The 58,592-nt window shown below is 45.1% G+C and overlaps 1 protein-coding gene across 3 annotated transcripts; it reads left to right on the forward strand.

The window, feature by feature from the left end:
* Positions 1–1,476: 1,476 nt before the first annotated feature.
* On the forward strand, positions 1,477–51,234 carry LOC144098255 (protein O-linked-mannose beta-1,2-N-acetylglucosaminyltransferase 1-like). 3 transcript variants are annotated; one of them, XM_077630760.1, is made up of 19 exons: positions 1,477–1,655; positions 1,722–1,799; positions 1,868–1,915; positions 2,241–2,325; positions 4,629–4,778; positions 6,346–6,455; positions 6,744–6,828; positions 11,908–12,034; positions 27,459–27,525; positions 27,617–27,715; positions 29,001–29,090; positions 29,207–29,283; positions 32,168–32,267; positions 33,680–33,729; positions 34,283–34,409; positions 41,064–41,316; positions 49,065–49,238; positions 50,412–50,543; positions 50,798–51,234. In XM_077630760.1, exons 1-19 carry the CDS (start codon positions 1,604–1,606, stop codon positions 50,907–50,909), a joined length of 2,016 nt encoding a protein of 671 aa, XP_077486886.1. In that variant the 5' UTR covers positions 1,477–1,603; the 3' UTR covers positions 50,910–51,234. The 3 variants fall into 3 exon arrangements, with proteins under 3 accessions (XP_077486886.1, XP_077486887.1, XP_077486888.1); XM_077630761.1 differs by having other exon boundaries at positions 1,492–1,655; positions 2,244–2,325; XM_077630762.1 differs by lacking the exon at positions 50,412–50,543 and having other exon boundaries at positions 1,492–1,655.
* The last annotated feature ends 7,358 nt before the right edge of the window (positions 51,235–58,592 follow it).

Consider the following 58,592-nt stretch of genomic DNA (forward strand, 5'->3'; position numbering starts at 1 on the left):
GTCCTGTGCATGAGACCAGATGTTCAAGCAAGGTTAGAAATTGAACAACGTGGCGTGGGGAGGCTAGCCTTGGGAGCACATGGCAATACACCAAATCACGGGGTACAGGGTGATATGGGATGGGCATCATTCGAGAGCAGAGAAGCTAGCAGTAAGATCGCATTTGAGGAGCGATTGAGAAAAAGGGGGGAATAGCAGTGGGCTAGGAAAGTTTTCAGATATCTGTATATAAGAAATGTTGATACGGAATGGAAAAAGCGAACTAGAAAATTGACAAGCAGATATCTGGACAGCAGTAGGGGTACAAATCAGCAATTATCGGTTAAGAAAAAGGTTAAAGAAACAGAGAGAGCTCTGTGGAAAACAGGGATGCTTACGTACGAAATAAGCACTGGGAACATACAGGATTTTTAAGCAGAAAGTTGCCAAAGAAAATATCTGTGATAATTCTAGGGGAAGCTCTTTGCCCAGGCGAAAATTCAAAGTGGTCCATGGGTGTTGTTTGAGGCCAGGACGGGAGTTTTGCGGACTAAGACACATAGAGTCAGGTACCACAAGATAGACAGACACGTTGTGCGTTGCGTGCGGAGAGGAGGAGGAAACGGCTGAACACTTGATACTTTTCTGTAAAGGGCTTCACCCTACAGTGGAAAGCAGCGGAGCTGATTTATCCAAGGCATTGGGATTTAAGGACAGTGAAAGGAAAGTAGATTTTAAGCGGGTAGAAGTAACCAAGCGAAAGTTATCTGATTGGTGGCTAAAATCAAAGAGAAGAGTAAAATTTCGTAAGTCATGGCTAGGTGGCTTGAGCCACCGCCCGATTTAAAGGATTCAGCCGTATCCATCCATCCATCCATCCATCCACCCACCCACCCACCCACCCACCCACCCACCCACCCACCCACCCACCCATCCATCCATCCATCCATCCATCCATCCATCCACCCACCCACCCACCCACCCACCCATCCATCCATCCATCCACCCACACATCCATCCATCCATCCACCCACCCACCCACCCATCCATCCATCCATCCTTCCATCCATCCATCCATCCATCCACCCATCCATCCACGCACCCACCCACCCACCCACATACCCACCCATCCATCCATCCATCCATCCATCCATCCATCCACACACCCACCCATCCATCCATCCATCCATCCAGCCATCCATCCATCCCATCGGAAAGCGGGAATGCGGCATCCAGCCACCTAGTGGAGACCAGTGATTGAAACCGAAACTGAAACATCAAGAGGAAGAAATTCGATTATAGACTATTTAGCGGTCGTAGAGAAATACCAGGTGGTAATCGACGTATAATAATGCCTCACACATTATTACAAACAAAGAAACACGCACCAAAAGTTAGGTGTCAAAAGTTTACACCACCGCGAATCCTGTCCACCAACCTTTGCGAGAGGTGACGCTGCCTGCTAGCAAATAAAAGTAAAAACAAAAAAATTATCCTGCCAGTTTCGCGCTCCTGCTGCCCCCGTGCCGACCGGATGTACCGGAGGCATGCGCGTGCTGTCAGCGTTGGAGTTCAGCCAGTTCTGTGGAGTTCGCAGCCTGGAGGGTAGCCTTCTCCTTTTGTCATGGCAGTCATCGCGCGCGTTATTTGTTACAAGCTAATTAAAGGCGGGAGCGGTAAGTCCAAATAAATATCATGTGTGTTCTTGTTGGCGCTTTGCAAACTTGCTCGGTTCATTTCAGCTGCCCATCTGCGACTGAAGCTTGTGCTTGCCATTTCTGTGCTGTACGTACTCTTCAGGCCGTGGTTGTCCTGGAAACGTAAGCTATATCTTAGACGTTGTTTCGTCGCATCACAGCTGCATACCTCTTGCCCTTATTCGCCGCAGGTTATAATGCTGGCAGCGGAGACTATGCTTTGGGATTCAATGCGACTGGTGAGCCGCTAGTATATTCACTTTCACTTCATTTCCGTTGTGTGCATGTGGAAGTTATCATGTTTATCGCTTTTATTGTTTTCTAGATTCGCGCGGCTCTCTCAGCTCTATCACGTATCCTCTCAGTAATGTGGCGGATAACCAATCTTAGTACAGCTTTCCAACCTGTTATCACATTCCGTTGATATTATTTTTGATCTATAGCTGGTGCATTTTCGAGTGCATTAGTTTTTTTTTTTAGTCAGCGCTCTGTCTGAAATATAGCTTCAGTTTTCAAAAATTTTATCTGCGGCACCGCGGTGACCATTGGTACGCTTCTCTTCAGCAGGTTCGGCATATGAGGATTTGCATGTCAGCATGACCAGCTTAACCGGATTTCTGAATGCTCTGAAAGCGGACACAGAGTCAGAGTAAGTGGTTTTCGAAATAAGCGACTTTCTTTCGCTTGAATGTAATATATATATATATATATATATATATATATATATATATATATATATATATATATATATATATATATATATATATATATATATATATATATATATATATATATATATATATATATATATATATATATATATATATATATATATATGGTGGTTCCTGCTACAGTAGCTTACTGCTCTAATACATGTTGGAATGGTTCCACTTGATCTGGTTATGATCGTACTGTAGTTTTAGGTCTACAATGCACCTCCGCCTGCACTCATAGCTGCCACACACTGTTCCTTTGTGTCAGCACGAGCTAGTCGTGACAGAAACTATAGGCAGCAGTACAGTTTTGATGGCTTTTAAGTTGTTTTTGATGGAGCGAAAGATTAAAATGTTGATTTTTATTGCTGCTGGGATTGGTTGGCAGAATAATACAGCACAGCACAGATGTCAGCTGCTTGGTGGAGCATTATTCTCAGTAATTGATGCAAGGCATGCTGCGAATGCGAGCCACTGTTTAGAATACAGTGTTTCTAAAGAGAGCCTACTACAGGAGAGAACATGATATAATGGAAGGCCACTCCATCAAAAAAAGCCAGAAGCACTTGCATCAGCACGGCATCAGTCAACTTTCTTGGTAAATTAGTGAAATCTTTAACAGGGCACGTGTGAGGTGACAGTGTGGATCAAGGGACAGCAATAAGGCTATGAAAGCAGGGACTGTGTCAAAATGAACTTAATTGGAAGTTGGCGCTCTCTGTGTCGTATGTGTGTCTGTTACTGTGTCTGTCCTTCTCTTGCACCCGATCACTTGTTAGGAATAATGCAGCATACTGCTGTTGCTGACTGCTTTTTTAAGTTGTGTCAGGTTCAATATCCAGAGATACATGGGGCCACCTTTCGCAGAGCTCTTGGATCGTGCCACTTCAAAAAGTGACTAGTCCCAGGGACCACTCTGCAGGGGTGTACGGACTGTGGCACCGTCTGGAAATGCTCACTAGAAGCTGTCGCCATTATCTTCTGCAAGGGCTGTTTTCTTGTTTTACTGTGTAGTCTTATTTCTCGGACTTTTATAGCTGGGGATTCTTGTTCCAGCATCTGTTTCACTGGTTTTGTTGCAAGGTGGTTGCGTGTCTACAACCTTGGAGTGTGCAACTTTACCACAGCTGCTGCAGCAGTTCGTAAAATATTTAATTTTGTCCCTATCAGGCCACCGTTTTCTAATGCATGGACCCTTTGGGAAGTTTCATCACTAATAAGATGGAAGGGCTGTGATCGTTTGGGAGCTGGCAGATGGAAGTGCTACGTGTGAGCTCAGGTGTGGAGGATTCTTCTTCTAAGCAGCCATGAGCAGCTTTTTGCACAAATCACTCTGTTGCAGCTGCAGGATTTTCTGAAAATTTATCAGAAACGTAAGGCATATAGACTGGTATGCGAACACTGCTTTTGAATCCTCATTCTGCCCTTAGGCCTTCAAATGGTGCACTATTTTGGGCACTTCTTTGCTAGCTACTATATCTAATATAACATTGTGCAGTGAAAAACCTACCCAGTGATTGAAAAATAGTCACTATCGAACCATATTTAAGGCAGGTAATGATGCAAAAGTATAACAACAGTAGACCAGTGTCTAACATTAAATTCATGCAGAGCACTAGAACGCATCATATATTCTGGGCTCTTGAAACATCTGCAGGACACCTTCTAATCAGCTTGGCTTTTACTCAAAGTCAACCAAGTTAATCCACAACATTGTGTGTAGTTTTAACCACTGAGTTCAAATAGTTGTTCTGTGAGATTGTCTTGTCATCCACACACACCTGCCTTGACACCCCTGTATCGTACAACATGCATAACTGCCCGACTATGCTGCAACATTAACGTGGGTCACGACACCCTCACCTGTTGCATGCTGTTGCTGAATTTGCATTACGAAAAGGATGAACATACAGCCAACTGCCTGGGCCAAAAGGGCTGGTTGGGTGCGCAGCAGGAAGACCATCCCCAACAGTTGCAGTACTGTTCCCAGGTGGTCTTGTCTGATGTGCTGGTAGAGGAGGCGTTTTGGAGGGTGTGGAGTTTAAAACTTGCTGCTCTCGGGGCCATTAGCAGACTGTGTCTGCTGAGTAGAGGCAGTCATGAAATGGGGTCTTTGTGGTGACAGTGCAGCTACCCAGCCGCGGAGGTTGTTGCTGTGGGGAGACTGCACGAGGGGGGCCACACGGTGGCAGACTGTGCGCCTCCAGCCTAAGCAGCACTCTCTTTGCCCCTGGTGCAGGGTCATCCATGTGGTCCCCGCAGTGCTGGTGGGTGAGAGGATCCCAAACTGTGGCTTGCCCCAGCCATGTGCCAACGAGTCCTTTGCGGTGCACATCTTCACTGGCAAGGACCACCACGACCAACCAAGGCTGTGTGTCGATGGCAAATAGTAAGCAGTCACCTGTTCACCCCATCTCAATCAAATCCACAAACCATTCCTGGAGCGCATTCCGAGCAAATGCGGAGACATTTAAAACTGCTCTGCATCTGCCTGGTTCGGTCAAATCTTTTTGTTTAGTGTTAAATATTCAGTGTGTGCAAAGGTGCGAATGTAGCCGTTGCTACGGCCCTTCTCAGATATTTGCTGTTGAGCGTTAGATGTGCTCTCGCTATTGGGAGCGAGAGGAGAATGTGAAGTTCATGCTGCAGGGCGAAAGAAGTGCGAAGGGGCAGCAGGAAATAATAAGCGATCAGTATACCTACATCTGTGTTTAGTTGTTTGTGGAAGCAGGGGCATCACAAGTCTACTGGGCTGAGTTTGAAGCAACGGAAAACCAGCTCAGAACTTGCAGGGGCCCCTCTTGTGTAATGTGTGCTGATAAAACTGGCCCATGTTTGATGTGATCGCAGTGCACCGCACGGTTGTGGAAGGAGAGGCCTCCACTTATTTCTGCCTGGAAGCCCATCCAAGTTTGTCTTTCTCAATGTCAACTGGCACCTGATTTATTGCTTACACAGTTAACTGAATACACAAATAGTGTGCCTGCAAACTGAAAGGTAAACATTTTTATCCCAGCAGTTTTGCAGGCCATGGGTTACATTTAACCCTTAGAGCTTACCTGCAGTTTGTTTGTGCACTTTAAAGGGGCTCTGAAAGGGGCTCTAATAAAGTTGTGGTATGCCTGGAATGTTAAAGCACGCTGCTTCACGAATATTGTCCAGGAAGGATTTTTTAATGCGCTTTGTAGAAACAGAGGTATCTGTAGTCAAAATTTGAATTTCAGTGTCTTCGCGCCTTTCCCTCTCCTCTCGTCACTTTTTGCACATTGGAAGGTCGGTGCTGCTCTCCGCTGGCTCCACCTCCGGGGGAGAGCTTCCTGACCCGCCGGAGCTACACGGCTTATTGGCCGCAGCCTTGGTAGGTGCCTGATACTGAAAGAATCTAAAAAATAGCCATCTCTCAATATGTATACATAGATGCGAGTGACGGAGGAGGGTGCGAGCATGAAAAAGTCGCTGGGAAGGGCTCGCCAACTTTCACGCGTGATTGTGGGTTCTCTGCTGCTTGTAGAAGTGTGTTATTTGGCTCAGGTGTTCATGACAGCACAATGCAGTGATTGAGCAAGTTGATGTCCTCTCCTTGGAAGGTGTTTCAGAGCCCCTTTAAACTTGAGAAATGGGAACAATATGAAATGAACATGTAACAGATTACCCTTAGCTCCACGAGTTGCAGTCCTGGGAATTTTTTGTTGGGAACCTGAACAACTTGGATACACTGGCTTGCACTCTGATGGGTAGCTTGCAAAGGTTCCACGTGCAGCCTCCTTGTGGCTGCTTTGATGTACGATTAGTGGCACTACCTTTCATGGTGCAGTCCTGGGAGCAGCTGTGAGACTTTTTCCTTCACTGTTCACCACCGCATTGCTGCATAGAAGGCAAAGCACCTTGGAACGTGCACATCTGAAAACAGTGCTGTCTTCATGTTTGCACCCTATCTTGCTTTTTCATTTTGCCAGCATTCTTGGGGCCAACCTGAACAGTGGTGGGCGTGGCATGAATGTGGCCATCATCGACAGTGTGACGCGATTTGTGCAGCACGTCAGCCATTTCGACACCTATGAGGAAGGTACGGCCTACCTCTCAGGCTCACTCTTCTCCTATGAATAGAGGTGATGGCATAAAGCCTTCTCAGTGCATGCACTGCCTGTGCATCTAATCCTGGTTGGTCTGAATTGGGTTAACTTGTCTTCAGAGTGAGGGCCATGTCAGATGCCAAGAATGCAGATGCTTTCAGCTTATGCTTTAGAGGCGATGTTCCTTCTGTGCCATGTTGAGTTTAGGATGTGTGTAACACAGTGGCACATTTTGTCGCTTAGCTGAAAGCAGTTGCTCCAATGATGTTTCTATATTCTAGACTCCTCCCAGCTGGAGACACTTCTGCTGAATCTGAGGCAAGGGGACATACTCATCCTTCTCACCTTTGATGAGCCCACACGCAAGTGAGTTGGTGTAGGCCCCCTCGGCAGCTGCTTTCTGAGGGTGGTGGAGTGGCACAATCTTTCCTCGCCTTTCGGCTGGGCTGGTGAAATGAGCACACTGTGCAGCGCCTTGCTCTTTGACTTTGATCCCAGCAGCCAGACACTGACAGTCTCACCACTTCTGGGGATGCCTCCGATGGGCGGGATTCTCCACACAGCACCCTGGCAGAAATGTGCCACCATTGGCTGTATTCAGTATTCAGTATTTAGAGCGCAGCCCCTGCTGCACAACGTGGGAGGCAGCTTCTTGGTGCCTCTCTCTCCTCCAGGAGAAAGCAGCTTGGTTGGTGGTTACTCTAAAAGCTGCAGTGATCATTTTGACAGCCTGCAGCTCAGTTCTAACAAATCTAAGGGTAGTTTTCATGGCAGCAGTATAGGTGGTCTAGTATAATATGCATTTTGTACCTCTTCATTGGATCACAGAGGCTACTGCCGTCTAGAATATGTCATCTCAATATACAGTTTTTACAAGCACATGGAGGTCATGTGCATGCATGGAGGGAATATGGGATGAAAATACGACTTAGCACATTTTGAATGCCTTTACTCGCACAATATGGCTGGCCTGGATGTGGTGAAACATTCTCATAAGACTTGGGGGCAGGAAGCATTTCCTTGCTCCCAAACCATTGTTTCAAATCACACTTTCTGATGCTAACAGAGGTCATGGTGAATGAGGGCAATACACTATTTTTTTTCATTGGTAATGGTAGTTGTACAAGCACCACTCTTTGTGAAAGCCCCTGCAGGGGGGCGTCTGCAGCTTGCAGGCGTTGGTGAATGGCGACACCATGGGTTCCCGAGCATCCGCAGGGACATCCCCACAAGGGGATGATGGTGAGCAGTGCATCACCACGGACCCGAGCACCCGTGCTTAGCCATGCGTGGCATCGCCGTGTCTGGGGAAAAGGGGATCCTGGTGGTTGAGCCGATGCCGAGTGTTTGGATCTTCAAGGCCCCTCGGTGGAGGCAACGCATCACTTTGGCCCCAACTTCCTGTAGACGGCACCTCTGGCCTGACCTGACCGGGGGGGAATCGGCAGTCGCCTTTTCCTATCCTCCCCTCCATCTTTCACTTTCCTATCTTCTTTCTCACAACTCTCCTATCTCCTACTCACTTCTTGGCTTTTCCTTCTTTCCTGGCGAGAGTTAACCTTGTGTGACCAACTACCCTGAGTTGCATCATATTTGGTTATAGTTGAGGTGTACAGCTGGTGTGGGCAGGACTTGCTGTCAAGTTCCAGTTCCGTCCCGTTGTTGTGCTCCGTGGTCGGTGGCTGGCACCATGACCGAAAAACAAAATTTTTTTATGGCTCCCCTTCTTTCAAAACCTGATCGCTCCCTCAAAAGAGGGCAGAATGAGGCAGACAACTTCTTTCAAAAAAGAAAAGTAACTTTCCCCAAATATCTTGTGATCCACAGTGAAGAACAAGATAAACAGGCAAGAATAATATCCCCCTTCCTTGTGTCAAAGTGCTTGACTGAAACCTTAGGCATTGGCTATAAGCTCTCGACTTATTGCTCGAACTGTGTGACAATGTCCAACACTCTAGGCTCTCCAACCTAACGTCCATAGGGGAAATCCCGGTCTCCGTGACTTCTCATCGCTCACTTAACACTGTCCGAGGCGTAATATCTGAAAATGATTTTGTTCACATAACTGAAAAAGAAATGCTTGAAGGGCTCACTGACCAAGACGTCATAGATGTCCACCGAATCAAGATCCGGAAGGACAATAAGGAAATAGATACAAAACACTTGATCCTCACGTTTAACACCAGCACATTGCACGGCGCAATCGACGTGGGATATCTGAAAGTCAATATACGACCATACATACCCAACCCTCGCAGATGTTCCGATTGTCAAAGGTTCGGCCACGGCTCACAGATCTGCTGCGGTCGCAAAACTTGCGCAAAATGTGCTTCGAATGATTACCAGTCTGATGTATGTGACGCAACCCCGCGCTTTGCAAACTGTGAAGTAGACTATGCTGCGTACTCCAGGGCGTGTTCGTCCTGGAAGAAAGAAAAAAGAGATAATCACCATAAATACAAAGGAAAACATTTCATTTAAATAAGCGAGAAGGCGTTCTATGCTTACAAACACATTCTCCTTCACAGCAAAATCCAGCTTTGCTGATGTGGTGCGCAGGGGCGTAGCACCACACAGCATTCCGGCACTTGCCAAGGCCGCTTTCACAGAGCCTATGGCAGGGCCATCCATGCCCCAGGCAGGGTCAGCGAAAGCTGCCCTGTCATTGCCAAAGCAGGGAGCGCCGGTCCAGGGGTCGGCATCCCGCAGGACCTCCCCCCGTCGGGAGAGGCCAGAAACTAGCACAACCGCGGCTGCGTGGTCCTCCAGCACCTCGGCAATAACCCCCAGTCCGCCCGCTTTACAGCGGCGGAACAGCTCTCTTGAGCCGAAAAAAGACAGGCCCCTCATAACGGGCCCACCACATAAATAAATCTCCTTTCATTTCCTCTCAAAAACATAAACATGGCTTTTTTAATTCACTGGAATTGCGGAGGACTTATGCAGAACTACAGTGACATAACACATATTTTAGGGTCAGTTACCCATGGTTTTATGTCTTCAGGAGACCAATCTTGGCAGTCAGCAGGGAACAACGGCAGTCAGCATGGAACAACGAAGTAAACAACAAATTGCGCAATGTAAAATCAGCTATAGGTAAATGGAAGTCCTGCACCTACCAGGAACGTTTTAAGGAAGTGATTATGTGATCACACACAATTTCCTGCTGACAAAACAAGATCAACCTGTCTGCGAAAAATGCGGACATGAAGTTACGGTTAACCACATTTTAATTTCTTGTATGAAGCTGGAAAAACTAGGGAAAAAGTACTTTACTCAGTTTTATAACGAATACATTCCTTTTCATCCCACACTGCTTTTAGGAGATGATGCAATTGTTGATATATCATGTGTTTTTAGCTTTCTTAACGAAACGGGATTTCTCAAGAGACTCTAAATTTTTTACCCACTGGTCTGTTTGAATTTTAGTACACCTCAGCCACTTTCTCATGCCTGAGAAGAAGGCTGAGGCTTTTATATTGATTGGTTGGGAGCCTTGATAATGATGATAAATCCAAGCGCTCATAAACAACGACACAGAGGGATTTATCATCATGAACGTATACCAACTAGCTCAGTTTTCAGCCTCGATACCCTTGCACAGCCGAGGAAAGCTACTGAGATTATCCAGCCCTCTTTAAAGCTTTTACTAGTAGCCATTTCTACAATTTGTGTATGTGTTCACTAGGTAGTATTAACGTTTGAAGGCCTCTACACCAGGGATGATTTTACATTTCTATAATATTCAACAAAAGACTTTTCCTTTACCTTGTTCTTGGCGCATAGTGGCCTCAGTTGCTTATGTGCCATAACACCCAACACGACACAACAGAACCTTTGTGAAAGGCTGCCTATTCTAGTTCCCACCAAAGCACAACTTTGCCATAGGAATGCCGTGATGGGGATGTTGCGTGTTCTGTTCTTTTCACCATTGGTGTATAAAATCATGTCTTGCTTGACATAGACCAAAATGATTTAAATGCAATAGAGGTTTTAGGGGCACTTAATTCAGTGACACTATGCGAAACAGGGTAATTTGAGCGAAGCTATGAAGGGGACACTTAAGCTCCTCTTTAAGGGTATGACACGATAGCTTAATGGGTTTATGCCCATATACCGTATATACTCGATTCTAATGTGCACCTTTTTTCTGTAAAAGTTCTTAAAATGACATGACCATTACAATCGAACATGAGTACATTACATTCAAAGTTATTGCATTTTTTTTTCGGATCTTGAAAAACGGGTGCACATTACAATTGAGGGCGCATTAAAATTAAATAAGCACGATGTATCGAATTGGCCTTTTCTGTACTTTACATTCATAGATTCCTGGGAGTCTTCATACCACTACTGGCGCAGTGGTGCAGCGTTTAGGCGACACGGCACTACCCTGCGATAGCAGGCGCTGCCGCCAGTGGGCCTTGTGTGACCCAGGTTGCTCTTCCCGGGCAACCTGCCACTCTCGGCAATAGGTGCAAGAAATCTTCAGGGGCTGCGTAAAAATCAGAGGGCATGCACACTCGATTAAAAAAACCGGCGTCCAAGCCGGGAATCGAACCAGGGCCTTTGGCGTTCGAGATGGGTACGCTTCTACTCTTCCTCGACGGCTCGACATTTTTATATGAATAAAGGCGCGTCTAGTGAATGCATGGGTTTCCTAGAAACGTATCTTCAAGATCAATACTGAGGAATACATGAGTACTTATGAGCATGTAAATGATAAATGTCGGAATTAGGAGTACCATGGGTTTCCAGTAAAATTTCTCTGCTTGGCGCGCAATCGTAGCGCCATCCTGTGTCACCCTCTGAAACCCCCTTCGCCATGCACGACGCTGGCCCAACAGATGGCACGCTTATCTTCTGAGTCAGCACCTTCCCTGAATGCCAATGTGCCATCTAAATCAGCGGGTGCTCGACCAGGAGGAAACGCTATTGCGTTTCACTCTTGAGACGGAGCTTAAGCGTCTCCCATTTTTTTTGTCCACAGTCAGTGACGCCAATGGCAGATGTTCTGCAACACAAGCTCCTTACTGCTATCGCTTTAAGAACTTCAATATGAAACTACTGGATCCTGCATGGACAGGCCCCATGTAGTGCTGGTGGTGGTGTAGGTTGCCCGTTGGCAGTTGCTCCCCCTGAGTCGCTGATTTGAATGGTCACATATGTCTCTACCACTGTTCCATAAGTCCAGTCTGTTCTGAAAACTGAGTGATTTTGACACAGATTGCCAATTAATCAGTTCAAGAGCCCTCAGTGTTGTCTGCATTCGCCTTGTGAATGTAGGTACGACGACTACATGAGGCATTTCGCATTTGCTTTCTTGCCGAATATCATGCAGCAGTTTAGTCAGGTTATCGGGATTTAGCACAATAACCGCACCCGTCGCTGTGCACAGTTGTGCTCATGACAGTGGGAGTGATGCACGCAAAATGGTGTCCACAGGCTTTCGCAGATTGCCCGGCTACTCCTGCATGAGCTGGGGAGTGCAATGGCGCAGAACCTTCACTACCGTTCCTCGTGGTACTTCATCACTCAGAAAGGCATATCTGGGTTCTCACCCTACGAAGATGTAAGCTGTGCATGCATCAAGTGCATGCAGGTGCCATGCAGTGTGTTTTGCCCGAATTTTGCACAAACTTTTGTTTTTAGCTCCTCCTTGTTTTGCTTCATTTTTGTTTCAGGTGTCTTGATTTTGGTCTAGTGGAAAACCTCTGGTATGTCTCTGGTATGTCCTGATTGCATGTGGCACATGAAGCCTGTCTCCACATCCTTCGTTTTTGGATCTTCCATTTTTGAAAGTGTTAATAATCATTGTGTGCCTAAATGTGCCAAAGACGTTCTGGTGATTCGTGGCATCTGCTGTTACATTTATTCTGTGTCTGATGATCCATGTGCTTTACGCATGTGCGTGCATGCATGCACATGCACGTGAGCGCCTGTTGGTAGTCAGTGCCGTTGTGTCGTCATCTGTGCACTTTTGAAGATTCGATGTGTTATCTTTGCTAGAAGCCGCATTGTTTGCATCTCAGTTGCACACACCCGTGAATCTCTAAAAGGTAAGGAAGTCCTGGTCCTCACCTATCTTTGATCTTTAGGGAAGCCGCAGGGGCTCCTCTGTGCTAGTGAGGAGCAAACCATGTAGCCCAGTTACTTGTGGCAAAGACTGTGCTCTGTATCTTGAGCTGGCCGCAGGCATTTCTTGCTGCTATGCTGTTCATTTTGGTTAAAGTTCTCTAATGTATGGATGTGGCTGAAGGATGGCTTGCTCTTTTTGATGCTCTGCTATCTCAGCTAAGATGTTTCATCTCTCCTCAACCGTGGTAAAATGTTCTGTTTTCAGTGCGGGTTTGCAAATATCAATTTTTGGTTGCAAGGCGAATGTGAATAATAATAAAAATGATCCTCAATGTTATCGAATATTTTCAAATACAGTAGAATCTCGGTGATACGAATCTTATGGGGTTGCAAAAAAATTTGTATCATCCAAACAAACAAAATTCGTATGTAGAAGCATGAAAAATGCATTCACACAAATCTGTTTATCGCTAACAGGATTTATGCACTGCTGTGCACCCACAGCTCACTACTTGCAGTGCATACCGTGCTATTTGCAATCGCGACTTCGGCGATGTGTGGGCCGCGCACCACCGCTCACTTCGCGCGGTGCGTACCACGCTATTGGCGATATGTGGGCACACTTAGTGCTGGAGGGTGCGGTCATGGCTGGCGCATTCATATCATTCATATAAGCGAGGGAAAGAGTTCGGAACATCCGAAATTCCGATCATTGTACACAATGCACTCTGGCGAGGGAATTACGCGAATTGTTATGATTGCGAAATTCGTATCAACCGTGTTCATATCACTGAGCTTGTACTGTACTCAGAATGTGAATACAGATATTTGTAGTAGGCTTTTTCACAAAGCACAGCTCAGAAAAGAGACTGACGTGCTATGTGCAAGTTCATACTGTATTATACCCTTATATAAAGGCCTCATAGAAGAGGTGAAGGGGAGCTATGTTATAGAATAACATAGCAACAGTGTTCTGTGGAAAAAGGCTACTTTGACAGTTTGATTTCATGCAGTGGCCCACATGGCAAAGGAGCTTTCTGGATATCGCCATGGATGCCACAGTCTAGGCTTGTCGGGTATTTCTTTGCTGGTAAAGCGACATCTGATGTTTCCGTTGAAGGGGGTTGGAGTGCACTGTATTTCTGGCAAAACACTGCAGGTTGGCATGGCAAAAAAGGAAGAGTAGCAGCTTGGGTCCGTATCCCTCCTTATTGGAAGGAGGAGAACGCCATCTCATTTTTGTTCTTGGTGGAAATCTGTCTTCTCTGGCATGTCTGTCCTGCAGCACATTTATTGTTGAGAAAGTTGCATTTAAACGTTGTCTCTCCACTCAATTCAAACTCGTGACACCTACCCCACAGGACTCCGTGATCACTATAGGAGTGGCGTGAATGCCGATCTAAACCAGCCTCTGGGGTCTGCACCCAAAAAACATGCGTCGACGCACCCCAATTTACTAGCAAAGTAACCGGATGTGGTGACACCTACACAGCCAGACCTCGGTACATCAAACACAGATATTAGGAATGGTTTGCTCTATCGAACTGTTCCTAAATATTTTTAACAAACACATGTATATTTTACTTTATTATTTAAGTGCAGTTTGTCATAAAATGGACGCAGCAGATTCCCTTGAGACAAACTTGAAGGAGCCAGAAAGTTTGTTTTTAATCGGAAGTTTGTCTAATCAGAAATGCCTCTAGAAAACATGCAACCATGCTGCTATGTGCATCCAAATATTGATTACATGAAAACTGAGAAGAGAGCAGCCTCTCAGAGAGAAAATAATTTCAGTTAGGTGAGGCATGCAGCATGACAAAGACTGCAAAAAACAACAGATGAACAAGGGCTACTCTCAGTTGGTTTTTAATGATGGTTTGCACATGGAGCTAGTTTCACATACGCAAAAATATCTGCAGGCGCTCATGGAAGTGACAAAAGAAAACGCATCAGATGTACCGTATTTCCTGGTGTAATTTGTGCACCACTAATTTATAACCCAGGTTTATAAAAACAGAGCTTTCACTCGCATTTTTTGTGCTCCCTGCTGCACCAGACCACCAGCATGCACGCGACTGTGCACAAGGCAGGCTTGGGAAGATGGGTACGGCCGCAGCGCTATGTGTAGCTGGGAAGGGTGCCAGTGGCAAGGGGATGAATTACCGCACTGGCGGTTGTTTTTCCTTACGAACAGTTGCGAGAGCAAACTTCCGGTAACATTCGGCAAGCGATGGTGTCGTTCTCTTGCCTTAAATCTCCATTTGCATCTGACTGCTGGCATCGAGATTTTACCACAGCACGTTTATTGCCTTTAGCTGCATGTGTGCTGTCAGAAACTACATAACCTGATGTGGGGCGGAGCGGTACGCACCTTATGTTTGTAGTCAACTTTTTTGTTTGTCCAGCAAAGGGTGCGAGCCACACAGAGGTCATTGCATAGACCAAAATGCAGAGCCTTTCTGTGGCGTGGTCATTTTCGGCCGACTGGCACGCTATGGTGCAGGGGTCTTTTTGTGGGGCTGCGGCATCTCCGCTGCTGCGCCTGATATAACCGCGGTTTACTGCCCGAAACTGCTTGCACATCACTGCACCATCGAGTCAAATCAATAAATCTACATTCTGATACCTAAAAATCACAGATGGTAGCGCATTGCAAATACGGCTACAAACGACATGCCAATGCAGAAATGTGCTTATAAGTACCGGTTTCCGGTCCGCACTCTACCTGGTCGAATGTGTGTCAGATAAGCGCAGTGCAGTGTGATAGAGAAAAAATGTGCATAATGATGCACAGCACACACCCACATACATTAGGTGTTGGAGCACATCAACGGCGGAAGCAAACACGTAAACACACGTTCTATGCACTGCGCCAGCGTGAGCCACAGTCCACCAGGCCACGCATGCTGACAGATGGCGACTGGCGTCGAGAGTAAGAGCGCCGCAGCCTGTGTGCGAGGGTAAAAGAATCTGGTTTATAGGCTGCAATATATGGCATATATTGCGCGTTATGACCTTCGTAGAGTTTTTTAGAACGTGTTTGCAAAATCTGTGTAATTTGTGCGCCCCCTGTTTTGAGCCGTTAATTTTTAAACGAAGTGCACAAATTGTACGAATAAATATAATGTCTACAGTAAAAACTCGTTGATATGTTCCTGCTTCATATGATTTCCCAGTTTGTATGCTCAATATCGCGGAAATTTAAAATGTCCCATATAGTTACACTACATTTCTCCTGGTACATTCCCGGATAACAGGATTTCCCGCCTACTGCATATAAAATTTTGACAAATTTTTGTTGTATAATGCGTTTATTGACCTACCGCACATGTTAAAAACATACAAGTTGGCTGAACATGAGGGCACGCAGCATGAAAAGCTGAAGTGCTGCTGCAGTCACCCACCATGGTGACTTCTCTGCAGTGCATAGGTGCAAAGAGGATGAACGCTGAGGTTTCTTCACAGGTGCATAAGGGTAAGGGGGCGAAGCATCTATGAATTACAGCAATCCTCTTAAAGGTGCACTAAAGAGGAATCTGAAATCATTTTTTTTGCGCAGGAACTCAAATCAAATTAAACGTCCCAGCTCGCGCCTCTTTTTTTTAAACTCCTTTCCGAAAAGAAGAGGAGTCATACAATACGTGGAATTCCCTTCAGCCAGTCGTGTGGCGGCTTCGCTTTCACTTTTATTTTGTTTTAGGTTTCTATGAATGAATAGTTTCAGTCGCAGACTACACCACAAATTAGGCCCACAGAAAGAAAAATACGTTTGGACTCTTAGTTTTTCGCCAATTGCTACGTATCAGCCCACCGATGGTTGAGTAGCAAGCTGCCATGCGGCTGGCTGAAAGGCACTCCACACACTGGCTGACTCTTCCTCTTTTCGGAGGTGATTTAAAAAAAAAAAAAGCAGATACCAGGACGTTTATTTCCATTTATTAGGAAAATTGGCCACACAGGACAATAATTCACAGTTTTAAGAATTCTCGGAGCATGCAGATAGAGTTTCCGCGATAAAAAGATGAGCTCAGAATCCTTTTTAGTGCACCTTAAAGGGCACAGGTAAGCCCCATACTTCCCATGCATTTTTAGCCACATTGAGGAACATGCTGCTTACTAACAAATAGCAGTACCTAAGTAATACATATATCATTTTGTTTCAAATTTTGTGCCCCTTCTAGTGTACTAGACTTATTAAAACCAGTTGAAAATTAGGCTTTTATTGAAGTTGTCACATCTAATACATAAATTTTGGCTTTCTTTGTGTGTTTAAAAATATGTAACGAGAAAACTTCTGTGTACAATTCTTTAATTGTAGTGCAGCAGATGCCAACACTTATGTAGACAGTTGAAAAAAAAGTCAGGCGTCTATCATAAAAGGTGTAGGGAATAATGGTACTTTTGTAATAAAAAACATTGTTTAGAGACAATTGATCCTAAAGTAAAAAGTGGCTAAAAGCAATTTCTTGCTTGCACAAACACCATCACAGTTATTATTATTTTTTTTTCTTTCTTTATTCTTTCTTTATTCTCAGAAACAGTACAATAACCTCCAGCTTAGTAGTCAGTGTTGATGTCATGTTTTCTTTTTTTGTCTTGTCGCTTTGCCTGCTGGGCCTCTTCTGTGAACTGTTGTGCTGCTCAGTCCGCAAAGTACATTCGCTTGTGGTCAGCTTCCCTCAGCTGCTTGATTTTGTTGTGCGATTCAGTTCACACAACTTCAAAACTGCCATCATTGAATGAAAGGACAGCACCATCCTTTTCTTTTTCAGGATTTTATTTTTTCTTTACTATTGAAGTACGAGGAGAGGCTGGAACTAAAGACATTTGAGTGCCTGACGGAGGTCCCAGCCCCCTCGTGTACAGAATCGACAGCAAACACAGAAAGCTACAGAATGATTACATTCAGAGTTGAGCAACCAATTGTACAAAAAATCCACCGAGGTAGCACTCTCACATAATGAGTAATCGTCTATACAAAGCAAAAATCTTATACAACGGATACCACTAAAATTGGAAATGTGTGCTGTTAGTACTATATGCAAAGCAGTTAGCATACTTGTGTTAAAGTAAAACAGAGAAAATTATTGTCAGTCTGTGAAGCGGAATGAAACGAAGGAGAGCAAGCACTAAGAAAACAAACCTCACAAGAAGGTCTTGTCCAACGAGAGTGATTGCACCAACTGAATTACATAATTACATCGAGGTAAAAAAAATATTTGTAATCATGGAAGCAGATATTTCCACTCTGCAATATTTCTTTAACCTGTTTTTTGAACACCTGCTTAGAACAGGCATACTTAACAATTTCTGCAAATTTATTAAATATATCTACTGATTAGAAAGCAGACAGCTGTTTTTCATAATTCATTCTTATTTTAAGTGCGAGTCATTTGGCATGTCTGAAGTTATACCCACCATAACTGTAATCGTGCTGCACATATATTTTTTTTATTTGTGTAATACTTGAAGAAATTTTATGTGGTAATTCTTGGCATGGAATATTGTTGAAAAAGTAAACCTTTTCTCATATTTGCATAAGGGCCTTGATAATTAGATAATTAACCTCTGCCAAATCTGTTGGTTGGAAAAAGATAGTGTTTGAAATTGGTGCATCACGGATGCTGCTATCTTTTGTTATTGTTGGATGCGCTGGAACGTGCGTGAAGTGTTTGTTCATTGCATTAGCTAGTTCTTTTCCTTGAATTTTGTTGCCATTTAACTTCGGTTTTTTAGCCTTCCTAAGGTCGCTTTGGAGCTTATTTCAGTGCTTCTTGAATGCACCGAGCAGACTTTGTTTGTGGTTGCGTATAAAATTAGGGTCTGAAGACTAACAAACACGTTCTTTGTTACACCTACCCTTTTTGTTGCAGTTTTTACGAGTTCAACACCTCCACTGCACAGTCTGCACACAAAACTCTGAAATTACATCACTAATAACTTTCCTGTCCTTTAGGGCATACTCTCTGCTGCTTTGAAGCACATCCTCTTCCTGGAAGCACACAGAAAAACTTGTAAGCTTCGATGTTGAGGAGCTGGAGGGTTCTGCATTTGACGTCTCAATACATTGCGTGAGTGTAACGGTTGCCACGAAATTAACGCTTGTTGAAGACCTTCTTTGCTCTAGGCATCTCATCAACACAGACGAACACAGGTGCTAAGTATTATACTTCTAGAAAGGAAAAGCATGCAAACGCAGATGTTTGATGGTTGCAGAAACACTGGAAAAAATGTGCGGACCTTCTCAGGATTGTCTTGGCTGAAAAAGACAAGATCTATACAATATTTGCCAGATCACTTTTTGTATGTAGCTGATTTCAGACATGCTTTGAAATCTGGTAATGGAATTTTTTAATTGTAAAAATTGAGGATAAGCGCCAAGGGTATCCAAAAAAGGGGCATGGTTGCTCACTACTTGGTTTCGGAAAAAGTGCTTTTTAGTCCGAAATATGACTTTCTAAGAACTGCGACTGTGAAACGTGCAGAAGGATGCGAACTTCTTAAATTGCAAAAAAAAAAAATAGATTAGAAAAAATGTTTTCTTACCCTGTGCCGTTAAGGTGAGGCGCGGGTATTGAAATGATAAAAAAAATGCAAAAATTTCGGTTTTGTGAAAATGGCGTATTCGTGATCAATACACTATAAAGTTCCTCCTTAAAAAGTTTCAAGGTCTAAATTCAACCTCAAACTACTAAAATATCTATATATTTCGCACCTATGAAGCCCGGAAATGGCAATTTTGGAGCAAAATGCGGCAGGAATTGACTGCGTTCCCGATGGCCGCCATCTTGGTTTTGTATGAAAGCTGGGCCCCTTCGCCACTATTACCCCGCAGGGCCGCATCTGCGTCTGGCAGATGTTGGAGAGTGGCAACAGCACAGATTCCTGAGCATCCGTAGGGGCATCCCCGCAGGGGGATGATGGTGAACAGTGCAGCACCATGGACCTGAGCACCCGCGTTTAGCCGCGCGCGGCATCGTCGTGTTCGGGGAAAAGGGGATCCTGGTGGTTAAGCTGATGCCGAGCATTTGTACCTTTAAGGCCCCTCGCCGGAGGCAGCACACCACATTGGCCCCAGCTTTCTGTAGCCAGCACCTAAGGCCTGACCCACCCGGAGGAAATCGGTAGTCGCCTTTTCCTATCCTCCCCTCCAGCTTTCACTTTCCTATCTCTTTCTCACAACTCTCCTATCTCCTACTCACTTCTTGGCTTTTCCTTCTTTCCTGGCGGTGAGGGTTAACCTTGTGTGACCAACTACCCTGAGTTGTGTCATATTTGGTTATAGGGTAGGGTGTACAGCTGGGCTGGGCAGGGCTTGCTGGCAAGCTCCCGTGTCGTCCCCTAGTTGGGCTGCATGGTGGATGGCTGGTACCATGACCGAAAAACTAAATTTTTTTCTGGCTCGCCTACTCTCCAAACCTGATCGCTCGCTCAAAAAAGGGCGGAACGAAGCAGATGATTTTTTTCCGAAAAAGAAATCGGCATTCTGAAAGTTTCACGTCATACACAGTGAATGCGAACAAAAGCAAGCCCAAATAATATCACCAATTCTTGTGTCCAAACGCTTAACAGATACTTTGGGCTCTGACTACAAGGTATCAGAAATGGCCAGCGGCGACCTACTCCTTGAACTGCACGAGAGCATCCAGTGCTCGAAACTCTCAAACACTGCTTCCATAAGGGACACCACTGTTTCCGTACTCCCCAAGGATCCCTTAACACAGTCCGAGGCGTTATCTCAGAAAGTGACTTCTTTCATTTAACAGAAGCCGAAATGCTTCAAGGCTCACCAACCAGAATGTAATTGACGTTCACTGAATCAAAATCCGCAAGGATAACAAAGAAATAGATGCCAAGCACATGGTCCTCACATTTAACACCAGCACCTTGCCCGAAACTATCGAAGTTGGATACTTGAAAGTCAATGTCAAACGCTACATACCCAATCCCCGCCGATGTTTCAATTGCCAGAAGTTTGGCCACAGCTCACAGAGTTGCCGCAGCTGCAAAACTTGCACAAAATGCGCTTCGAAGGACCACCTTTCTGCGGAATGTGACGCAGCCCTACGCTGCTGCGCAAACTGCGAAAGAGACCACACTGCGTACTCCAGGGCGTGCCTGTCCTGGAAAAAGGAAAAGGAAATAATCACCATAAAGAACAAAGAAAACATTTCATTTAAAGAAGCAAGGAGGCAATTTGCACTCTCACCAACACCTTCTCCTTCACAGCAAAACCCAACTTCGCTGAGGTGGTGTGCACGGGCTTAGCACAACACATCACTCCGGCACCTGCTGAGGTCACTTTCACAGAGCCTATGCAGGGCCATCCACGCCCCAGTCGGCATCCCGCAGGACTTCCCCTCCCGGGGGGTGGAGGCCTGAAACTAACACGACTGCGGCTTCTCCACAGTCCTCCAGCACCTCTGGCGAGGTGATGGATGTAACCACCAATCCGCCAGTTTTGCAGCGGCGGAACAGCTCTATTGAGAGGAAAAAAGACAGAGCCCTCATAACGGGCCCAGAACATAAGTAAACCCCATATCGTTCGTAACAAAAGAACTGTAGCGCAACCAAGACGAACACAAGATAGAGGCACACAGGACTAGTGCTAAACTTCATCTAACTTTATTCACTGGCAGCGCAGCAAATACAAGATTATAGGCATGTGCTAGAACAGGGCAAATTAGGTCGAGCACATGCTTCACAGGGACGATTTGTATTCCATTGGTGTCTTTAGATTTCCCGTTTTTAATGGCATAGGTGCATGAGAAAACTTGTGCGCAGTCTGTTGGAGCAAGAAAAATTGAATTAGGAGTGCTGTTATGGATCATGTATGCTCCTGTGCCTGAGCTCATGCTGCTAGCGAGCACACTGCTGTCGCAACCCTGCTGAACAAAATATCTGTTGAATGCATCCGCTAATGCACAACTGGAGAGATGTTTGACAACATGCTCTATAACATCACGAAATGATCCACTGATATTGGGGTGCAAAAGCAAGTTCCAAATTACATCTGATCTACGCATATTTTCATTGCAGAAATTGTTTAGGTAGTACCTATCTTTCGTTTTTTTTTAGCATTGACATAAGTTTGTTGCAATATGATTTGAATTTTGTAAATATTGCTTTTCCTTACTTTTTATGAACTGGGCGTATAGGGTAGTTTTTGTCGAATCATTTTAAGGAGCTCATACGGCAACCACGGTTTGCATGTCCTGCGTGGCTTCTTTACTAATTTGAAAAGAAAATTTAAGTGATATACGTGAATGAAAACTTCAATAAAGTTGTTGTAGGCTGCATGCGCGTAGCTAGACTGATAAACCCTAGCCCCTGCTTGTTGCCTGATGGCATCATGGAACGTGTCAAGATGTGGCGATGTTATCACTTGAATATATATTCAATTTTCAAGACGAACCTTGGAGATATGGCAAGCTTTCTCGACTAACAAGAATAAGGCCAACTGATCGCTAATGTCGTTGTAAATTGTGTACAGTCCACATTTATGTTTGTTATAAATACGTCTACTAAAGAAGTACTTTCCTGTGTAATTCGTGTCGGCTGGGTAATGACGTTGGAAGACCTCTGGATGTAATCAATGATTGCATTTCTTTTTGAATGGACGTAGGTGCTAGCATGTTCACGTTTATGTCTCCGCCAAGAATTAAGTCTACTGCTTGCTCTGCCACAAGATTGAAAAACGTATCTAAGAAAGAAAGAAACTTCCTTACATCACCTGATGGCTGGCCATATAGTACTACAGAAAAAATGCATCCCTTACTGCGCAAACTAAGTACCTCATAATCAGGTATCATGGCGCAAAACTCGTTAATGCTTTCGCATTGTATACTGTCTTTCACTAAAAGTGCAACGCTGCCTCCACGCTTATCCTGACGACTGAGAGGGAATAGCTGATACCCTGGCAGTTCAAAACCACATGATCGCTGTGTATACCAAGTCTCTCTCAACATGATGATGTCAAAAGAGATACCGATGGCTGGATCATCTTCTTTGTTAGCTAGCGAGCGTACATTGAGATGAAAGGACGAGCGCATATTTTTTGCGACAAAGTTTTTCACCTCACGTGGGTCAACACCCATTTTGATTTCTTTTTTCCTTTTGCTAAAAAGCAAAGATCATGTTTAAATGATTCGAGACAAGTCATCAAGATGTGTTATTGGTACAAAGTTTTCCGTTTCTGATTTGTGCACAAAGATCTTTCCATTCCTTGTCCAAATGTATTTCCACTTGCATTCCTTCTTCTTAGCATTACCAAACAAGCGCTTTAAAGTAGGACATACGTAACGCTCATTTGTGTATATGGTAGCTTTGCCCTCAAGCTTTGGTTCTTCAAGAGTTATGTTATGCTTCTTTGCTTTGTCAAGGAATGAGTCACGTTTCGCCCTTCTTGCAAACTGTATGACAATGTTCGATGGCCTATCTTCATCTCTGGTCGGAACATGATGGCATGTTTCGATGTCGTCGTCATCAAGAGGGACGCCATTGACTGTGCTGAGATTTCTTGGTCATGTCCAATACATTTTCACTTGGTGTTTCCGGGACACCTTTTACTTCAAGTCTAGAGTCTGACGGAAACCCGTCTGGTCGGGAAACCCGTCATCCCATCCTTTCTTTTGGTCGGCGCCTTCTACTTTCGTCACCTTTTACTTCAATGTTGAAGCGCCTGGAGTATTGTTCATTTTGAACAAGCTTACCTTTATGGTCCTTCAAGTTCGCACGGAGGGCTTCACGCTCTTCTTGCAAAACCTGCTTGAGTTCCACATTTTCTTTTTCTACTCGACTCACTGAGTCCTTCATATCCTCGTAACGCTTGTTTATATAGCGCAGGCTAGCTTTCATTTCTCATATCTTTTCTGAGATCTCGCTCGAGGGTGTCGCGTAAGTCACGAAGCTCAAGCTTGAGCTCCTCGAACAGCTTTGTCAATTCTTTAGACATTTCAGAAGAACAAAATTCAGTTCGCACAGCACAGGGAAGCGAACCTTGGGGTGGGAACTGTGTGCACTAACTGACAAGTAAGTCGGTAGGTAAGTAGTCAGAAGCAACTCAGTACAGTAGCAGTGGCAGCAACAGCTACAGTACAAACATGCAATGCTACCACAGTATTGACCATGCACCAGCCTACCTGGTATTGCTCTCTACTGTGAACTATTTTTGGAACGACCTCCGCTGTTTTTTTTTTTTTTAGGCTTCTACAATGATCTTCGAATGGCTGGCGCGTGCATTTCAAATGCGATTTTCTCAGCTTTGTGTTTTTTGCCAACATGACTAGCCTTACGGAAGTTTTTATTGTGTTTTTATAGTGCAGTTTCAGTTAATCTTATAGTGTTTAATTCAGAAGGAAACAAACTGCAGAGCTATGCTGTTATCAGTTGGCTGAGTCAAACATTTCAAGTTTTGTGAAACGTAATGTCACCTAACTATGCTTCATAATTATGGTGTTTGGACAAAATTTAACATTTTTATATGGTGATGTACTGCAACAACAATATATTTAGCATAGCTCCAGATGGCAGGTCTTTGGCTACAGTTCATTTTGGCGGTAAAATTCAGCGCGAACGGACGAAGGACACAGAAAGGGGACAAAAAAACCGCCAAAATGAACTACATACAACTCGCCCAACTCACCATTCTTTGGCTACAGCCCCATTTCAATCTCAACCAAGAAGTGCAGAAAATAAATTGTCTTAGCTACCCGTAAGAATTTAACTACTTAGGCTTCAGTTATTTTCCTATGATATGAGGACTAATTGAGATATACTAAAACTATTTATATTTTTAAAACAGAAAGAACAAGCACATATACACACCTAATTTTATTATATCTTTAATAATAAAAATGTTAATTTCAAGACCTGCAGCCCCCTTAAAGGGACCCTGAAATGATTTCGATGGACATATTCTGATGCAACAGAGCTGTAGATGTTCTCTTTGTGGGTATTCGAGTCAAATTTGAAAGCTCTGTGGGGAGCCTATAATTTAGAAATAATTTTTGAAAATCGCTGCTATCAGTTTCTTGCAACCGATTAGGGCAACACACCTCACCACGCGTCCCCGTCTCCGATTACATCAGTGTGCAGACGGGGCAAGCTTGAAGGCTGGCTCTCCTGCCCACTGACGTCATCTGGGTAGGGGAGGCGCGGTGAGGTGTGTTGCCCTAATACCACGAAGACCACTTCTACAGATATGTTGCTCTAGAAATTCCCATCGAAATGATTTTAGGGTCCCTTTAAAAACACTGCAACAATCAGCCGCTGTGGTGGCTTCCCTGCAATACTTAGGTGCAAAAGGGCAAAGGATCTGAAAATGACGAGGAAGACATGATTTTGGTTACTTTCGTCATTGCCGTCGACGTACAAGATGTGTTACAAAGTTTCTTCCGCGCTTAAGACAGCGCAAACGCGGTCTGAATTCTGCAAGTACTAGAAAAGAATCTGTTGAGATCTTGTGCCAAGAATTGCTAATCTACATTTTTATGAATTGCCGATAAATGCCTTTGTGCCTCATTCAACAGTTACATTTTTCAAAATTAAGCGGTTTGTATCATACGTTTTCCCAGATAATAGTTTCTTCCCACAGTTTCTTAAAAGCATGTCAATTAGGTTTTACTGTATATAAAACCTATTCTCTAAAGTACTGTTTCACCGAACGGCTGCCGACACAATCTGACTCCATCCTGCAGATGTGGAATGGGTCATTGCCAGTTAGCGTGTTTTTTTAGCAAAGATGAGCATGTTGCAGTTCATTTGCAAGACTTGCAGTGCACTACCAACTTCACTCCTGTCTCATTGTCTAAGCATTTTTCATGCTCGCGAAAGGCCTGATTAAGGCAACATCTGATCTGGTCTTCAAATTTTCCTTCTAGAAGGACAGGTTTGCTGGGGCTATAAGCATCATGTCTGAAAATAAATAATGCTGTGTGGCTCAGTTCAGTCGAAAATGATAAAAAAGGCTGTTGTAACCATATGCATGGGGGAAGCTATCAAGAAGTGTTGTTGTGGCCGCCGTGGTGGCTCAGTGGTTATGGCCCTCGGCTGGTGACACGAAAGACATGGGCTTGATCCCGGCCGCGGCAGTTGAATTTTGATGGAGGCGAAATTCTAGAGGCCCGTATGCTGTGCAATGTCAGTGTACGTTAAAGAACCCCAGGCGGTCGAAATTTCCGGAGACCTTCACTACGAGGTCCCTCATAGCATGAGTTGCTTTGGGACATTAAGCCCCCATAAACCATAAACCTGTTGTCGTTGAGTGCAGCAAAGCTATGCCTCCCAGATTTCTAAGCCTTTATCAGCCGGTTTCCCCCAGTCACTTTTATCTGCGGTAGCAGAAACTTTGGTGCAAAAAATTAAAGAGTGTGAGTTGCGCAAATGAAGCAGCAAAAAAAAAGTAAAGAAAAGAAAGGGAAATTGATAAAAGGCCACAGGTAGAACTATAGTTACTTCGTGTGACTCACGGCATGAGAACAGCGGACAGTAAACACAAAGTTCCCGTGATGTTTTTGGCGCTATGAAGGCTGAAAACCCTTTGCCCAAAGGTGTGCATTAAGACAAAAGAAAGCAAGTTTGTGCTATGGTGAGTGCAAGATGGGGATTGCCTATGAAATACCGCTCTCTTGTGAGAAAATGTGCATTGGACTTAATAAAATCAGCTAACCTGTTTCTATTACTTTAATCATTACTGCATCCTTCATCACAACTTAGCCCATTGATGCCCTGAGGCAATAAATCTCTTTTAAAGAAACAAAATGTGTTTTGGTCAGTCCGCACATTGTCTTAATGTGCACCTTTGTGAGCATAAAAAATACTTAGCTAGATAGGGGGACTGAATCGAACTTGGTAGTTCACTGCAAGTCTTGAAAATGGCCTGGAACCTACTGACCTTTGCTAAAAAGACACGGGAAATCGAGAGAGTCAACAACATGCTCCACATCCGTAATAAAGGGTCGGAGTGCGTCAGCAGCCTTTTTTTTTGGATAGGTATATCTGATGCATTTTGTTTTTGGGTGCATTATCTCTAAAATGAGTGCGTGCGGTTTTTTTTTTTTGTGCATGTGAAAAAAAAACTGCAAATATGTGAGCCGTCGATAAAAGCCATTTGAGAGTAGTGCTTGTCCTGCTGTCCATCTGCTGTCTTTTGTTGTCTGTTGCACGAGATGCATTCCCAAATAGCATAATGAAGCATTTCATCAGCAGAAAGTTGTACTGAAGGGTAATTGCAAATTGAGCATTTATTGCATTATGCATGAAGTGAGCCGAAAGCCGAAGACTGAGAGCATGAAAGCAGCTCACATTGTAGTACTTTAAAATGGCATTAGGCTAGTCTTCTTTTTTCATTGTCTCTTTTTTTGTTACCACAGCAGCAGCTGTTTGCGTGTATGTTGTCTGATTTTTGAATTCCATCCTGCTTCGTGCATACCGAAGCCGCCCAGAGGGTAGCCATGCGTCTCTTTCTGATCTCAATCCTTCTACTGCACAGCTGTGACCAAGTGCACGAGGAGGCACACCACACGCCTCTCTGCATGACGCAGGCAATGTGCATAATGCCGATATCTGGGCATCTCTGCGCTGCTGCATCAGGTGAAAATGCGGCCCCAGGGTTCTTCAAAAATAAAGTCTCAGTCAATGAGTGGGTGCGCTTTCCACATATGCACTTTTAACTCTTTGGAAAGCAATGCGCTGGCACGTGACGTGCAATATGGGGCCCTGCCTACACACACACACACACACCTTGACAGTGCTGTGCGAACGACCTGTGAGTGGCGTTAAGTGGGGTTGCCGCGGATGGTCGTCACTGCAAAAGTTTGTCTCAACACTGCAGGACTCGCGAAACTGACATCGAGGAAGCGCGATGTGTCTTGGCTACTTGCAAATGAGAGGTGTGGTGCTGTCTCTCTCCCCAACAGCTTCACTTTGTGGAAGCCAAGGGTTGGGCTGTTCCTCACAACATCCGGTCCTGCATACCATTCCAGAGTGAGTGTTTTGGAGGCAAAGTGCAGCGTTTGGACTGAGTGAGTTCATTGCGTTTTTGGTGTCTCTTTCAATGCCCCTTCCCCGCCCAAAGTGTCTGGCAGAAGCATCCACCCTGACCCCAGGCCTCAGGAGAATTTGGAGAGGAGGCGTTTCTGTGAGAAGTACCCCCACTTCCCCTCATTCTGCTCAGGTACATGACTCCAAGCTGGTAATTTTGTTGTAGGACAGAATGGATGGAACAGAGCGATAGTAGTTGCTATCAATGTCCACCTGAGCACAGCCAAGCGAGTACACAGGACAGGTGTTCCACTTGGGGAGCTCTCCTAAAGAAATGCATTGCACTAACCTGCTTTCAGCCGCGGATGAATTCGGACCCTACCCACCTAATGTTGGTCGAGTGACTGTTGCGGACTGGAATGAATCTTCCTTCGACCACATGCACAGAGAAAGATGCATAGAGAAGGATGCATGGCTCTTCTTAGTAGCAATTTGGCGGTCTTTGTCGAGGAGGATGCTGATGGCAACTATTCGTTTCTTCCTTATTTTTTTGTAACGGGAGCAGAAAACACACTAAAAATGGAAGTTCTTATTATGTGGCATATTATTGCATATGCAAGTGCAGTGCAGTCCACTATGTAAGACTGTGTGTGAGAGGGCAAAGATTCTACTCTCAGGTGCACAAGTTGGAAGACTTCGGGAAGCTGTATATCCCAATAGGTGATGCACAAATCCTGGAAGTGAAAGGAATGTGTGCAACCATCGCAACATCGCAAAGCGGGAAACATTGAAAGCAGAAGGTCTTTGATAGCTTCAAAATGCATATTGGTTTTAGAAGCTCTAAAACCCATAGTAAAAAGCCCATCACAAACTGTTGTTGTGGCATTTCCAAATGTGCTGTTTCTTTTTTGAAGTTTCCATTTGCTTTTATTTGACTGCGAGGCCATGATGAAATCACTTTATGCTCAACTTCCATGGCCCGTGAAGTTGTCCAGATCATTGTTCATCGTAGGTGCGCCTTAGGCAAATATACCTAATTCGCCATTATAAGGCAAGGTGTTGTGTGCGAGAGAGTAATAGTTGCATTATGTTGACATTTGTACACGCATGCACAAGCCTTTGCAATGCTTTTGACTGGGACACAGTTATACCTGCATGCGAGTGTGCAAACGTGACCTAAGGATCAGGACAGAATTAACCTCAAATGACTGCGGAGTGAAACTGACAGCATGATTGAACTTTCATTGTGGACGGCCTTGGTGGAGGTTGAATGGATATAGCTGTGGCTGCGATGCGGTCAGGCTAGTCAGCACCACTTTTGGGAGTTAGGTGCAAGTGTTGTGCAATATTCTGCACATTCTGTACGTTAATATCAGCAGCACATTTCAGTTATTCTGTGTCTTGCTGAACATCATATTCCTGCCATTGCAACCAATGTTATGTGAGTCCTCTCTTTGCTCTATTCTATGTGATCCCAGGCGATGTTGTGGACAATCCACTGTCTCCCAGTCCCAGTGTGAAGACTCCAGGCAGCAAGATTTTTTCAACGGCTGTCATTGTAATGAGTGGTATGTATGCAGCCGTTCAGTCAGCTGCATTGAAGTCTTTCTGTGTGGGCAAACTATTCCCACTAGATCCAGTTCTTGCCTTCGCCTCCCATGTGACGCATGTTGCTGCTCTGCAGCGGAAGACACTCGTCATCTGCCGCTCACACTGGAGACCCTTGTCATGCAGCCTGGGATAAATCCGCACCTTGTCACGGTACGCAACAATTTGCTTGCCACCATCAGTCACGCTAAGAATCCACCTTTTTTCCACACCACTGCAGACAGTGAGTGCAGTTTTACAGCGAGAGCCGTTAACGGGAAGCAGTCATTACGTAACTGAAGCCTATTGTACTAGTTATAGTTGGCACAGAAATTTGCAATCCAAGGCAATCTATGACGAGGAAGCACAGAAGAGGGGAGGAAATGGAGGGACATAACGGCTCTCACCAAATGTTTTAACGAAAGATGCCTTGCAGGGTCTGCCATGGTACTTACTAAAATGCTAGCATGCAGTTTTCATTGTCCTTGTGCTTGTTGTGACAGTGCTTTGGTGTTTTGCTGGCATTTTCTTAAGCCACTGTGGCTGCTTTGTGTGTTCAGCGTGTCTTTATTTTCTTACCTGTGCTACCTCTGTCGCCTTTCTTTACAAATTTTTGAGGTGAGTGGTGGCAGTTTGTAGTGGCCAGCTAGAACGCTGTGGGCATTTGCTTTACAGGGATTTCTGGAGAAAGCTTTGCACATCTTCAGAGTGACATTTTTAGCATGCACTTCTTACTGAGTAGCCTGAAGGTAAAGTGATGGTGTGCCTTTGAATGGGGCTGGGACATCTTAAAGGGGATGTGGATATTATTTATGGTAGTATCCTTATCATATTCACCATGAAAGCGTATGTTTTTATGGAGGGTCTAAATATGCAATTTTAGCTCACCAAGAGTATGAGTTATATGAAGGTTTGTGGTTATAATTGGGTTCCTGGTTACAGGCCACCAGCCACAAAATGTTCATAAAAATTGTTCATGAAACGTAACCGCAGGTGTAAGTGATCCTACGTGTCCTTGGATGACAACCGCTATTCTGAGCGTGATGAAGGGGAAAGACGCATGATACCAGATGTGGAAGGTGCACAAGAACAGTAGCTTTTACATACAACAGTTTCGTTTAACTATAAACAGAGTGGTCGCTGTGGAAAGCAAGCAAGAGAAAAAAACAGATTTCAGTAATTCACTAACGAGTACAACAGGCGCAAGGCAACGCGAAAAAAATGTGGGAGGTTGTTAATAGCATAACAGGAAAACCACCTCAACAATTCACAGCTGTTGATTTGGCAAGTACTAATATAGTAGAAAATTTTAAGAAATACTTTGTGGACATTGGAATGCTAGCCTTAGTTAAGACTACCACAGATGATTTATAAATACAATAATTTTCAGTCTTACGAATTGTACAGATCCTGGATAAGATGGTATAAGCGTCATGGTTCTAAAAGACAACATTGATGTTTTGGCACCGATAATGATGGAGTTATTTAATTATGCAATGCATAGGGCGAATACCTAGATATCTTGAAAAGGACTAAAGTTATCCCGGCCTATAAAAAAGGAGGTGTGAATGACTCTGGCAGCTACCTACCCATATCGTTGTTAAGCGTTGTAAATATATTGTCTTCGAAAAAATTGTTAATATCTGTATGGCTAAAAAAAATATAGAAATGAAAATATAATATAATTATGGCGTAACAGCATGGTTTTAGATCTCATAGGTCAACATTGTCTGTGGTAATGGAAGTGTCACAGACCATCTAATCTTCATTACATAACGGCAACATAGAAGTAGTTTTATTTTTGGACCTCAGAAGTGCTTTTGCTATAGTCGCACATTCAGTTTTGTTGCAATTGTAAATGTTACAGCAATATGGCTTTAGAGGGGGAACCTTGGAATTTTTAACTAGCTACTTAGAGAACGGTCAAAAGTATGTTTGTTTAAACAACTTTTCATCTTCACACTTGACAGGGTTCTGTTTCAGGCCCATTTTGTGTTCTTTGTATGAGCTGCCATCAGTTACCTGTGTCTCTAACACCATGCTGACGATACCGCACTCATTTTTTCTGCAAAAACAATGGAAGACATAGGAGCCACTGTCAACATTGAACCTGTCAGGTTTGCTGAGGACAAATAGCTCTAATAATTAATAGCTCTAGAACAGAATACATAGTATAGTGTTTTGCTCTGCATATATGTGTGTGTTGACATGCAGTTACTAAACATTAGTTTCAACAACTTCCTATTGAAAGAAGTTGACGAATAAAGCCACAGTGGTGGCTCAGTGGTTATGGTGCTCAGCTGCGGACCCGAAAGACGTGGGTTTGATCCCGGCCGCGGCGGTCGAATTACGATGGAGGTGAAATTCTAGAGGCCCGTGTACTGTGCGATGTCAGTACACGTTATAGAACCCCAGGTGGTCGAAATTACCAGAGACCTTCACTACGGCGTTCCTCATAGCCTGAGTCGCTTTGGGACGTTAAACCCCATAAACTGAACCAAACCAAGTTGACTAAATAAGATATCATGGTGCTGTATTGCATTATAGCCTGAATTGGGATGCGCATATTACTAACGTTTGCTGTAGATTAGTATCATCATGTTATGCATTATAGCAATGCAGAGCATATTTTGGTTTCTGTTTTGACAATTAATTACTGCTCTGTATTTTATTGCCAACTGTAACTCGTGGGCTAGTACTTTTAAAATACTTGGATCCATCAGAAAAGAGCTTTCTAACAGGTAGTACCCAAGCCTCTTTCAAGAGTACTTCTACTTACGCTTGTGTTTGAATTAAAACTGTCTGTTACAGTCAATAGCTACAACAATAACCTTTTCAAAATCAGTCTGTTTAATCTGCCAACTATTTATCTCCCTGTAATGCGTGTATGGCCAACGCTTTTAGCAATTCTGTGGTGCAGAGCCGCAGGTAACTCTTATCGAGACTTCAGTATTGTGCATGAAATCGTGCTGTTCAACCCCTTCCGTTTTTTTTTTACTGAATGCACTGGTTAGTTGTGAAGTGCTCTCAACTAGTCACCTTGTCTCAAAATTTTCAGGTGTTCTACCTGCCTGAGAATCCAGAGGTGAAGGAGCTGTGTCGCCTCTTTGACTTTTCAGCTGAGCAAATAGACAGTGCCAAGATAGGCAGGAAATGTGGTTTGTTCCTTCACTTTTTGTTGCCTCTAACGTGTGCCTGCAAACAGATGGCTTGAATAACTTTTAGAATTCCTACATGTCATTCTTGCCATGTTTGAAGCTCCATTAATTTTTAACCGTTGACTTCAGGGTCTCATTGTTTACTGGAAAAATTAACACAAATTGCATTCTTGTTGTACAAAAATTGTGAGCTGGGCTAGTCGGTATGAATCCATGTTGAAGAAAAAAAATAAAAACAGCACAGAAAGCAGGACAAAGAATAGGAGCGACACACAAAACATTGAACTCGCGACTGACCTTTATTCAGGGAACTGCATTTCGATGGATGCGAAACGCAAAGGCGCTCGTGTGCAGTGCATGTTAAAAATCTCCAGGTGGTCCTTTATCTCTTTCTTCCCTTATGGCGCAGTTCAAGTGTGCACCAGGATGTGAGACGATTGCTGCGTCATTACTTTCCTTAAAGAAGGAGAACATACCGCAGCAACTGAGCTTGTCACAAGGTGCACCCAAATGCGCACTTTGCTGGCAACCAACACAAATGAATATATTACAGGCATGATCACGAAAAACATCTGCCGAAGAAATTAACCTCTTTTGAGTGGAGTGCGAATGAAGGCTTGCTGATGCAAGAAAGACCAGCCTTATTAATATGATGCGCTTCGACAAGCTCATGCTTGCGTTGAGCGCTCGAGTTGAGTTGCAACATCATGGACGTGTTCTTAAACAAAGGAGGACAGCCTTCACATGAGGTGCAGTGAATTGCTAGATACAAGGACTGGGCGTCAGGAAGCGACAATTCATGCTTCCCAAGGCGCATGTTGAATCACCTACCTGTCTGCCCATTGTAGCACTTGATGCAAGACAATGGAATTTAGTACACAGCGCCCACGCGCGTCAGCTTGGCAAGGCTTATGGGAATTGTGTACGGAATTCCATTGTCTTGCAGAAAATGCTACATGGGGCAAATGGGTAGGTGCTTAAACAAGCACCTTAGGGAGCATGAATTGTTGCTTCTAGTGTCAAGCGATTCACTGTGTGTGTGCCTCGTGTAAAGACTGCACTCTTTCATTTAAGAACACGTCCGTGCCGTTCAAGCATCACATTCAAAGCAAGTGTGAGCTTGTCAAGGCGTATCGTATCACTAAGGTTGGTCTTTCTTGCATGAGCAAGCCTTCACTTGCACTCCCCTCAGAAGAATTTAGTTTATAAAACAGATCTTTTTTGTAATCATTCGGCCATCATGCTGTACTGAATAAAGGTCAGTCGTGAGTTCAGCACTGTGTGTGCCACTTCTTTTCTGCGTCCTGTGTTGTGTGCTTTTTTTTTTCTTCAATACGCATGCTTATTCTGTTTTTTTTTTTTAGTTTTTGAATCATACAATTCTGATGTCACTTTTTTTCTCTCTCATGCAGACCGGCTTGCTGAAGCATTTGACTTTGCAAAGCACCAGTATTCAGATGCTGTAAGTTGATACTTAGTCCCTGATTGTGCAGAAGCAGTTTAACTTTTGTGGAAGTGGATATGGCACTTCATCTAGCACATTGTAATCCAGTACTTTTGCCCAAGATCCACTTTTGAAAAATTCAGTTGTGCTAATTCTTTATTGTATAAAGGCATGGTTTTGAATGCTGTTAACCATACAAAACAAATGCTTTTCTTTCGCTATTAATTAAAATTTTCAATTCAACAAACTTTTTGGCTCCCTGATACTTTGTTTTAGAGCAGCGCAAGGGACAAAGGACGAGACAAGTGCACAGACACGGTGCCGTCTCGTCCTTTGTCCCTTGCGCTGCTGTAAAACAATGTTACACCAACTTGCCCAAGCTTCTACAGTCCCTGATACTTGCTTGAGTCCAGGTTTGTAACATATCGTTATGCAATGTCCCGAAATTTTTCTCTGGGCGGGGGCAAGGTAGGCCTCTCCTCTTTTGTGGTCTGGGAACAGGTTGTGTAGAGGGGGGTCCCCTTGCTGCACGGTGTTGACGCATCCAAGCACACAGCGTCGTCTCTTCCAGGCGCACTTCATAGTGATAGAAGAAGGTGTTCTGCTGGGCCCTGACTTTCTGGCCTACCTTGGCCAGCTGCTTCCCCTGCTGGACTTGGATTCCACCATCAGCAGCATTTCGGCATGGAATGACAATGGTGAGGCAGTCCCTAACAGAAATCTCAACTCGTTGTTGTTCCTTTCACGCAACAATTTCTTGTTCACAGGAACAATTGTTACTTTCACACTACAAAAGTACATGTGACACTGAAACATCTTGCAGCAAGAGCCAGCCTACAAAGGCCACATCAGGATCAGATTCAATCACAAGAGATTCTGTTTGCCTCGGTAAAAAATAATGCAAAGGGAATTGCAGTAATCTGGGTGCCAAATACAGTAAAAGCTTGTTAATTTGAACTGCCGGCTCGGTCCTGGCCAGTGCCCATATAAATCTGTGGCATCAGATGTTTGCTAATTCTAATGCTACGGGTCTTGCACCAATTAATTCGAACGGGCACCGGAAGGAAGCAGCGTCCAGGTATGACTGGCACAGCAAGAAATCGTCGAAATAGCCCTACTCAAAACCTGAATTTCATGCTCTAGAGTCGCCTGTGCACTTCTCGTGTGCGCGATGATGGCGGGCGTCACAAATGGCCCCATCTCCGATTAAGCTCCAACTGCTTAGTTTAGGTTTCACTTTCCTGAACTTCGCGCCAGCCTGCAGCGATGGCAGCTCCACCAGCCAGCATCTGCCAGTCAACCTAACCCACGTGAGCACAGTTTGGTATGCTGAGCCGCCACGGTGGCTCAGTGGTTATGGCACTCCGCTGCTGTCCCGAAAGATGCGGACCCGATCCCGGCCTCAGAGGTCGAATTTCAATAGAGGCGAAATGCTAGAGACCCATGTACTGTGCGACGTCAGTGCATGTTAAAGAACCCCAGCTGGTCAAAATTTGCGGAGCCCTTCACTATGGCGTCCCTCACAGCCTGAGCCACTTTGGGACGTTAAACCACCATAAACCACAAACCTTATGCCGTTTTGCATGCTGATTGCCACGTCGCTGACATTTTATTCCCCCCCTTTTTTTTTTGCTCGTTGCTTTGGCGCTGCTGCAGTTTCCTTTGCTTTCGTCCACATGGTTTCGTTCTTCCAGTGCGCAAAAACTTGCGTTCGTCATGTGCCATTCGCTGTTTGTGCAGTCAAGCCTCCATACACACGATGGTGCGATTATGATGGATGTGACATGGCAGCGATGGAGCTCCACCAAGTCGCACCATAAAGGATTTGGGAGGCTCTTACGATTTTGGAGCAGTTCTACTTCGATGCTTCCAACAGTATGCACGCAGTAAAGCATTGATGGAAGTGTGAAAAATAGTCATTGCCACGCTCTTCTCATCTCAAACTCAGGAGCCTGGTCTTTCGCGAAAAAAATTTATCGTGATGCAAGCAGTCCTCGACAGTCTTTTATGCGTAAGTAATGCTGCTTAAGGTTAGTTTTTTCAGGGTCAGTAGATGATTCGGACCGTTTCCTTGGAGTTGGAATTACCAAGCTTTTACTGCACAAAAAATATGAACAAATCTGGCTTCGAGATTCGCCATGGCGATTGCAGGCAAAGGAATGAGAGTTCCACAGCTTCAGACCAGCGACATCTTGAATGCTTCATGTTGCCATCAAATCAAACTCAAATGCCCAAGAAATTAAAAATTCAAATGTTGAAAAGATGAGTAAATGAGAACGAAAAGCAAAGGTGACAAATGTAGAGAAGTTTCCCGTTCAGGCCATGTTGTCATTCTGCTGTGAGACAGGGCAGAAGAAATGACCATGTGATTTTTCTGCCTCTGCATAGGACAGGCAAAGTTGATGACTAACTACCACTGCAGAAGGTGTCACGTCGATCACAAAAATTGAGTGTTAAGTGACGAAAATACGTTGCTTAAGATGTACTTATACTGACATGAACCAAGCAGCCGATTCAGCACATGTTCGCTTGGCATAGGGCAAGCATGAGTATGTATGCAAAAAAAAAAAATCGGCGGTGAAGATATGTTCTGCAGTGAAGGCACAATTTGGCAGTGCGAACCAATGAGGCTGGTTGGGAAATTCAAAAATTTTGTAAATCTTAATTTACTCGAATTAAAATTTCTACATTACAAGCTAAGAAGTTGATTTTTATAATGAGCTGTATCACTTATTTTTATGTGGAAGGTCTTGATCCTTAATATAGGCCTCAGTCTCAGGAAAAGGTCACTTTTCTTGAACTTTTGAAGTAATTCTCTGAAAACACACTCTGTTCACCGATTTTGAATTATTTTTAGCGTAAACTACATCAGCAGGCAAGAGCCAGAAAAATTATTGTGGCTGTAACTTAAATAAAATTTATGTAAAAAATTTCTTTAAAAGGGAAAATTTTTCTTTTTTACTGAGGCAAGGAAAGTTGGAAAACTCTTGCATGGTTTCATTAATCAAGTCGCATGAAAGAACAAGACAAGTGAAATATTTGGAAATAAGATTTGCCACTGTGCCCTGTTTCACATATGATTTTACTGTTTTAACTCCAACCAACTTTTGCTCCTTCATGGAAATTTCAAAGAGCACTCACATGACCAGAAACATTGAAACTGTGTTCACACAATTGCCAACTGGCCCAATTTTTTTTTCAAAAGAATCAGTGGTGGTCGCTTTTGGAGTCTGGGATGTTTTGCATGAAACGACCTTAATTGAAACAGTGCAGGTGCCATGATGGCACGCAAAGTGAGCGTGCATATGTGGTCGAGCATGACATGAGAGGTCATGGACGTGTTTCTCCACCCCATCAGAGTAAGGGCAATGTAAAACACTGAAAGAATTGCAGACTGATTAGCTTACCATCCGTTGCTTGCTTCAGTCGACCCAGAGGACAGGCATGCATTTGAAGCGGACATTCAACAACATACCAAGATTATGTTATCAATCAGGCTGTAGGGAAATGTGTGGGATATACTACTACTAGCCACTACATATGACCTTCATACAGTTACAAAAGGTCATTCAATGCAGGCGAGACGTCAGTAGTTCTGTAGCTAGGCAGTGTGCGGCCAGGGCATGGAGCAACGCCAAATGAATTGATACTCTGGGAAATGTTTGCAGGGAAGAGCGAGAGAATGCTGGCCTCCCTGCTGCTGCTTGATGAGCGTCGCAAGGTTGATTCAATAGAGCTGGGGAGATGGAGAGCAGCAGCAGTTCACAATGGGCAGCAAAGCGCCAGAGGTGCTCAGTAAAAAGAGTGCATATAGTGTTTAGGCCTAGCAACAGTCACATATACACACCCTGAGAAAGAAATTATCACGCGAATAAGAATGGGTTGGTGTGCTTTTGGCATACCCTATGTTTGCAGCTTCCGCTCGGAAGAAAAGCTCGCAAGGATTGCATTGTGCGAGTGGTTCCAGACTGAGAGGCTTGAACAGTGGGCCCAAAATAGTTGAGGGCAGCGCAGTGGAACCAACATGAAGTGGTGGAAATAGAGCAGGGAACAAACTCGTGCTACGTGACATCTTGCTGAAATCCGGGAGAGGTGACGGACGGCACATGCATTGTACAGAGCAGATTTGGAAAAAATGTGGTGGAATGCACTGGCCAGTAGAGGGGTAATCTGGCTGCTGCTGCTGCTGCTGCTGCTGACCATTGATGACGTATCTCTTCTCTTTTGGGGCTATAGACGAAGGCAGAATGAGCTTGTTCATTAGTGTGTGGCCATGCAGTAGCCAGCGTTGTCAAAATGTAAGAAACGGCACCCAAAAAATTGACAGCTTGTGGTGAATGAAGGGCATTTCTCTCCTTTCTTTATTTCTTTACCAGGGGCAGTAATCATGCTGCATTCATTCTAGCAGTGTTTGACAGTACACATGCAGTGAAATTGAAACCTTCTATGAACAAACCAATTAACCCTCGGCCTCAGTCCTCAGCGGATGCGGAGCAACTGACCAAGGCGGCGGTCAGACCTGTGACGCAGCGGAGGGTGCTAAGAATTTCTAGCTCCGGACAGGCCGCCATTGGAATCTGAACCTGGCAATGTTTGACGCTAGAACTTTATCTAGTGAGGCTAGCCTAGCAGTGCTGTTCGAGGAACTAGCGGGAATTAAATGGGATATCATAGGGCTTACTGAAGTGAGGAGGACATGTGAGGAGTATACAGTACTAAAGGACGGACACATACTGTGCTATAGCGGATTAGCGTATAGACGAGAATTAGGTGTGGGATTCCTCATTAATCAGGATATAGCTTGCAACGTAGAGTAGTTCTATAGTATTAACGAGAGGGTAGCAGGTATTGTAATTAGGTCTAATAAGAGGTACAAGCTGAAAGTGGTGCAGGCCTACGCACCCACATCCAGCCATGATCACCAGACCGTTGAAAGTTTCTGTGAAGACGTGGAATCGGCAATGAATAAAGTAAAATCACAGTACACTGTACTGATGGGCGACTTCAATGCGAAGGTGGGCAAGAAGCAGGCTGGCGGCCAAGCGGTAGGCAACTATGGGATAGGTTCTAGAAATAGCAGGGGAGAGTTATTTGTTCAATTCACAGATAGAAATAATTTACGGATCATGAATACCTTCTTCCGCAAATGAGAGAACAGGAAGTGGGCCTGGAAGAGCCCCAGTGGTGAGACTAAAAATGAAATCGACTTCATACTATGCTCTCAGCCTGGCATCGTTTAGGACGTGGCCGTCCTCTGAAAGGTGTGCTGTAGTGACCACACAATGGTAAGGTCTCGAATTAGCTTAGACTTGAAGGGGAAACGGAAGAAGCTAGTCAAGAGGAACTCTATTAACGAGTTAGCGCTAAGAGGGAAAGTACAGGAATTCAGGATATCGCTGCAAAACAGATATTCGGCTTTAACTGAGGAAGACGATCTTGATGTTCCTACAATGAACGATAATCTGACAGCCATGATTACGGAGTGCACAGTAGATGTAGGCGGCAGGACGGTTAGACAGGATACCGGAAAGTGATCTCAGGTGTTGAAAGGTCTGATTAAGAAACGCCAAAGCATGAGGGCGTCTAACCCTACCGACAGAATAGAACAAACAGAGTTATCGAAGTTAATAAACAAGCGCAAGGTAGCCGACATAAGGAAGTTTAATATGGAGAGAATCGAGCATGCTCTAAAGAACGGCAGTAGCCTAAAAGCAGTGAAGAGGAAACTAGGCATAGGTAAAAACCAAATGTATGCATTAAGAGACAAAGAGGGCAATGTCATTAGCAATGTGGATAAGATAGTTAACGTAGCCGAAGAGTTCTACACAAATCTGTACAGTAGCCAATGTAATCAGAGCGTTAATGAGAGAGACAGTAGCGCACAGCAATGCATCATCCCACCAGTAACAAAAGAGGAAGTAAAGACAGCCTTAGGAGCAATGGAAAGTGGAAAAGCAGCTGGGGAGGATCAGGTAACAGCAGATCTGTTGAAGGATGTTGTGGAGATCGTGCTAGAAAAACTAGCCACCCTGTATACGCAATGCCTAATGACCTCGACTGTACCAGAAGCTTGTAAGAATGCAAACATTATCTTAATTCATAAGAAGGGAGGAGCCAGGGACTTGAAACATTACAGACCGATCAGCTTCCTATCCGTTGCATACAAGGTATTTGATATTATCAGTCAGGTGATAGAGAAATACGCGGAATATAACTAACCTCTATATATAGCCTTCATTGATTACGAGAAAGCATTCGACTCAGTGGAAACCTCAGCAGTCATACAGGCATTGCGTAATCAGGGCATAGAAAAGCCTTATGTCAAAATAGTGGAAGATATATATAGCAACTGCACAGCTACTATAGTCCTCCATAAAGTCAGCAATAAAATTCCGATAAGGAAGGGCGTCAGGCAAGGAGACACAATCTCGCCAATGCTATTCACCGCCTGCTTACAGGAGGTATTCCGAGGCCTAAATTGGGAACAGTTGGGAATAAGAGTAAATGGAGAATACCTAAATAATCTGCGATTTGCTCATGACATTGCGTTACTAAGTGACTCAGGAGGTGAATTGCAAATCATGATCAATGAGTTAGACAGGCAGAGCAGAACGCTGGGTCTAAACATTAACATGCAGAAAACCATGGTAATGTTCAACAGTCTAGCAAGGGAACAGCAGTTCACAATTGGCAGCAAGGGCATGAAAGTGGTAAAGGAATACGTCTACTTAGGGCAGGTAGTGACAGCTGATCCGGATCATGAGAGGGAAGTAAATTGAAGGATAAGAATGTGGTGGAGCACATATGGCAGGTTCTCTCCAATCATGAATGGCAGTTTACCAATATCCCTCAAGAGAAAAAGTGTACAACAGCTGTATCTTACCAGTACTCACCTACGGGGGAGAAATGTGGAGACTAATGAAAAGAGTTCAGCTTAAGTTAAGGACAACGCAGCGAGCCATGGAAAGAAAAATGATAGGTGTAACGTTAAGAGACCGGAAGCGGGCAGAGTGGGTGAGGGAACAAATGCGGGTTACTGACATCCTAATCGAAATCAAGAGTAAGAAATGGGCTTGGGCAGGGCATGTTATGCAAAGGCAAGATAACTGCTGGTCCTTAAGGCTAACGGAGTGGATTCCAAGAGAAAGTAAGCGTAGCAAGGGGCGGCAGAAGGTTAGGTGGGCGGATGAGATTAAGAAGATTGCAGGCAAAGGGTTTATGCAGCTGGCAAAGCACAGGGTTAATTGGAGAGACATGGGAGAGGCCTTTGCCCTGCAGTGGGCGCAGCAAGGCTGATGATGATGATGGTGCAGTGAACAACTAGGCTCATTTCTTGTTTTTCTCGTCCCCAGGTTTCCAGGGTGTTTCTGGGAACAACAGGAAGGTCTTCCGTGTTGAGAGCCTGACTGGCATGGGCATTCTGGTGCGAAGAAGCTTCCCAGCACAGAGCTGGTGTGAGATGCGCTTCGCCCTGGACGGATCAGCAAGTGGCGGCGACACGGTCTCACCAGATGTCTCCCGAGTGATGCGGGTTCCAGACGCCAGTCATGGAACTGAGGGGGAAGCCCTCGAGGCACTGCTCTCACGTGAGCGGGTGACCGATATGTGAGGGGCCCCATTTATCCTCTTGATGTCTCTGTGCATTGTTGCTCCACTCTCATTTAGCCATATTTCACTACAGCTGCATGTTTGGCAAAAGCGAAATTTGGCAGCTACAGCCTCTGTCGGCTGTTTAAAGGCCACTAGGTTTGCTTAATGTTCATACAGTGAACGATAATCTGACAGCCATCATTACGGAGTGCGGAGTAGAAGTAGGCGGCAGGACAGTTCGACAGGATACCGGCAAGCTATCTCAGGAGACGAAAGATCTGATTAAAAAACGCCAAATCATGAGGGCGTCCAATCCTACAGATAGAATAGAACTAGCAGAGCTATCGAACTTAATAAATAAGCGCAAGGGGGGGGTAGCCGACATAAGGAAGTTATATATAGAGAGAATCGAGCATGCTCTAAATAACACAGATAGCCTAAAAGTGGTGAAGAGGAAACTAGGCATAGGTAAAAACCAGATGTATGCGTTAAGAGACAAGGAGGGCATTGTCATTAGCAATATGGAAAAGATAGTTAAAGTAGCCGAAGAGTTTTACACAAATCTGTACAGTAGCCAATGTAATCAGAATGAGAGAGACAGTAGCGCACAGCAATGCATCATCTTGCCAGTAACGAAAGAGGAAGTAAAGAAAGCCTTAGGAGCAATGCAAAGGGGAAAAGCAGCTGGTGAGGATCAGGCAACAGCAGGTCTGTTGGATGGAAGGGAGATCGTGCTAGAGAAACTAGCCACCCTGTATATGCAATGCCTTGTGACCTCGACTGTACCAGAAGCTTGGAAGAATGCAATCGTTATCTTAATTCATAAGAAGAAAGACGCCAAGGACTTGAAACATTACAGACCAATCAGCTTACTGTCCGTTGCATACAAGGTATTTACTAAGGTAATCGCTAATAGAGTCAAGACAACCTTAGGCTTTAATCAACCAAATGATCAGGCAGGCTTCGTAAAGGATATTCCACAAAAGATCATATTCACACTATCAATCGTGTGATGGAGCAATGCGCAGAATATAACCAGCCCCTACATATAACCTTCATTGATTACGAGAAAGCATTTGACTTGGTGGAAACCTCAGCAGTCATATGGGCATTGCGTAATCAAGGTGTAGAGGAGCCTTATGTCAAGATACTGGAAGATATATATATATCAACTGCACAGCTACAATAGTCCTCCATAAAGTCAGGAATAAAATTCTAATAAGGAAGGGCGCCAGGCAGGGAGACACAATCTCGCCAATGCTATTCACCGCCTGTTTACAAGAGGTGTTCCGAGGCCTGGATTGGGAACAGTTGAGGATAAGAGTTAACGGGGAATACCTAAATAAGTTGTGATTTGCTCATGACATTGCGTTACTAAGTGACTCAGGAGATGAGCTTCAAAGCATGATTAATGAGTTAGACAGGCAGAGCAGAACGGTAGGTCTTAAATTTAACATGCAGAAAACCAAAGTAACGTTCAGCAGTCTAGCAAGGGAACAGCAGCTCGCAATTGGCAGCGAGAGCCTGGAAGTGGTAAAGGAATACGTCTACTTAGGGCAGGTAGTGACTGCTGATCCGGATCATGAGAGGAAAATGACCAGAAGGATAAGAACGGCGTGGAGCGCATATGGCAGGTTCTCTTGGACTGTGAATGGCAGTTTACCAATTTCCCTCAAGAGAAAAGTGTACAGCAGCTGTATCTTACCGGTACTCACCTACGAGGCAGAAACGTGGAGGCTAACGAAAAGGGTTCAGCTTAATTTAAGGACGACACAGCGAGCCATGTAAAGAAAAGTGATAGGTGTAATGTTAAGAGACTGGAAGCGGGCAGAGTGGGTGAGGGAACAAACGCAGGTTACTGACATCCTATTCGAAATCAAGATGAAGAAATGGGCTTGGGCAGGGAATGTAGTGCGAAGGCAAGATAACCGCTGGCCCTTAAGGGCAACAGAGTGGATTCCAAGAGAAAGTAAGCGTAGCAGGGGGCGGCAGAAGGTTAGGTGGGCGGTTGAGATTAAGAAGTTTGCAGGCATAGGGTGGGCACAGCTGGCAAGGGACAGGGTTAATTGGAGAGACATGGCAGAGGCTTTTGCCCTGCAGTGGGTGTAGTCAGACTGATGGTGATGATGATGAGATTTGCTTCTGCCCTGCAGGGTGCTTCCTCCTTGAGTGCATTGTTACTGCTTGACCCAGCAGCAAACTTGTTGTTCTCTAAATTTTTGACAAAGGCTATGTATTAAGAAGAGGCTTAAAGAGGAGTAGGCAGCAGCCATACCTGGCCAAAATACAGTTGCCGACTGATTTTTCAAACTCTTGGAGGGACCCGAAAAATGGTCCAAATAACCGAACAGTCCGCAAAATCTGTGAACTTGAAAACAGTCCCTTTTTCGTGAAAAATCCGCTTTAAAAACTGTGCACTTCGTCGTTTTCCGTGTTTCGTTTGCAAGCAGTAATATTGGATTGTATCTGACTGAAAATCCTGCTTTCGTCAAGTCCGTATCACCTCACATCAACGGTACCAGACAGTGCCGTGAACGCGCTGCAATACGTGCAAAGCAAGAGCAGCCTGTTTGTATGGGCAATGATGTTCCGAGAAAGGGAACCCACAGCAAGAGGAAGCGAGTGCCTGCACCCAGTCCCCTGTCTCCCCCACCCCACGGATGGTGCTGAGCCACGCTGCTCTTTGCAGACCACCTGTGTGACAATGAAGAGTGAGGAACAAATAGCCGAGCCATGCCAGTCCGATAGACTGGCTGTTTAAGTCCAAGATGGTGCCTGGTTGTGACAGCGGTGGTCGCTCGTGTCTATGTTAGGCCGAAAAGACAGTGGACTCATACACAGTCTAATATGATGGTTGTGGATACGCACACATTCCTATGAGGTGCGTGACTGTTCCTCAAGGAAGTCAGAATTATTGGAGTCCGAAAAATCACTTGGCTACTGTGCTGTGCAAGGGTGAATTTTATCACCTGTGGCCGTCTCTCAGGATGCAGCAAGAATGAGCTCCTCTCTCGCCTTGTGGGGCCATGTGGAGTTGGCCCTCAACAAGAAAAGGAGCCATCCTCACAACTCGCGAGGAATGTGTACCAATGTTGCATCCTCAGTGACGCAGGCCCTGAGAGGAAGCAAGTACCGTATAAACACGTGTAAGGGCCGCACTTTTTTTTTTCTTTCGGATTCGAGGGCCAATTTTCAGGGTGTGCGATGCGGGAACAAAAAAATTTCTATGTACAAACAAACCAATCAGGGAATCTGTGGCCTTTATTCTATGTGTAATTGTAACTGTAGTCTTCAGACTCGAAGATGGTGCTGTGCTCTGGTGCATGCTCATCTCTCAAGAAGTCGCGCAGTATGTCCGTTGTCAACGCGTAGCCATTGTTCGCACTTCCCAAACTTCCAGCGTGTAGCTGTTAAGGTGCTTGCCGATCGTGCTAAAATTGCAAGGCTCGGCGGCAGCACATGAAAGCCAGAACTACGGTGAACAAACACGCTGCCACAATTCCCGTGCCTTTGACAGCCACAAAAAGCTGGAGCTGGTGATGATGCCGATATGAATAGCGGGAGCTCGCGGCAGAGGGAAAAGTTGACGATGATGATGATGACCCGCGGCCTCTGGCGCCATCCGTGGGCGGCACCTGGAATCTCCTGTGTGCATGCGTGGCCTCCGCGATCAAGCACACTGGTGCTCGCAGCCGGAGTGGTCGTGGAGGCCACGGCACAGGCCACGGCACGTGCATTTGGAAGGCTACTCGCAAAAGTTTGGGTGCGGCCCGTACATTGATGCAGTCCTTACATGCTTTTGTACAGTATATACCTCAACAATGTAGTTGACTGCAGATGCCTGCTTAGAGAGAAGCTGGAATGTTTCTTGAGAATTCGAGGCGATTCAAGGGTTCGAATGTAACAAGACTCTATGTGCAGGATACCATGTAGTTTTATGTTGGTGGTGTAATTGTCGGAGAAGTGCAGAAAAACTGATGGTGACGTCATTGTTGCTGTAATCTCAAATTCTTGCTACTGTCGCCCGCTTGCTGCCCTGTCATCCAATGCTGGCAAGCAACGCTTCGTGAGGTTTATCTTTAATGGCGTTAGCTTTCTTTCTACAGGCAACAGTTTCTTCACCTTAAGTGTAGCGCCACCGTACATGAAGTCATCGTTGAGGCCCTTGCCTCGTGGCGTGCACTGCGGGGAAGCCCGAACTCCTAAATGGCTTAATTCAGCGATTAGGTCGCCATTTCAAATGCTAGCACAAAAACACTTTGCATTCTATACCTGCAACTTTCACAAATTTCGACCCCTTTAACGTCGCCAAGTTCTCAAATCTGTTCAGGTGCCCTTTGATTATGTTGTAACGACCGTTATTCGAAACCGGAACTAGGACAAGGGACCACAGAAGCGAGTCGGAAGGACCAGGATTGCATGTGTTGTGTCTATCTCTCTCTCTCTGACTAGTTAGTATATTATCACTTGTAGAAGGGTCCAGTGGAATATTATAAATTTTCTCAAATCAACTTTGTCTTGGTAAACTGATTTTTTCAAGTTCATGCATTTTTCGAACTGTTAAATTAGACCACCTTTCAGGTCGCAAAAAGTCCAAAAAATTGTTTGGTACCAAGGTATTAGTCAAACTTCGTTATAACGAACACAGATATTACGAGTTATAGGCTGTATCGAACTGTTCCTAAATATTTTTAACAAACACATGCATTTCCTTGTTTATATATTGCACGCAGTTTGCCATAAAACCGATACTATATCGAACTGCCAGACGTCAAGCTATGCCCGCTACAAGGGTGGTGCGGCAAGCATTCGTGCCACGGTTCATGTTTTATCTCTCATTTGCCAACAGTGCCACCGAAGACATAACAGCAAGAACAGCCAGTAGCCATGTGGCCAGCACCCGTTAACGCCTCTTGCACCCATTGATGGTGGCCCAGAACAACGACATGATCAGATGTAGCTTTCCAGCTGCCATCCTCTGCTCATGTCAAGTGCCATGGTGATCAAAATTGTGATAGCTTTTGTGCGAGAAAGCCACCTTAGTTGGCTTTTGACCTGCCACCGTGGTGCTGTGCAAAGGGAACCTAGTTACCTCTCAGTTTTTTCACTTATAACAATATTGAGAAAAACCAGAAACTCCGATTGTTATAACAGATTATCGTTATATCTGTGCCGGCAAAAAAAGCAAAAAGAACACACCCACATATTCCCTCATACATGTACCCACCGCCAGTGGCACTGTTGTGCTTGGTGCTCTGCCAAGCTTGCCAAGAGAGCCACCCCCACCTCCTCTGGAGCTCCCATCAAAAGATAAACACACCGCGATGTTATTGGCTCACAGCATCTTGGCGTGCTACCAAGATCTGCACTGCGGACAGCACGAAATGGGAATGCGCCAAGAAAAGCTAACCCGTAAAAAAAAAATTCTCAACCATCTCAACTACAAAAATGGGGGGAGGAGGGGGAGGTGTTCAGAGATATTGCCTTGCACTTAGTTGGCGTCACTTTGTACCCAGTTCACAAACACATAAATGGCCAGAACCTGCAGTTGTGTGTGACAGCGTTAAGCACAGCCAAGCATGCTCCTCCCTCCAGCTGTTGCGACGATGATAGTGCTTGGTTCCCAAGGCCGTAGGCAACGCTCTCCCACAGATTTAGCCACGTCAGCCCATTTGCGAAGTTCCTACGTCATTCACTTTAAATTATTTTTTTAAATCAAATTTTGAGACAAATTTTGTCGTAAACACTTTCTGAGCAGCGTTGTAGCTCAGTGGTTGTGGCGCTTCGCTGCTGACCCAAAAGACGCAGGTTTGATCCCGGCAGCAGCGGTCGCGTTTCGATGGAGGCAAAATGCTAGAGGCCTGTGTACTGTGCGATGTCAGTGCACTTTAAAGAACTCGAAATTTCCGGAGCCCTTCTCTACGGCATCCCTCACAGCCTGAATCACTTTGGGGCGTTAACACCCATAAACCAAACCTTCCGGGCAGCCGGAATCCTATCATTGCATCTGTTATTTCGCCGATAATTGTATTGTTATATGCGGTTTATTTTTACATAGGTGCAATGGGAGAATTGATAACGCTAAAGAATTTGATCACTGTAAGTGATATATCATTATATCTGTTATCGTTATAAGTGGATTACACTGTAAAGCAAGTTAGACATGAAATTTTACAATATTGTAAGAATTCACATCTATTTTGCTTTCTATGACCTATGATCAGTATATTTAAAATTTTGCTGCTTTTCTGGTTTTGAAATTGTGTCTGTTTACCTGAAAGTGTTTTTGTTTCCCAGTGTCGAGCTAGTGAGGGTTAATATAGAAGTTGCCTCGTTCCTGTACTTGAAGGGAAGAAGCTGGTCTTGCTTGCAGAGGGGGCCATCAGGAAAAATGAGTTCAGCCAGCAGACAGGACCAGTGCCACCATCTGCCAGGAAGGGATGGCCCTTAATGGAAAGGCGCGTGTGCTCACCCTGTTTTATTCCAACAGATGGCGGCATCAGTTCGTTCTACTGGATGACATTGCTCTGATGAGTGTGTCTTTCTGTACTGCGAAAAGTACCAAGGTGCAGTGTGTTGCTACAGAAGGATTGTGTAATACAATCGCTGTTCAAAATTTCAATCTATACTAATCACAGGCACAAGAGAAAGAACTTGCATGGCATCAGAATAGGTTCGCAGGTCACTGTGTACTTTGGAGTGAAGGCAGTAGTGCACACTGCACCACCAAACTCATGGCTTATGTGGGAATAAAACAGAGTGTGTCTGAAAAATAAACTTAACCAAAAAACTTTAATATACTGTTACAAAAATATCCATTGTGTGAAATCATGAAACCCTTCTATAGTGCTTCTTATATAGCCTCAAAGCATTATGTACTTTAGCTGTGAAATGTTTCAGAAATCACTGATTGCTCTAAACAGAATTGGACTCTCAGATAAGAGCTTGCTGAATATTGTGTTCTCTGTACTATTTGAAATGTGCAAGTTTAAAATATTCGCACACCTTTTTTTGGTGCTACCATCCCAGGATCGCAACCTAACCTTGTATGCAGCGGGTTGCGTGCAAATGAAGAATTCTATGCCTGGAAAATGTTTGCATTGAGAAGGTGCTGCTGTTATAGAGGTGCATGTATTTTTCTTTGGTTCAGCTGTGTCTTTGAGCATAACTAGTGGTGTAAGCAGTGTCTATGACAAGGTGCATTAGATGCAATGTTCATGGGATTTTTCTCATTTCCACACATGATTTCAACACCATTGCTGTGCCTTCATTTTCTTGGCAACTGCTTGCTTTCAGGGGCGAGTGGTACAGGCCAGAACCTGTGTTAGTCTATTACGTTGTGCGTAAATTTTCCTTGTTCAAAACATAAATATAAACATGCTTGTGTATGCAGTATATGTGTCTCAGTGGTTTGTTACAGTTTAGGATATGTACATTTCTGAACGTAAAAAAGGCAACTTGATTTGTAGTTACACTATGTAGAAGCCATGGAAGCCAAGCTTCTCTTTTTTTGTGTGTGTGCCTGCGTGTGTGAAAGCAAAAGGACCTGCTGTGCTAACAAGCGTCAGAGTTAAGTGGGGTGTTCCAAATTCTGCTGTTGCATCCTTATGCAAGCTTCTTCTTAGCAGTCGTAACAGTGCACCAGTTTTTTTTTCATAGGTAAGCGTTTTGTGTGCATGTGCAGTGGCTTTACACTGGAACAGCTGTGCAGTGTGCAGCTGCTGCTGTTGATGTTGTATAGTACCATCTTTGTGGCCATCCAGGGAGCTGGGAGTGACCATCGAGGGTGTGGAAGCTCTTGAGCGCTCCCACTACGAGAAAGTCTTGCACGGCTTGCTGAGCACGAGCGAGACATGGACACTCATTCAGCGATACCTTGCGCTGTGCAGTGCAGGGTCGTGGCTTCCTCACCTGTCCAGTTCAGCTGCATCAAACAGGTGAGTGCACTGGTTGTTGAAGGCATGCCATGCTTTTCGTCACTGTCATTGCTGCCACCGCTAGCCTGTTCCCACACTCATGTAGTGACAAGTGGCCCACACTCAACTTCGGGCTGCTTGTCATAAGATGGCAGGGCAGAATTTAGAGTGAAAGAAGGCGAGGATTGAGTTTTACGTATGTACACATTCCCAGTGATGCATGTGATAGCAGATGTGTTGCTCGTACTGTGCAGTGCTACATGCACTAATGGACAGCACTAAGGATCATTGTATGACAAACCACACTCAAGCAGTGGCAGCAGTGAAAACTAGCCACTTTGCTAAGTAAGGTATCCTCCGTCCAGTGCCAGATTGGTACATTGACTCTGGGAGGGGACATTTCTCAGGTACCAAGTGGTATGCTGTACACATTATGACAACAGTCTGGTGCATCGACTGAACACAGTGCAGGTTGAGAAAAACTGAACGAAGGCTGCATCTTCTAACTACAAGCCCCAGTGTTCTCCTGCAGTGTGAGCATGTCCTCTGATCAGAGGAGGAGAGCATGCAGGGCACATTCTGTGCGAGGGAGAGGAGAGGCTGCATGTGCCGAGAGGGAGCCTTTGGAAAAGCTGTTTTACAGCAGGTGTGGTAAGGAAAACAGCACCGAGGACAGAAGGTTGTTAATTTGGAGGAAGCAGAGGTAAATTACATGCATCATTGTGTGCATGCAAGTGCGCTAGCCTAACAACTTGTGGTGTGGAAACCTAGCCCAGGGTTCAACCAAGAAGAGAGTGGGGGACTGCATGCCAGAAATTAAGAGCAAGTGACCTTTGTGTGTTTCATCTTTCAGTTCTGGGTGCACCCTGGCCTTGAATGTTCACATGGTCACGTGTCATGAGCCACTTATGAGTGGCATTCTTGAATGTGGGGTGCTTGATTCTCATGTGCTTAGAACTGGAAATTCTGTCCAGCAGTTAACTGCCAAAAATTGGAGTTCAGCTGCAGGAAAAAGTAAATGTTTGCTTTTCACAGAGCAAGCTTTTAATTTCTTCAGATTTTGTCACCTGAATCTGTTTTGTCGCCTTGTATTATGTCACTTGGGAGGTAGGAGCTGTGCCAAGTTAGGATTATTTTCTCAGTAATTATAGTCAGGCTGAGAAGGTTGTAATTGTAAGAGTGCATTTTTTCCAGGCGTGCAATCAGCATATATTATCATCAAGCCACAAAAGATGACTTGGAAACTTTGCGAGTGCTTTGCTCTTGTTTTGGCCTTTTTCACCACCCAAAGTTTTCACCAAGAGGACTGTATCGTGGAATGCTGAGGTACGGCATTTCTGGTACAGCGGAACTTTATTATTTTGGTCCAATCAAATTCGCATGTAGTTCGATGAAGGAAGGCGCCCAGTTCAGATGCATGAGTGTATGCAGTGATTTTGCATGAAAGGCTCCCTTTAGCTTAAATTCCATGTGATTTGAGCAGGTTTTGTTTGAGTTGGAATAACGGAGAATCGAACGTGTTTCCTTCTCTTTCGTCACACTGCAGGCTGGGTCCTAACCGTTGTTTTCATCATTTTCAGGTTCACATGGAAGGGGCGTGACATGTTCCTAATTGGACGCTACTCCCCTTACTACAAGTACAAGCCCAGAAATATGAGCCCTGTGTCTTTACACAGTGCTGTCTCGGGCTAACGTGACATTGATGCCACTTGGTTGACGTGGAAAAATAGACATTCCTTGCTGTAATGAGTTTAGGGATTACACCAATGCCTCACTGAATGTGGGGCTATAGTACTAGTGGTGTGGGCCAGTTTGGGGGGGCCATAGTAAGGGTTACAATGTCCTCCCACATGGTGTAAATCTACTATGAGCCCCATTATTCTCGTCACATTTCGAGACCTTTATTACGTGTACAAGCTTTTTGGAGTTAAAATGTTTCTATGCCTAGCTCAGAGTGAGCGCCATCGACTTTCATGTCAGTGGGAGTGCCAGTGTGAATAAACTATTGATTCGTTAATCAGGGATTCGATGTGATTAGAATACACCCAGGTGCAGCCATGCAGCTCCTCTGTAGCTGTATGGCTGCTCTCGGGTGGATGTTAGAGAGTAATTACTCTATTGTTACAAATTTACTGCACCTTGGTGGATTCCCTCAAACACACCATTCCCATTTTGAGCTGTTGATTGACTTGGCATATGGTTATGTCGCGCCAGCATAATGTGTCCGCAACGATTATATGTCGTTCTGTGGAGATAAATGTGCAAAAGTTTCATTTTGTTAGGTGGTGCGTGAGTAGATCTTGAAATAGGAAAAGTTCGGTTGTTGAATTGTAATTAGTTAATTAATTAAATAGAATTAATGAAAATAAATGCTGTGTTTGAAGCAGGCTTTGTGTGACAGGTTCGATGAAAAATAGGGGTGTGCGAATATTCGAAATTTCGAATACGAATCGAATATGTTTGATATTCGATTCGTATTCGATTTGTATTCGAAAACTGATATTCGTGAATTTCCAAATATTCGAAAATTCCCGAATACTCGCCAGCGACCGTATACTGCACATACTTTCATAAATTCGACCCTGGCAAAACCACAATATCTCGGCAAATTAGCCGATAATCGAGTTAAAAATTCCAGGAAAATGATACAGAGGTCCTATCCCCTTGCTTCTCCGCCGTTTATCACGCGGACCGAGCGCACCCCGACGCCACAAGGCTTCACCTCATGAGAATTTCCCAAGTATCACCCGTGCTGCGAACAAGATGGCCGACGGCCAGCTTCGAGCAAGTGCAACGCGAAAGCGCGCTTTTTTTAAATTTTTCGGTAATACGTTACATAATTAATGCCCACATCCGAAGGATGCGTCCTGTTGCCTTCATAACTTTCCAAGTGTGACTTCTGCCATCCCGTTTTGTAAACTACGTTATGCGGGAAAGCCAACTTGCGGAATGCCGCGGGAGCCTCCTGAAGGGGCGCGTCGAGTAGTCACAATAGGGCAAGCGATCCTGTTAAAATCTCGCCTATTGCATGGTGCATTGTAATCTGCATACCTTTTTAGCAGGCGTAACGGCAGGCGTGGCAACAATCGGAAGGCCTCTGTCGCTAGGGCAAAAAAATAGCCTGGCTGCGTAGTTTCGGTTTCTGAGCTTCACCCTGCCCCGCGGCAACTTCAAATGTCGGCCCGCGCATTCGCCGATAGTCCAATCCCAGCTCCGCGCGGCTTATTTCTTTTTTTATATATAAACCGCCTCGCTGCTCCGACGCCAGTGTGTGTTCCCCGGCCCCTTGCTTGCATTTGTGTTGTTCTTCCAGCACTCCAAAACGGGTGGCTCGTTACGGGCTTAAGGGTGTTAGCGCGATGGAGCCGCCTCATAAGACCTTACTGCGTCTTCAGCATTTTTCGGCAGCATTTTTTTTTTCGCGGGGGCGTGGGAAATTTTATTAACAGAGACCTTCGGATGAACCAGGCATTTCTTCCGGTCCTTTGAACTCCGAGTAAATGAGGTTTAATAGTCATCATGTTATTTTTTTGTTGCCAGTCTTGTCATTTTTTGGTTTTTGCTTTGCATGACCTCATTATAGTTTGGATACTGTTATGCTGTCTAATCAAGTAGTATACATTTCTGTGCACATCATGTTTTTTATATGGTACTGAGGCAGTCTAGTTTTGTTTATTTTAGTTGCAAGGACCATACACTATTTTGAAAAAAAATAAGGGCAACAACGTCTGCTTGCTCATCGTTTTCTGAAATTTTTTTTGTACTGAACAGATATTCGATATTTGAAGCCATTTTTTCTTCATATTCGTATTCGATTCGTATTCGAAAATTTCAATATTCACACACCCCTAATGAAAAACGATGTAAATGCATGAGTAGGCTTACTTACTTTATAAAAATAAAATGGAAACAAAAAATAAAAAATGGAGGGAGAAAGAGAGAAAAAGGAAAGGCTTTCGCATTTCCGCTTTTAAGCAGACTTAAGAGCAGTCCTGTAATTTTTTGTTGTGAATGCATACGATTGCTCCCAGAGTTTGCTGTGCGGTGCTATTTGTGTGTTGTTCTTTTCGTAATTTTTGTGCTTCGAAAAAAGAAAAAAAGGTTTGTGATTAAGACCACATTTGCCTAATGGGTAATCATGAATTCGCTTTCTTGCCAGTTTTTCTTCGCTGCTAATAATAATGCCAGTAATACGTAGATATACTTTCGGAAAATAGTTTAATATGGCTAAGGATTTGCCTTACAAAAAAAGAAGTTTTGGGCTACTTCTTTTGGCTACATTTTGACTACTATGGAGGCCAATTTGGCTATCTGTGATGGGAGCTATCTGGCAACCCTGGTGGTGGTTGAACAGAGAAAATGGGCAGGCTGCTTTTGGAATGGGGGGCTGACCAATTAGAATTAGTCTTGGTGAACACTACCAAGAAATCCAAGGGGAGAGAAATGGACTGTCGGAGATAAGTCACCCTGCATTGACTATTACCTTACTTCGTTCCTTATCTCTAGACTCCACAGGCCAGGACAGTGTTGGCAGTTACCACCACAGTCTCCGGCTGGTTTTTGGGGCCTGCCCCTCCCAGCCCCCTTCTATGAGTCCGAAACCTATTCCCCATGCTGTGCTGGACTGGGTTACTGAGAAGGTGACAGAAAATATGGAGGAGGAGGCACAACATGTGCAAACTGACACATGTGAGGATTTTGAACATTGGCTCCGGAACATGCTAGCAAGCCAAATACCAGCTTGGAGTTCACAACAGAATAGGAAAAGGAGAGCTGTGTGTCAGCAGCAATGAGACTGGTCCTCGAGACCAGGAAACGGAAAGCTGGCCGTACCACCTGGGAGTACATTGATACACCCAAAATGAGGCTGTACAGGGAGCGCTCAACTGGTCGTCATTCGAGGCACGGAAGTGGTCGCGAAGCTCGTGTACGAGAGGAGTCTCTCCCAAATGCCAGAAGGACACTGGGCCAGGATGGGGTTCAAGTACCTTCACTACCACTGCTTGAACACGAAATGGGTCGCACGCACCAAGAAGCTCGCGCACCAATATGGTGTGGAGGCTGTCCGACTCGCAGCGACACCTCGGCCTAACCAGCGACGAGAGACCAGGTGGCAGGCGTGAAGCTAGAGACATCGCAGCGGTCAGCAAGAGAGAAATCGGCACTGGCAGTGTACTGTACCCACAAGACCGCAATCAAAAGGGAGGGGATATATGACAACTGCCGGGGCAGTAGGGTCCTGCGAACACGCCTTGTGCACACACTGCTGGTCTCGACACAACCCGTCAATGCTGTCACACGGCCGAGGAGTCTGTGCGACACATCGTGCTGGATTGCCCCCACCTGAGTCCCCCCCCCCCCCGATCGTACCACTTGACTTGCATAGGCAGGCAATGCAAGCATCACTGACACTACCGACGCCATGCCGGCCTGTGATGGGTTTTCGTGGGGAGAATAAGCGCCCCCACTAGAACCTGAGAGGAATCCAGCGCAACTGAGGGCTGCTAACTAGGCCAACCAAGAACTGAAATTTTTGCCTTTTATTTTTAATTTTTTTCCAAGACATTTTGGCCTGCTCCGAACTTTCGTCGATCGCCCGTTGCAAAGGGAGGGCCACAGACATAATCATCATCATCAGTTGAACTATAACCTGTGAGATTAATTACCATACTAGGCCAAAAAAGCAAATGAAAATTGTGACAGATAATGAAAAAGCAGTAGGGGGAGGAGATGTTCCAAAAGACTGGAAAGTGAGCAGGATGAAACTTATATACAAAAGCAAGGGAAACGGGGACAACACTAAGTTCTACCGACCAATTGCGGTCGGTTATATACAGGCTAGCAATGGAGATGATGAAAATGAGAATGGAAGAATGAGCAGAGCGTGAGATCTTGGGAGAGTTGCAGAACGGTTTCTGAATTAAAGGACAGACGGTTAGAGGACAATCTGTTCGTTATAACTCAGTGTATAGAGATAACTTAGGCAAGTCTCCGGTCTCTATGGATAGCATTTGTAGACATTAAGGGGGCATATGGCAATCTGAATCAGGAAAAACTTTGTGGCCAATTGAAGGGATATGGTTCAGATATGGATCTGGTTGACTTTCTATAACGTGTATATTCAGACAATGAGGTGGTAGTAACATTGTAGAGAGAAACTACAAAACCAGCTGAAATTAAAAGTGGGCTAAGACAGGGCTGCCCACTATCGCCCCTACTTTTCATGATATACGCGAGTCAAATGGAAAAGAGGTTGGAAGAGAGTAAGGTAAAAGTTGACGTGAGTTATATGCAGGAAGGCCAGAAAATAAACCATTTGCTGGCCGGACTGATGCATGCGGATGACATTGTACTTAGCAGACAAGCGTGGCTGCAGGAATTAGTTAAAAGTTGTGGTGAGAACGGAAACAAACTAGGACTCCATTTCAGTAGAGAGAAGTCTCGTATAATGGTATATAATGATGAGAGGGGTGACCCACTAGAAATACAAGACACCATGATAGACCATGTGAGGACTTGTATCTAGGTGTATGGCTAAATGAAGGGAAAAAATGTCTGGAAGATAATGAGAGAATTCTGAAGGATAAAGAAAAAAGGAATTCAGACATCATGAAGCATAGAGCACTATGGAACTATAATAGATATGAGACAGTTAGAGGGGTATGGAATTCAAGGTACCAGGTCTCACATTTGGAAATGCAGTTGTATGCATGAAATCAGAAATACAATCCAGTCTATAAGCCGGACAAAAGTGTAGGAAGGCTAGCCTTGGGAGTACATGGGAACACTGAATGAGGGAGTTCAGGGAGATATAGGCTGGGTGTCGTTCGAGGTTCGAGAGGCAATCAGCAAACTGAAATATGATAAGAGACTCGCCCAAATGGAGGAAACAATAGGTGGTAAAAAATGTGTACAGGTATCTATACATAAAAAGTATCAACACAAAATGAACAAATAGAACCCGAAAGCAAGAATGAAGTACCCACAGGTGAGGCAGAGAGGTGCTCGGGGAGAGGCCCCTATAGTGGGTCTCGCCATTTACAATAAAAGGCGGAGTCCCTCATTCCGGGATCCCGTTGGTCCTGACCGCTGCGCAAGTCCGCCGAACCAGGGCCTGTTGAGCCGATAGCTCCTGGCAGCCGAGCAGAGCCTCCTCCCGTCCTCTCGGGTAGGGGAAGAGGTGTGAAGGGGTCGGGGGGAGAGAAGGATTTCGCCTGCATGCCCAAACCATGTGAAAGGTGTCGGCCACCTCTCCACAGAAGGAGCAGCGGCCGTCAAAAGAAGAGTCAAAGTGCTTGAGAACCGCCGGGTGCAGCAGGGTGTTTGTGAAGAGGTTAAGGAGAGCTCGTTCGCCAGCTTTACCCGGTTCCTTCATAGCAACCGGGTAGCGCCGGTGTTGCACGATAGTGCTCAGTAATATCTTTAAAAGACAGGTTAAGATCCTCCCAAGGTGTGCCATTGTATGAGGGTAACAACAACATCCTCCAAAGGAATGCCTGGTGCCCGCGGTAAGTGAGTGCATGGGCTGCCTCATATGGGCGGCTTCGTTACCTGGCATGCCTTGGGGGCCGGGGACCCATATGATTGAGCGATGAGTTGAAGCGCAGTCGCGAGTACTGCGGCGAAGAAGTTGGTGAGCAAGTGGAGTGTTCCAAGCCAACTCAAAGTTACGACAGGCTCCACAAGAGTCTGTGAAGATGCATTTAGAGTCGGGATGGGAGACTGCGATGGCGATCGCTACCTCCTCCACATGAGTTGAGCTGGGCGCTCTGAACGAGCGGCCGTCCACCTGTTTTTCCTCGTATATGACTGCAGCGCGTACCATTCCGCCCTGGAGTGGTAGGGGCCTGCAATGTAGACGTAGGAGACATGTTTCTTTGAGCCATAGTGGCGGTGCAGGGCATCCGCCCGCGCCTGGCGCCGGCCATTGTGGTCCTCCTTGTTCATCTTAGTTGGGATCGAGGGGCCGAACATATAGGGCGCGTCTCCACAGTCGAACCCGTTCGTCGTGTGGTGGTCACGTTTGATATGTAATCGGTCCAAGAGGCGGCGACCAGACACGGTCTGGGCGAGATGAGTCTATTGGTTAACGGGATCTGCCGCGCAAAGTTCCCGATAGGTGTTCACCACCCCCACCTCAAGAAGTGCGCGTTGAAAGTGGAGGTCGGGAGGTACAACCTCCAAGCAGTCCATGTTTCCGTAAGCGCAGGTAGGGAGGGCAATTCATTGCTTTTTGAGGCTAGGACAGGCCTGGGCTCTGTCCAAATCTGAAGAAGTCTGGCGATGTTTGTAATAACAGGGCAGAAAGTTGAGCTAGTTGGTACACGTTGGTACACGTACAGATACTGCGCCATTTCCTTTCCCCAAAAACCAACTTTTTATTTTGCCTGTAAAACGTAAACGGTAGTCCGCCGCGGTGGCTCAGTAGTTAGGGCGCTCGGCTACCTTGAGTTCCCGGGTTCGAACCCGACCGCGGCGGCCGCGTTTTATATATGGAGGCAAAACGCTAAGGCACCCGTGTGCTGTGCGATGTCAGTGCACGTTCAAGATCCCCAGGTGGTCGAAATTGCTCCGGAGCCCTATACTACGGCACCTCTTCCTTTCTTTCACTCCCTCCTTTATCCCTTCCCTTACGGCGCGGTTAAGGTGTCCAACGATATATTAGACATATACTGCGCCATTTCCTTTGCCCAAAAACCAATTATTGTTATTATTAGGCCCGCCGCGGTGGCCCAGTAGTTAGGGCGCTCGGCTATACTGATCTGGAGTACCCGGGTTCGAACCCGACCGCGGCGGCCGCGTTTCGATGGAGGCGAAAGGCAAAGGCGCCCGTGTGCTGTGCGATGACTGCACGTTAGATCCCCAAGTGGTTGAAATTATTCCCGAGCCATCCACTACGGCTTCTCTTCTTTCAGTCCCTCCTCTATCTTTCTCCTTACGGCGTGGTTCAGGTGTCTGCCGAGATGTGAGACAGATATTGCGCCATTTCCTTTCCCCAAAAACCAATTTTTCCATTGACCCGCCGCTGTGGCTCAGTGCTTAGGGCGCTCCGGAGTTCCCGGGTTCGAACCCGACCGCGACGTCTGCGTTTTTATGGAGGCAAAATGCTAAGGCGCCCATGTGCTGTGCGATGTCAGTGCACGTGAAAGATCCGCAGGTGATCGAAATTCTTCCGAAGCCCTCCACTACAGCACCTCTTTCGTCCTTTCTTCTTTCACTCCTTCCTTTATGCCTGCCTTTACGGCACGGTTCAGGTGTCCGCCGATATGTGAGACAGATACTGCGCCATTTCCTCTTCCCAAAAATGAACCAATTAGACTATAAATTTGCACTTGGTTTTGAGGTGCGCAGACGCTGGATTTGCAGAATAATAAT

Source organism: Amblyomma americanum, chromosome 7, assembly GCF_052857255.1.
Source record: "Amblyomma americanum isolate KBUSLIRL-KWMA chromosome 7, ASM5285725v1, whole genome shotgun sequence".
Taxonomy (NCBI): domain Eukaryota; kingdom Metazoa; phylum Arthropoda; class Arachnida; order Ixodida; family Ixodidae; genus Amblyomma; species Amblyomma americanum.

Coding starts and splice junctions, on each gene's coding strand:
- LOC144098255 (XM_077630760.1), top strand. CDS start 1,604: ATGGCAGTCATCGCGCGCGTTATTTGTTACAAGCTAATTAAAGGCGGG. Junction 2,326..4,628: donor AAAGCGGACACAGAGTCAGA/GTAAGTGGTTTT, acceptor CCCCTGGTGCAG/GGTCATCCATGTGGTCCCCG. Junction 33,730..34,282: donor AGCACCAGTATTCAGATGCT/GTAAGTTGATAC, acceptor CGTCTCTTCCAG/GCGCACTTCATAGTGATAGA.